General features: G+C 46.0%; 2 protein-coding genes and 1 long non-coding RNA gene across 3 annotated transcripts; 2 read left to right on the top strand and 1 right to left on the bottom strand.

Moving 5' to 3' along the window:
* The first annotated feature begins 1963 nt into the window (after positions 1-1963).
* Positions 1964-6572, top strand: MLLT11 (MLLT11 transcription factor 7 cofactor). The gene is made up of 2 exons (XM_069949991.1): positions 1964-1992; positions 4701-6572. The coding sequence occupies exon 2, from the start codon at positions 4707-4709 to the stop codon at positions 4926-4928; it is 222 nt and encodes a 73-aa protein (XP_069806092.1). The 5' UTR covers positions 1964-1992; positions 4701-4706; the 3' UTR covers positions 4929-6572.
* A 4134-nt stretch (positions 6573-10706) lies between these two features.
* Positions 10707-17080, bottom strand: LOC138770785 (uncharacterized). Its single transcript, XR_011359501.1, has 3 exons — positions 15306-17080; positions 12808-12950; positions 10707-10808 (listed from the first exon to the last, which is right to left on the bottom strand). It is a non-coding gene; the product is annotated as an uncharacterized lncRNA (long non-coding RNA).
* Positions 17081-18676: 1596 nt separating this feature from the next.
* Positions 18677-28585, top strand: GABPB2 (GA binding protein transcription factor subunit beta 2). Its single transcript, XM_069950009.1, has 9 exons — positions 18677-18952; positions 23260-23364; positions 25562-25729; positions 25832-26026; positions 26153-26273; positions 26389-26496; positions 26574-26768; positions 26849-26961; positions 27485-28585. The coding sequence occupies exons 2-9, from the start codon at positions 23260-23262 to the stop codon at positions 27776-27778; spliced, it is 1299 nt and encodes a 432-aa protein (XP_069806110.1). The 5' UTR covers positions 18677-18952; the 3' UTR covers positions 27779-28585.
* Positions 28586-60948: the final 32363 nt, after the last annotated feature.

Below are 60948 nucleotides of genomic sequence, written 5' to 3'. Positions count from 1 at the left end.
CGGGAGCGGGTAGAGGTAAGGTATCAGGTGTTTGGACAAGGGCTGCATGGACATTGCTAACGATGTCCATGCAGCCCTTCCTGCCCGATTATAGGGCCGTATAATAGGTCCAGTAATCGAGAGCTGATCTAGCAGATTGGCGCTCACTTACCTAAAGTGATGGGGCTGTAGTCAGCCCATGTAATATTACACTAAAGGTCCATTTAAACAGAAATATTATCTGACAGATTATCTGCCAAAGAGAGAGAAGTCTCAGGCTTTCCTTTATGACCTGATCCCTATTTATAGTCTGTTTCTGGCTTTGGCTTCAAATCTTTGGCAGATAATCTTTCTGTGTAAATGGACCCTTAGGATGCGTGCACACTATGGAATTGCCGCGTATAACCCGTGGCGTATTCCGTCGCTCGTCCCCGCACGCGGCGATTCCATAGTGTGCACGCACCCTAGCGCTGCGTTCACACTACGTATATTTCAGTCAGTACTGTGATCCTCATATTGCAACCAAAACCAGGAGTGGATTAAAAACACAGAAAGGCTCGGTTCACACACTGTTGAAATTGAGTGGATGGCCGTCATTTAATGGCAAATATTTGCTGTTATTTTAGAACAATGGCTGTTATATTGAAATAATGGCCGTTATTTACTGTTATATGACGGCCATCCACTTAATTTCAACATAGTGTGAACAGATCCTTTCTGTGTTTTTAATCCACTCCTGGTTTTGGTTGCAATACTGACTGAAATATACGTAGTGTGAACGCAGCCTTATGATGCGTTTACATAGGCAGATTTATCAGACAGATTTTTGAAGCCAAAGCCAAGCACAGACCATAAACAGGGAACGGGTCATAAAGAAAAGACTGAGATTTTTTTCTATTTTCAAATCCATTCCTGGTTTTGGCTTCCAAAATCTGTCAGATGAATCTGCCTGTGTAAACGCACCATTAGTCTATGGGGAAATCTCACACAGTGCAGGGACTGAGGCACCTAGTGCTCGATCTACTTATTATTTTACTACTTTTAAAGTTATGTTCACACACTGAAAAATAAAAGCAAAAGACAACTGTAATCTTGCGGTACAAATACAGCCATATATTTTCCTTTGGCCAGCAGTGCACATGCCATATAGGAAAACGGCCGCCGTTGACTGCGACCGTCCAAATAATGACCATGCTCATTATATACCACCTGCTTCTGCAAAATACAGACCGTTTCATCCGTTTACACATTTTTGCTAAGTGAATGGATCTGTAACCTGACAAGCCCTACACGTATAACTAGGTCAGTGGAGATGGGAATACCCCTTTAAGAGAGCCCTGCACCCAAGGCATCCCAGAAGTACTCATGACTTGCAACACACCTGCACAGAGGAATACTCCAAATTTCTCCTCAAAGTTTGCAGCCAGAAAAAAAAAAAATTTGTTGGCGGTATTTGATGTGTCTCTATATCGGTGATACGCTTTCCTATAGATTGTAAGCTCTTGGGAGTACGGTCCTTACCGTTGCAGGCTATTTAGTGTTGTGTAATCTGGTATAATGTTATGAATGACGGAAATACACTACATGATGGTAATTTTGGACTGGGTACTTCTGCAGACCCTTTGGCCATTTATAGAAGGGTGCTCCTCAGCATTAGTTAGTGGACACCGCTGTCTATCCTAGGTGGAGATTGGGCTGTGTACAAGGGGGGGGTCATTCTTCTTGTCCTGCTCCTTCCAGAGAACTGAACTCGCTGGAAGATCCAGTCCCTGCTGGGAGTTGTCATTTAAGGTAATGAGCATCCTGCAGAATTTGGCTGAATCACTGGCCCAGAATTCTCTGCTGTGAGAGGATTGAGGTGTGAGGTAGGAGGAGCTGCCGCCTGCACATAGACAAAGCCACAGAAGCTTCTCCAGCAACCTCCCTGTCTCCAGGAGGAGCCCAGACAATAGCCTGCCTGCAGCCAGCAACTTACCAGCAGCAGCAGCAGCATCCCCTCCGCCTGAGCACACAGTGAGTACCAGCACCATCATCATCCTCATGGCATCTTTATACATTATAGTTACCAGGCAGCTCTGCGCAATGGAAGGATAGACAGAGTATAGGGAATGGGCAATCCGGATCCCTACTGGGATTCTATATCATCGGGATGAGACGTAAAATGAGAGACAATTAGAATTTATATATGCATATTACATCTATCTAAACGTTCCTTCCCACCAACAACATGATGGATATCAATATATTCTAATATGCCGCATGATTTTTCTGTAAATATGTATATTTAATATTATTATTATTAATAATAATAAGGAATGGCTATTTTATCTCTGTTCCCCTTATTTGGGATAACACCGGGATGAGATCAGGGCGTTGTCTGTGGGAGGATGAAGCACTAGACAGGATCCCCCCTCCCTGTAATACACATCATATCAGAGAATTCCCTATCTGCCCAATGTAGTATGATGGCAGAATGTAAATGAGTGTGAATGGTGCGGTGTGGAATCCAGTACATGATGATGATGATGATGATGAGGCGGATGTATTCATGGTACAGGAATGTGCGTCTGTCAGATGTCCAATATTAGATGTGATCTGGACCTCGGAGGTGTCGGGCAGACGAGTGGTCCGTATAAATAGCAGGGTGATAGTGTTTTTGCTGTCCTGGGTGTGGCGGTGGACTGCGGTATGAGCCGTGCTATTTCAGTCATGGTGAATACACGATATAGAGGGAGCTGTCTGCAGGGCTGGGGCTCTGTATATGGTTTGCAGGCATCTGCAATTTTTTTGAGTCACACAATTTTTTCCATTGCATTCACACAGAATAGTTTTGGATGGAAAATTAAGCGTTGGCCCCTTTTTTCGGTCACTCAAGGCCTCATTCCCACGTTCAATAATTTTTTAGGAAAGTATATTATGTCCGCAATCCGCAAAAAAAATCATGCGCATTGCATCCTCAGGCTGGGTTCACACTACGTATATTTCAGTCAGTATTGTGGTCCTCATATTGCAACCAAAACCAGGAGTGGATTAAAAACACAGAAAGGCTCTGTTCACACAATGTTGAAATTGAGTGGATGGCCGCCATTTAATGGCAAATATTTGCTGTTATTTTAAAACAACGGCTGTTATATTGAAATAATGGCCGTTATGTACTGTTATATGGCGGCCATCCACTCAATTTCACCATTGTGTGAACAGATCCTTTCTGTGTTTTTAATCCACTCCTGGTTTTGGTTGCAATATGAGGACCACAATACTGACTGAAATATACGTAGTGTGAACCCAGCCTCAATCTGTATTTTTTTGCAAAGGTTAGGCTGCATTTACACGTTCTGTGAACTTGGCCGTGATCACAGACAATTTTATAGCCCATTGCTTCTTTAAAGGGCTATTCACGTGGTCCGTTTTATTCACGGATTTGCATTCTGTTCCATGCAAAAATAGGACACGTCATAACTCAATAAGATCACGGCACATATTCCCCCATAGAAGTCTATGAGATCCGTGTATTTTACGGATAGCACGTATCGGACATCTGTAAAACGCGGATGTGATGTAAATAGTGTAATTTAAAAAGCATTAAACAGATCTTTGAAAAACACCGACACGAGGGGCAAAATGGATGGTTTTTCATAGATCACGGACCTTGAAAATCACTGAACGTGTGAATGCAGCCTTATAGTTATATTAAAGGCATTATCCAGGAAAAATCTCAAGTCTCCCCATACTTATCAGCTGCTGAATGCTCTGCAGGAAGCAGTGTATTCTTTCCAGTCTGACACAATGCTCTCTACTGCCACCTCTGCCCATCTCAGGAACTGTTCAGAGCAGGAGAGGATTTGCTCCTGCTCTGGACAGTTCCTGACATGGACAGAGGTGGCAGCAGAGAGCACTGTGTCAGACTGAAAAGAATACACCACTTCTTAGGGTGCCTTCACACCTACCGGATCCACAGCGGATCTCACTTCTGCGGATTCGAAGCGAGAACCGTTGCGGATCCGGTATCAATTCACCCCTATGATAGCACATATTCGCAGCAGGATTGACATCCCGCTGTGAATATGTGCTTTAACTCCCTGGTGCCCGCGGCCCGCCGTCGCATCACCCCCATCAGCCCACCCCCAGCCCGCCGCCAAGAGCATACAGTACCTGCTCGGCGGCGTGGCTGCAGTGAGGCTGCCGGGAGCCTCACTGCAGCCGCGCCCACGAGCAGGTAAAGTATGCTCGCGGCAGCGGGCCGGAGATGGGCTGATGGGGGGGATGTGGCCGGGATGGGGGGGGATGTGCCGTTGCTGGGGATGGGGGATGCGATGGCGGGGCTGCGGGCACCAGGGAGTTAAAGCACATATTCACAGCGGGATGTCAATCCCGCTGCGAATATGTGCTATCATAGGGGTGAATTGATACCGGATCCGCAGCGGTTCTCGCTTCGAATCCGCAGAAGTGAGATCCGCTGTGGATCCGGTAGGTGTGAAGGCACCCTTATAGGACATACAGCAGCTCATTTGAGACTTGAGATTTTTTCATAGAAGTAAATTATTGCAGACAGTGTGATCTGTAAAACTGCAGATAAGTGTGAATATCCCAACAGAAACCAATGGGCTCTAAATTTGTCCGCAGTTACAGACAAGTTTACTGCCATATACCATGCTAGAGACTGGATTGCAGGCCCTCATGTTGTCAATTCGTATATATTAATATATTGTCTTCATTTGTAGGTGACAATGCTGGACACACTAAGCAGCCAATATGATTCTTTCCTGTTCTGGAAGCTTCCGATCCCAGAACTGGATCTCTCTGAACTGGAGTGCCTTGGCTTAGAGGCGACCACCAAGACTTCCAAAGATGAATCCAAAATGGAGGACCCCCTGCTGGAGTACACTGCCTTTAACTTCTGGCGAGAACCCATTGCCACCATCGATGCCTTGGACTTTGATCTGATTTAACAGGAAAACATGTAAAAAAAAAATTAAAAAAAGACCCCCAAGGCCTTGCTGTGATCTAGCTGCCTTTCAGCCCCAGATTGCTCACAATGCTTCATTAATTTATTCACGTATTTATTTCACGACCCTGGCGGTTTCTCGGTGAATGTGTTTATACTTGTTTGTATTTATTTTTACCGGTAAAGCACTTATGGTTTTATTCACACAAAGGCAGATTCCATCTTCTCGGAGATGTGACGCCTGTGTCCGCTCTCACATAATGCTCCTTCCAGATGATGGTAACTAAGCTAAAGCTGATTGCTTCTGCTCAGACCTCTTATCTCATCTAGCCAAAGGCTAACCATCTGCTCTCTCTGATGGAGGTGCCAGGTCTGAGGAGGTCTGAGGAGCTCAGGAGTAGCCAGAGGCCGCTCTGAATCTAATCCCCTTTAGATCTTAGGTTTGCCGCATGTGAAATGGTTGTGTATCTGCACTGACAATGCTAGAAGCTCGGTCTGTAGAATGTAACTACCAATCAGATGTGTGAGGATGAGCTGGCAGTACACATGGCATAAATTAGGGTGTCCTAACAGAAGATTTTGTTCCTATGGGAGATAAGCTGCCCCCAGAGTGGTCTGGCCTCCCTACTACCCTTACATAACGATGCCATACATACCCATTGTAAGCAGAAAGCATTATGATTGACCAGATTCTACGTGATGCCTATGGAGCGATGATCTATCCTCCCTCTATGGTAGAATTGACAATCGTCCTTGCAGCTTTCGAGGAATTGCTTATATAGGTATAGACTCCTTTTTGGGGGTATACAGTCTTCCTCCTGACATTTGAGGTATTCTTTACCGGTCTTTCTATTCCGGGTGACCAGCACACTCTCTTATATAGGAATATAGAGATCAGGAGCTGTTAGTCACTGACAAGGCCTATGTTACCATACAGCAGAAAAGATTTGCATGAAGCCAGTGCTCCCCTTTAAATACTCCATGAACTGGGGAACAACAGGGTTGTGCTATGACCTACAGCATAAAGCTAATGTCAGATGAGCGCACAAATAATGCCCAGGTTAAAGTGGTATGGGGGTTTCTAATAGTAACAGTGACAGAACATGCTTTCTTATGCGGCCATCACAGGGGTCATAAAGAGGGCAACGCTGCCGGTATTTTGGGCACTTCTTATAATTTTCTCCTGTATCTCTGTTAATATGGAAAAAGTGTAATGCTATTTCTTTGAGATTGCAGGCCTAAAGTTCTTCTACTCCTATGATCCCCATGACAATACTTCATGCCTGAGGTCGAGCTGTTTAGTGTTGTGATAGAACAACTGAGTGAGCCCACAGCACATCTCAGCATAATTGCCAATTCTTCTATACACTTAGTAGGTGGACATTTAAGAAGGTGCAGATTTTGGATTGTTACAATGTTTCTACGACAAGGCTGAGTGACTAGATCTCAGACAGGAAGTGTTATCATGGGGTCACAGAAGCTGCAGGCTTCAGGCTTTCAAGTAATCTGAATGTTATAAGCCACGATTCACTTTATGTTGTAGCCAGGTCCACAAGACATGTCACCAGGCAGGACAATGAGGCTCTTCAGTGTTATGTGACAAATTGTCGGAATTTGCACCGCGCCAAATAAACTATTTCACTTGTGACTTTTTGTTGAATCCGACTGCTCCTTTCCTGGATCTGACGATGGTAGCCAAATGTGTAAAATTGTTGTTTTATTTTTCATCCAAGGAGGTGGGGCTGAGCAGCTCAGCTGCCACAGCCTTGCCCCAGACGTCTTCTATTATGCTCAGCCAATCGCGGCTGAGCAGCTGATGACGCACTGGAGGGGGGCCGGCATGAAGGAGGGCTGGAGCAGTCAGGTCGGCCTCCTGAAGATGACGTGATCGTCCAAAGATAGCGGCTGGTGAAGACAGTGATTCCGTGTGTATACTGTATCACACTTCCGGGTCAACGTTCGGGGGGTGGAAACACAGGGAAGGGGGTCATTCACATAAATAACACACATTACAATGTTGTATACCTTTTGTAATGTGTGTTATTTAGTGAAAAAAGGTTTAATACCGCTCTACCCCTTTAAAGGGGTTATCCAGCGCTACAAAAACATGGCCCCTTTTCCCCCTCTCTTGTCTCCAGATTGGTTGTGGTTTGAAACTCAGCTCCATTAAAGGGGTACTCCGGCCGGGGGTGCATTTTTTTTCCAGCGGCGGGTCCCGCATCTATGGCCGGGCCAATTCCGCTGTTCGACGAAAGAATAGACATGTCAGTTCTTCCAGCATAAGGCGGAATCCGCCCGGCCATAGAATGGTGTCTATGGCATGGGTGGATAGGCGCGCTGTCGTGAACGGGTACGAGCCACGCAATCTGCGCGGATAAGTGTGAACCTACACACTTTCCTTCACACACAGCCGACTGGCCGCCTCTGGAAACAAATCACCTTATATAGAGGGTGAGGGAAGGTGCTGACATCACAGAGGGGCCTGCAGCTGATTGGACGGGCACTAGGGATTATAGTTAATCCCTTTCTCCTGCCCAGTGACGCTCTAGACAGCTAACATGTGCGGCCGCCATTTTATTTTTGCAAATTTCCTTAACGAGTGGGCAAGAATTCGCTTCGCGGAACAAAGTGAATTGACAGCCCGATTCACAGCAAATTTTGCTCTGCTTATCTCTAGTTATGATGTAGCGCGTGGATTATGATGCTGGGTGGCATAATGTACGGTAGCTGCACCGCTCTAGCCTTTATTCCAAGTAAACTAACAGCTCAGTGTTACATTGATTTAGTTGTGGAACCAGTGGTACCACTATTTCTCAGTGGTTTTTCAACAGGACAGTATGTATAGCCAAAACATGCTACAATGACCTGTAGCATCGCCAGACTTCTCTCCCATCAAGCACACCCAGGATCTTATGGGTCAGCAATTACCAAGGGAACTGCCAGCAGAAAATTCCACGTGCAACCATTAAAGTAGGAGTCCGTTCGGAGGGGGGGGGGGAAGAAATCATTACCTGCAGGGGGTACATAATAAAGACCGCATGCTTATCGGTCCCCATTCCCACAATGAGCCGCATCACCGGGCTCCCATACCCCGCCAGATGTCATCTTCTCCCGGCTTCAGGGTATGTCACGACTCGGCTGACACGTCACAAATGGGTGGGATTTAGCCCGCTTAGCCAATGAATGTGTCCCGCCCCAGTCACTGACTGGCTGAGTGGGGTATCCACCAGCCGGGTCATGACATAGCTGCAGGTAAGCTAGAAAGACTGCTAGCTGGGGTCCAGGAGCAGGACACAGCGCTGTGCGGTCACTGGGACAGGTAAATATAACTTCTTTATTATGAACAGGTTTATTGTTTGGATGGACGACGGAATCCGCCCGTGCATAGAATGGAGTCCGCGAGCGGGTGCGAGCTGTGGAAAGCACAACGGGTTTTCCGTCGCCATTCTGTAGTGTGCGCGTACCCTACAGCTATAAGACAGTGTCTGACGCTCTTAGCAAATACAGCTGACAGATTCCCTTAATGATGTTTTACCTTATCAACAGGTAAAATACTGCAGTTATTACAGTCATAACACTATAGGATCTGCCGGTAAAGCACTTGCCTATCATTTTCTGGAATCTTCCAGGTGTGTTCCTGTTGTCCACCTGCTGGAGAAAAAAAGGAACTGCAGCGTAAAATGTAGTTACAGGCATGGCTCTGCTATATCTGACAATGACTAGAGATGAGCTCATTAGAATCAATTAGAGCTCTTGAGTCAGTTAGACTATATATACACTTAGTTACACTACTTTGTGCTGACACCCATGCTGGGAAAAATATGTAATGAATGAATAAGGGAATGGTGTCGCGCGTTTTTTTAACCACCACTATACTTACGATATAGATTTTATAACATAGCCAATAAGTTATATTTTATATTTGGGGGTTCTGGGCTTATGGCCCTTTTGCAGTGTGTTTAGTATAAGTCCACCTGATTGGGTACCCTATTGGCACTAATAGGGTTCTGGTAATGGCCTCTTTCACACATGCAGATTGTTTCTATTGCCCCATACACACATCTGTAGGCGATACAGATCTGTTTTGGGGTGCTGATCTGTGCCACAAAAAAATTAATACATTGTGCATCCGTGTTACCTGTTTGAATCAGTGGGTTCTTGCAAATGTGGACAGTTACTGAAACACATTCGTAATCCTGTCCACTGTTGCACAGGTTACTGATGTGTGACTGGGACCTAAGGATGCATCACACATCCAGGATCTGCTGCAGATTTGCAGATATCAATGTAACCTCCTTCCTTAAATTAAAAAGTATAGAAATGTCTGTAAAATTTCCCTAGACTGAACCCCAAGTGTCCCTCTTTGGCCGTCCAAAAAGTTGGAAGGTTTGGCCTAACTACTATATAGGAGCACAAACTACTACACAGGAACACAGAGGGGGCCTAATATAGTGGTACCTCAGTTCTCGAACTTAATTGGTTCCAGAAGGTAGTTTGAGAACCGAGCAGTGTCTTCCCATAGGAAATAATGTAAGTGTGTTTAATTGGTTCCAGCACCCACCAATAATTACCTACAGTACCCATATATTACACTGTATAGTGCCCAGTGTCATCTCTACAGTACAGAACAGAACAGCACTATACTATACAGAAGAAACATTCAACAAACCAGCAATTATAGTACGGTAGTCACCAACTCCCCACTCATCCTTTACTGTATATACAATCCAGCAGTCTTATACAGGATGGGAGATGGCGGTGCACTGACTGTACTACTACTGTACTATATATGCACTCCAGCAGTCTTATACAGTACTGTACTGTACGTGAAGCCTCACGAGTGCTAAACTCACCACGTACAACCGTCCATCGATGCTTGCAAAAACCTTCAGATACCCAGTACTTTAAGACTGGGGGCCCAAAAAGTGTTTGAGAACCAAAGCAAACTTTTCTTGAAAATACAGTTTGAGTTCCAAGCAGTTTGAGAACCGAGCAGTTCAAGAACCAAGGTACCACTGTACCATATTTATGATACAGAGGGGGTCTATTTCTAGATAGGCCTAACTACCTTTATCCAAGTTCAGCAGCCCCAGCTAATCAAATACCGAACGTTCGGGTTTGGATCGACTCGAACCCGAACCCGGTTCGCTCATCTCTAGACCAAACTACTATATTATGACACAGAGGGGGTCTATTACTACATGGGCAGCAAATATGGTCATAACTACTATGTAGGGGCACAGAGGGACCTAGTACTATATTCATGATACAGAGGGGTCTATTACCATATGAGGACCAGAGATGGGCCTAACTACTATATAGGGGCACAGAGGGGGCCTGATACTATATTTTTTCCAGGCAGTCTCTAACTACGTACAATATATAACCAAACTAAAACAAAAATCAATGCAGGCACAGTGGATTCCACTTAACTCAACAGTAAACAAATGGGGACAGCATGCATTATATGAGTAAGTACCTGCCAATGAACATGTATAAGCAAACAACATGTTCAGCAAGTCAGAAACAGTGAAGTAGGAGAAAAACAGAGTGAACTAGAGAAAAAGAAGGGGGGGGGGGATAGAGAATAAAAGAAAAAAATATATAGCCATCTTGAGTATGGAAAAATGGATAACAACCGCGGTGACACCTGTACCACTAGCTCTTGTGTTTGTCAACCCGCTTTACCGAAAGTTCATATATAATAAAATGTGAAATAGAGACTGAATGGAAGTCTCAGCACCCTGAGACCCTGAGACAACAGGGTGACTTACTGGGATTTTTTGTTTCACTTTAGATGAAACTCTCCTTAACACCTCATGATCCAGAGCTATGACGTCCATTCATGTGCCCGCAGATAAAATTCTTCATGCCTTCCCGTGACCTAAGAAATGTAAATATACACTAAATCCTCCTATACAAGTTGGAACAGAAAAGTGGCCACACACGGTTAACCTCCCAGAGCTGCTGACAGGACCTGAAATACAAGAGGTGATGTAGCACCCATCATATCCAGCTACTGTCAGCCATAGTTGAAAACATCATGTTTTTTTATAGCGGTCATGCATGAGTAGCATCATTAAAATACTAACTCTTGGCGGGGGGCAGTCACCTTGTGGTCCATTAGCACACTGGTATGGCGGTATGGCTTTCAGGTATGGATGAGCTAATAATTTAATGGTTCACCTTGCCACTTGAAAACTCGGATGGTCTTGCATCATGTGACAAAAATAGCTCTACGCTGAATCATAAGGAAATTATGTGGCTCAATAGCGGGGATCAGGCGGTAATGGGGCCTGGACACCAGCAAAGTGTGGTCTGTCATCATGGTACGCCACTCTCACAGCCCCTCTCAATTGCAGCAGCAGCACCACCCCAGGAGGTGACAACCCCCCTGTTCCCCGCAACACCCAACCATCCCCCCCCCCCGCCAACTGTCCTCCCTGAACCCCATACTCACCTGGCCAGCGCATCATTCCTGCATTCTCTCTGCCTTCCCGCCCGGCAGACGAGTGACGTCACTCGTGTGCTGGGGACCTGTCAGAGAATGCCGGAACAAGTGTGAAGTGAGTATAGAATTCAGCGATGGGATTGCGCTCACAGCATCTAACCCTTTCCTCTGAAAACCTGGGGCTTACATGAACTGTACTGAACGTCCATGTGTATGGGGAAGATGAGAGAGCAGTTATTGAAGGTGTACGGCCACAATATCCCGGGAGCCGGCCGTCTGCTATGCACTGCCTATTCTTTACATCCTCATGATCCCATGTTGCTGGATGCTTTTTGTCTGTCACACCATTCTCAGTATACTCTGGACATCACTACACAACCCCCCCCCCCCCCCCAGGTTGGCAGTGAAATCCTTGTACTGTCCGATCTAGTGCCAAAGACCAATATCTAGAATATATACTATTCATATATGTAAAGCCATCTGATGGCCTGGGATACTCAATTATCTGTCAACTTAGCGGTCTCAAAGATTTCAGAATTAAAGAGTCACTGTCAGCAGGCATGTCAAAAGTTTTTAATTACATCGAAACCCGCTGTGAACGGGAAGGAGCGTGGCAAAAGCGCAACCCACTTCCCAGCCGCCCACTAATTGTAGCCTCATAAACTTATTACAGAGTTACGGCCGGGTACTGGATAGCATGGCAGCTGCGTTCTCTGGCTATATCTCCTGGTCACAGTGGGTCTCAGCAGTGAGACCCCTTGTAATCAATAGCTTTTGACAGACCAGATGTCATGTAAGAAGTTATTTTTAATAATACAGGTACTCTATACCCCCCCCCCCCCCAATAACTGACGGACGAATGACTCAGGTTCAGCCGTCAATTATTGTGCTTAGCCGCTCAACCATGAAAACCCACGCCATGAATCTCCCGGCAGGGGCAGGTTCTGTGCCAATTTTGATACCAGGATGAGGGTTCATCTCAGCAGAGCATTGGTGACCATTATGCACTACGCCCCTCACCGACCTAACTTTCCATGGTTTCTACTTCATGACCAAGTCCTTATGGTTCCTAGACAGTTCTAATTCTCAGTAACAAGGCTTACAGCTGATGGTGGAAGATCTATTAGTGCGTTTACACCGAACTATGATCGTTCGAATTTTCGCAATAACGATCACATTTGACCGATATTCGGCTCATGTAAACAAGGTGAATGAAAAGCCCCCTGAAACGAATGTGAAGCGGCAACATTGGCGGGCAGGACCCCCCCTTGTTGCCCGCCCCCATCCATAAGTAGTATGGGTCACTGATATTTGAGGGAGTAGGGTTGCTAGTAGGAACCCCCCCTTGGTTACCTCTGGTGTAGGTGTAAATGTACAGTGATAATGGTTTAATCCGCCCCCACCTGTAAGGTGGGGGTGGAATGGTACTAACCTCTCTTGGAGTTTTTCCTTCTAGGGATGTTGCTAGGCAGAATTTCCCTGGAGCAACGGCTTGATTGGCTCTGATGGTTTCGGCGGGAGTGAAGAGCAGTATAAATCTGGGTGATTCTGGCCTCTGCTTCAGTTTGCCGGTTCCTGTGGAGTGAAGAAAAGAAGAAAGAAGAGTGAGCTTCGTGGTCAAGTTGAAGTCCCCTGATGGAAGAGCGTGCCGACCTGCCTGCCATGAATGAGCTTATAAACCGGGTCCTTTTAAGGGCTGGGCAGAGCGGCGGCGCTGAATGGCTACAGCGGTGTCTCCTTGCCGGTCCGGATGAAGTGGCGCCCGGCGGAAGCGGATCATCGTTGGCCCCGGCGGCGGAATCGGTGTCCCGACCCCCCGCGTCACCGGAAGTCGTCGCCGGCCATGAAGATTGGGTAGTGGCTGACTCGGGAGAGGAAGAAGACGTACCGGAAGAGGCGCGCACTCCCGGCCGCATCCGCCTCCGGAGAACGAAGAGGCAGAAGAGGAGGCCGTCCCCATCAGCCCGGAGGTCGGAGCAGCGGTCGTCCGGGAAGAAGAGAGCGGCGCCGGTGCGTGAAGAGGGAGAGCGGCGCGCCGGGCGCACAGAAGAGCTGGCGGGACCGTCCGGTGTTCAAGCAGCGGGTGAGTGCCTTCGGGCGACTGGCGCAGCACCACACACACAGCGCAGCGCGGGGGTCACTCACTCAGTGCAGGCCGGTCTCATATCTCCGCAGCCAGGGCATTGCAGGACACAGGGGCAGCTAGCTTCTCCCAGGGACGCATGCACAGCCGGTCAGGAAATAGGACAGCATCAGCCCCAAGCAAATAGCCGGCCAGATGCACACCTCTGGGCCAGTCTGGCGGCACTAGGACGGCAGCTCATGGGTTACAGTGCACAGCAGGGGACTCACCCGTGTGCAGCTGCATGGGTCAATCCACCTGCTGTGTTACAGGCTGGGAGCTGCTTTTCTTCCCCACAAGGGGTTTCTGATTTATTGAGCATTGGAGCTGATTCTGTTCATAATGTGCCCCTAGAGGTTAATGTTCCCAGCGGAGTGATTGCATCTACATCATCTACTGTTAGGGGTTCGGGGAGCAGCGCGCCTATTGCTTTGTCTCCCAGTGTGCCTGCTGTTGGTGTGAGTGCCCCCAATAAAGCTGGCGTGCCTGATGTATGCCTGAAAGAGGCCCTTGTTTGTGATATGACTCCTTTGGGTTTTCATTTGTCACCTGCGGTGAAGGAGAGAATATGGCGCAATGAGTTTGTAGACATTTTCTCTCTTTTACCGTCGGTGAGGGAGGTAAAATTTGATAAGGAGGAGGACAGGAAAAAGCCTCTTGTCACTCGCTCCTTTTACAATTGGCTGCAGGGGTTCTGTATTTTCTCCGCTGTTATGGGAGAAAGAGCCCCTGAGCGCTGTCAATTATTGTTCCAGCACCTGGACATTATATTCGAGGCTTATAGACATTTTGACGGTACAGCTTAGATCTCGTATGACGAGATGTACCGTCAAAAGCTATCAGTCCATCCCACGGTAAAGTGGGGTCAGAAAGATGTTGGCCTATGGCTAAATCTGATGTTGCCTCAGCGCCAGGCGGTCAGTAATAGGCCGCAGGGCGGTGGGTCATCCTTTCGTAAAGGCTATTGTTTCGCCTTCAATGACAGCCAATGTAAATGGGCAAACAATTGCAAATATAAGCATGAGTGTTCCCACTGCAGCGGTGCCCACCCAGCCTCCCGCTGTTTTAAGAAGGCACCGCAAACAAACCAGCAGCCTGCATCTACTAGGGAGGCGGTTTCCAAAAGCATGGAGTCCTGTGAAGAGGTGGGTACCTATCGCCTCATCCACCATCTTTCTTTTCCGCTCAAAGCGTCTTTGAATGATGAGGTGGCGGCGGAGGAGGCGAAGGTACACTATGCTTCATTTGACTCGGCCTTAGAGCTGCTGCGGGCCGCTGGCTCTGGTTCTCTTATGGCTAAGGCCGATAACAAATCAGCTTTTAGATTACTCCCGGTACATGAGGACGGTTTTAATTCATTGGGCTTCCAGTTTGGGGGTAGCTTTTATTTTGACAAAGCACTTCCTATGGGTTTTTCATTATCGTGTTTTTATTTTGAGACTTTTTCGACTTTTTTAGAGTGGGTGGTTCGCATGGGCTGTCTGACGGGTTATATATTACATTATCTAGATGATTTTTTGTTTGTAGGGTCCGCTGGCTCTGGGGATTGTACCCAATTGTTGTCACATTTCTTTTCAGTATGCCAGGATTTCGGTGTTACTTTGGCAGGCGAAAAAACAGTGCACCCTGTGAAATAGAATTTCTCGGTATTGAAATACATTCTGTTGCAATGCAATTTCGCCTGCCCAAGGAAAAGATTGTTAGGGCGTGTGGTCTGCTTGCTGCGTGAGTTACAGGATTTATTGGGTTTATTAGTTTTTGCTTCTAAGGTAATTCCTATGGGTAGGGTTTTTGTACGGCGTTTATACCTGGCCACGAAAGGTTTGTCTTCACCGCACTCTCACATCAGGCTTTCACGTTTGTTGAAGGATGATCTGAGACTATGGCTGGAATTTTTACAGGATTTCAATGGCCATTCTATATGGCAGTCTGATTTTGTTGACTTTTCAGCTTTAGGGGTTCAGACCGACTCGGCTGGCTCCTTTGGCTTTGGTGCTTTTTACGCTGGTCATTGGTGTGCTCACCCTTGGCCACAGTCCTGGGTGGATGGGGGCTTAACTGCAAACATCGTTTTGTTAGAGCTGTTCCCGGTTGTTGTTTCACTTGTGGTTTGGGGTTCTGAGTTCCGCAATCGTAATATTTTAGTTTATACGGATAATAAAGGCGTGTTATTTGCAGTTAATTGTCTGTCCTCTTCCTCTGATCCTGTGATAAAGCTGCTGAGACATTTAGTGCTTTTATGTTTTCAGTTAAATATCTGGTTGAAAGCTAAGTATGTTCCCGGGCACACTAATGTTATCGCTGACTCTCTTTCTCGAGGGCAGTTCGAATGATTCCGGTTGCTGGTTCCAGAGGCGGACGCCAAGGGAGTCGACTGCCCGGGCCACCTTTGGGACCTAGTATGGGAATAACGTTTCAGTACTTCCGGCAGTTGGTGGCAGATAAGACTTGGAAGAGTTACTTGTCCTCCTGGCAGCGGTGGCAATCATTTTGTACATCTCGGGGTGTGGAACATAGTTCAGGTGATATTGCTCCAGCTTTACAGTTCATTTCTGGCCTTCTGGAGGAGGGCTTATCAGCCGGCCACATCTCCAAGACGGTGGCTGGCATATCCTTCTTCCAGAAATGGCACAATTTCAAACCCCTTAGTTCCTGGTTTCAGGTGAGACAGCTGCTCAAGGGCTATCGCAGGAGGGTGTCTCTACCTGATAGCAGGAGACCTATTACCTATAGTCTATTGCAACGCATATTAATTGCTTGTCAGGGGATTTGTAGCTCAGATTACGAGTTAGCCTTGTTTAGGGCTGTGTTTGCTTGTTCATTTTTTGGGGCCTTTTGGTTGGGGGAGATAGTAGCTCAGAGTAAATTAGCGCCCTCCCCCCTTTTAATATCTGATGTGCGTTTTCAGGATTCGGCGCTCTTGCTGGTGGTTCGCAGGTCAAAAACAGATCAGCTGGGTAAAGGGGCTGTAGTGCGTTTTAATGCAGTGGAAAGTTCGCAGTTTTGTCCTGTCCATGTATTAAAGGTTTATTTGAGTGTTCGCCCTAAAGCACCTGGTTCATTGTTTTTACATGGGGATGGGTCTCCTCTCACTAGCTATCAGTTTAAAGCTGTGTTAGGTAAAGTTTTACGGGTTTTGGGGTTGGAGGGGGCCGGTTATTCCCCTCATAGTTTTAGAATTGGGGCGGCCACAGAAGCAGCAAACTTGGGCTTGTCTGGGGAGGTCATTAAGTCGTTAGGCAGATGGTCTTCGGACCACTTCAAACTCTATATCCGCCCTAATTTATGCATCTAATCTATTCTAGGTTCCCGGACTAAAGTATGGATCATTGGACACTCCTTCATAGTCTGGGCCCAGCGTAGAGCCGCTGTGCGCACTTACACGACCAATTTAGGTTTGTATCCATGCTGTTTCGAAGTTAAATGGTTGGGCCGGGGCGGTTTAAGGGTTCGACAGATTATGGAACTATTGTTCTCTATTCCTACAATTTGGGGGGTTCCGGACATCATAATATTACACATCGGGGGGAATGACATCGGCAAAGTCCGCACAGTCCCTTTATTGGCTGATATTAAGTCTCTCTTTTTATCGTTCAGTTCTATTTTTCCTCAAGCAATTTTATGCCTCTCGGAAATAGTGCCTAGGTTAGTCTGGTCATCGCAAGATTCTTTTTTCTTGGATAAGATCAGACGGCGCCTGAACCGTGGAATCATGAAGTTCCTACCGAGATTAAATGGTTTCAGTTACAGACACGTGGACTTAGGGTACAAACCCACTTGACGTATTTGCTGCGTGAATCAGTCTTAAAAATAAGCAGGCAAAACGCAGGTTGGCTTTATACAATTGTTCTGAGTTAAAATACGCAATTGCGTATTTTTGAAGCGTGAAGCTACATGCGTTTTTCGCACAGGTTGTTAACAACTGATGCTTTGCTAACAACAAGCTTCACGCTTCAAAAATACGCAATTGCGTATTTTAACGCAGAATAATCGTATAAAGCCAACCTGCGTTTTGCCTGCTTATTTTTAAGACTGATTCACGCAGCAAATACGTCAAGTGGGTTTGTACCCTTAGTGTATAAACCCACACACCGTATAAGCAGCGTATTTACTGCTGCGATACGCAGCAAAAACGCAGCAGATTATATCTAAATAACTGAACACAGCATCAAATCTGTACCAACAAATCTGCTGCGTATTTGCTGCGTATTTGTTGCGTATCTGCTGTGTATACGGTGTGTGGGTTTGTACCCTTAGAGGGATTCTTGGCCGGGCTTTATCTGAGAGATGGGGTCCATCTCTCAGAGATAGGCATGGATATTTTTAATGTAGGCCTGCAGACTATAATTGAGAGGGCTGCGGTGTTGGCTGTGCCAGGTCAGCCTTGGGCTGACCTGCCTTGTGGCAGTCTCCCTGCACACTATGGGAGGACAGTTGATGCTGATTGGAATTGATTCATTTCTCTGAGTGATGTTTTTAACTATTTATTAAATTAACTATTATATTTATTGGTTGAATATTCATTGTGTTACATAAATAAACACTGCGGCCTTTTGTTGCCAAATTCTTTGTGTCCAGTATTTTATTTAAAAGGGAGTGGGTCATTGAAGCCCATGATCAAGCGTCGAGCGAGAAATCGTTCATTGTGATCTTCCAACATGCTCTCAAATCGTTATTGGTCATTCGCTAAAAATTTGCGGATCGCTTTGTGTAAAGTCTTTCAAAGATTCACCCTATGCGTGAGATGGGCTTAAGCGATCTTAAAAATAACCAAATCGTTGCTTCAAAATCATTAAACGATCGATTGGATGAATTATCGCTCTGTGTAAACGGACCATAAGAGGGAAGAGATTTCAGGGCTTGTCTTATTACAATGGCTTCTATTACAGCACCGCACTGGTATGAGGGAGCGCCATAGAACAACCCTTTCTGTCACAAATGTTTGTAACCTGTGGTAATGGGGCTGAATGATACCCCTGGATTCAGAGCTGGAGGAGCTGCAGAACTCTTGTCTGTCACCTCATACCCATTCAAGCCTCTACAAACATTTTGGTTAAAGACATGTGAAAAAGCTACACAACTACTGATAGCCGTAACATTTCTAAAAAATGTGCAGGTTGCAGACTTGTGAGGTAAACGATAACGTCAGCTTCCCGCCCTTTTTAACAGACATTCTGCGCAGGCGCGGTCCGGCACTTTTTTTTTCTCCACACTGTCGTCATCTGGAGGCGTAGAGTTTCCAAGTTCACTGCCGGATTCATCCGCGGCGACCGGGGACGCGGAGCTCCCTACTTCCGCCCTGTGCTCGTCCGCTGGTGTTGCCGCCATCTTGCTGGAACCTAAACTTTTGGAATCGATGAAATACTAAGAGGAAAGTGACGGAGCTTTACCGGAGGGGGCGGACCGAGGAGGGACGGGGCTGACGAGCTGGCTGTGAGCGCTAACAGGCCCGGCGGTGAGTGCGGTGACATATCGGTGATATAGTCCCTCGGTGTCCATGTGGTGTGATCGGGAGACAGGCAGAGGCCCCCCGATTCCCGGCATCTCCATCACTCTCAGCCTTACCGTCACCTCTGTATCCCCCTCAGCCCCCCTATAACCGGCTCACATGTATACTCACCCCTCCCCCATATTAACCTCTTCCTGACCCCATCTCCCATAGCCAGGAGCACATTAACCCTATACTATCCGCCATAGCAGAGCGTCACCCTCTGTGCACATCTTACTAAGTCACCATTCAGCTCTGCTATATCCCTCAGTGGTGGTGGAGTACTCGCCCAGCTCTGCTATATCCCTCAGTGGTGGTGGAGGAGTACTCGCCCAGCTCTGCTATATCCCTCAGTGGTGGTGGAGGAGTACTCGCCCAGCTCTGCTATATCCCTCAGTGGTGGTGGAGTACTCGCCCAGCTCTGCTATATCCCTCAGTGACGGTGGAGTACTCGCCCAGCTCTGCTATATCCCTCAGTGGTGGAGGAGCACTCGCCCAGCTCTGCTATATCCCTCAGTGGTGGAGGAGCACTCGCCCAGCTCTGCTATATCCCTCAGTGGTGGTGGAGTACTCGCCCAGCTCTGCTATATCCCTCAGTAGTGGTGGAGTACTCTCCCAGCTCTGCTATATCCCTCAGTGGTGGTGGAGTACTCGCCCAGCTCTCCTATATCCCTCAGTGGTGGTGGAGTACTCGCCCAGCTCTCCTATATCCCTCAGTGGTGGTGGAGTACTCGCCCAGCTCTCCTATATCCCTCAGTGGTGGTGGAGTACTCGCCCAGCTCTCCTATATCCCTCAGTGGTGGTAGAGTACTCGCCCAGCTCTGCTATATCCCTCAGTGGTGGTGGAGTACTCGCCCAGCTCTGCTATATCCCTCAGTGGTGGTGGAGTACTCGCCCAGCTCGGATGTACATCCCTCAGTGGTGGTGGAGTACTCGCCCAGCTCGGATGTACTTCCCTCAGTGCTGGTGGAGAACTCGCCCAGCTGGGATGTACTTCCCTCAGTGCTGGTGGAGTACTCGCCCAGCTCTGCTATATCCCTCAGTGACGGAGGAGTACTCGCCCAGCTCTGCTATATCCCTCAGTGGTGGTGGAGGAGTACTCGCCCAGCTCTGCTATATCCCTCAGTGGTGGTGGAGTACTCGCCCAGCTCTGCTATATCCCTCAGTGACGGTGGAGTACTCGCCCAGCTCTGCTATATCCCTCAGTGGTGGAGGAGCACTCGCCCAGCTCTGCTATATCCCTCAGTGGTGGAGGAGCACTCGCCCAGCTCTGCTATATCCCTCAGTGGTGGTGGAGTACTCGCCCAGCTCTGCTATATCCCTCAGTAGTGGTGGAGTACTCTCCCAGCTCTGCTATATCCCTCAGTGGTGGTGGAGTACTCGCCCAGCTCTCCTATATCCCTCAGTGGTGGTGGAGTACTCGCCCAGCTCTCCTATATCCCTCAGTGGTGGTGGAGTACTCGCCCAGCTCTCCTATATCCCTCAGTGGTGGTGGAGTACTCGCCCAGCTCTGCTATATCCCTCAGTGGTGGTGGAGTACTCGCCCAGCTCGGATGTACTTCCCTCAGTGGTGGTGGAGTACTCGCCCAGCTCGGATGTACTTCCCTCAGTGCTGGTGGAGTACTCGCCCAGCTCGGATGTACTTCCCTCAGTGCTGGTGGAGTACTCGCCCAGCTCTGCTATATCCCTCAGTGACGGAGGAGTACTCGCCCAGCTCTGCTATATCCCTCAGTGGTGGTGGAGGAGTACTCGCCCAGCTCTGCTATATCCCTCAGTGGTGGTGGAGTACTCGCCCAGCTCTGCTATATCCCTCAGTGACGGTGGAGTACTCGCCCAGCTCTGCTATATCCCTCAGTGGTGGAGGAGCACTCGCCCAGCTCTGCTATATCCCTCAGTGGTGGAGGAGCACTCGCCCAGCTCTGCTATATCCCTCAGTGGTGGTGGAGTACTCGCCCAGCTCTGCTATATCCCTCAGTAGTGGTGGAGTACTCTCCCAGCTCTGCTATATCCCTCAGTGGTGGTGGAGTACTCGCCCAGCTCTCCTATATCCCTCAGTGGTGGTGGAGTACTCGCCCAGCTCTCCTATATCCCTCAGTGGTGGTGGAGTACTCGCCCAGCTCTCCTATATCCCTCAGTGGTGGTGGAGTACTCGCCCAGCTCTCCTATATCCCTCAGTGGTGGTAGAGTACTCGCCCAGCTCTGCTATATCCCTCAGTGGTGGTGGAGTACTCGCCCAGCTCTGCTATATCCCTCAGTGGTGGTGGAGTACTCGCCCAGCTCGGATGTACTTCCCTCAGTGGTGGTGGAGTACTCGCCCAGCTCGGATGTACTTCCCTCAGTGGTGGTGGAGTACTCGCCCAGCTCGGATGTACTTCCCTCAGTGCTGGTGGAGTACTCGCCCAGCTCTGCTATATCCCTCAGTGACGGAGGAATACTCGCCCAGCTCTGCTATATCCCTCAGTGGTGGTGGAGTACTCGCCCAGCTCTGCTATATCCCTCAGTGACGGAGGAGTACTCGCCCAGCTCTGCTATATCCCTCAGTGGTGGTGGAGTACTCGCCCAGCTCTGCTATATCCCTCAGTGGTGGTGGAGTACTCGCCCAGCTCTGCTATATCCCTCAGTGACGGTGGAGTACTCGCCCAGCTCTGCTATATCCCTCAGTGACGGAGGAGTACTCGCCCAGCTCTGCTATATCCCTCAGTGGTGGTGGAGTACTCGCCCAGCTCTGCTATATCCCTCAGTGGTGGTGGAGTACTCGCCCAGCTCTGCTATATCCCTCAGTGACGGTGGAGTACTCGCCCAGCTCTGCTATATCCCTCAGTGACGGAGGAGTACTCGCCCAGCTCTGCTATATCCCTCAGTGACGGAGGAGTACTCGCCCAGCTCTGCTATATCCCTCAGTGGTGGTGGAGTACTCGCCCAGCTCTGCTATATCCGTCAGTGGTGGTGGAGTACTCGCCCAGCTCTGCTATATCCCTCAGTGACGGAGGAGTACTCGCCCAGCTCTGCTATATCCCTCAGTGACGGTGGAGTACTCGCCCAGCTCTGCTATATCCCTCAGTGGTGGTGGAGTACTCGCCCAGCTCTGCTATATCCCTCAGTGGTGGTGGAGTACTCGCCCAGCTCTGCTATATCCCTCAGTGGTGGTGGAGTACTCGCCCAGCTCTCCTATATCCCTCAGTGGTGGTGGAGTACTCGCCCAGCTCTGCTATATCCCTCAGTGGTGGTGGAGTACTCGCCCAGCTCTGCTATATCCCTCAGTGGTGGTGGAGTACTCGCCCAGCTCTGCTATATCCCTCAGTGGTGGTGGAGTACTCGCCCAGCTCGGATGTACTTCCCTCAGTGGTGGTGGAGTACTCGCCCAGCTCGGATGTACTTCCCTCAGTGGTGGTGGAGTACTCGCCCAGCTCGGATGTACTTCCCTCAGTGGTGGTGGAGTACTCGCCCAGCTCGGATGTACTTCCCTCAGTGGTGGTGGAGTACTCGCCCAGCTCGGATGTACTTCCCTCAGTGGTGGTGGAGCACTCGCCCAGCTCGGATGTACTTCCCTCAGTGGTGGTGGAGTACTCGCCCAGCTCTGCTATATCCCTCAGTGGTGGTGGAGGAGTACTCGCCCAGCTCTGCTATATCCCTCAGTGGTGGTGGAGGAGTACTCGCCCAGCTCTGCTATATCCCTCAGTGGTGGTGGAGTACTCGCCCAGCTCTGCTATATCCCTCAGTGGTGGTGGAGTACTCGCCCAGCTCGGATGTACTTCCCTCAGTGGTGGTGGAGTACTCGCCCAGCTCGGATGTACTTCCCTCAGTGGTGGTGGAGTACTCGCCCAGCTCTGCTATATCCCTCAGTGGTGGTGGAGTACTCGCCCAGCTCTGCTATATCCCTCAGTGGTGGTGGAGTACTCGCCCAGCTCTGCTATATCCCTCAGTGGTGGTGGAGTACTCGCCCAGCTCTGCTATATCCCTCAGTGGTGGTGGAGTACTCGCCCAGCTCTGCTATATCCCTCAGTGGTGGTGGAGTACTCGCCCAGCTCTGCTATATCCCTCGGGAGTATGGAAAAACTGAGTGACAACTGCCTGAAACCAGTAATGGCGGCCACGTTGGTTCTTAATGCAGGCAACTCCTGGAGAGCTTTCTGTAAGCAACATTGTGCGATGGCAGGAACGGGGCAAATCTGACCTCTGGAACCCCCCCTATCCCCCCCTGCACCCTTCCATCTGGAGAACCACACGTATGTCCACCCCCCCATGACTCATCACCCCGTGTCTCTTGTTTGCAGATGGCGTTGGACCTGGGGAAAAGACTATTAGAAGCCGCCCGCTGCGGAGAAGACGATGAAGTGCGCCAGCTGATGACCAATGGGGCGCCATTCACCACCGACTGGGTATGTCCATCGTATGATGACACGTGGTTACAGCTTTATGCTGCTGATTGGTTCCTTAAAGTGGGATTTCAGGACTTTACTATAATCTTTGCTATCTGTCTGAAGGGTAACCATCATTATCAGATCAGTGGGGCTCTGACTCCTTACACCCCCGCCGGTCAGCTCATATACAGTAGTGGTGAGTGCTTCATCAGCATGTACCCGGCACAGTGCCATACATTGTGTAGTGGCCGGGTCTGGTACTGCAGCCTATTGCAGGTCCACGCTGTGTTAAAGGGAACCATTCACCCCGTGGCCCCCATTAGAAACAGACATACAGTGACATAAAGGTCAATATACTTACCATATCGCTCCCGGTCCCGTCCCGGATCTCGTTGTTGACACGGAGAAATCGCTGATTCTTCTTCTCCCGCCCATTATGGTAATGAGCTGAGATGAGTCCAACGTCCATAGGAAACGACGGACGAGTCCAACTTATTCATGAGGTCCTCTTCTCGTCGCCGCCCATCCACGCCTCCTGGAACTTGATTGACGTCTTCAGTCTTCAGTCTTCTGCCGAATTCCCGCGCAGGCGCCGCTGCGATGGTCTCGTCACCTCTTCTGCGCCTGCGCGGTAAACAGGATGCGTGTTCGAGCCAATCGGCGCACGCGCAGTAAACAGTGGAGCTGCAGAGCGGCTTCAATTGTGAACTGCGCATGCGCCGAAAACGACCGTCACGGCGCCTGCGCGGGATCCGGCGAGAAGAAAGAAGACGAGGAGGAAGAAGACCCGGCGTCAATCAAGTGTCGGAGGCGGGGAGAAGGCTGGACTTCGGGCCGGCGGCGCTCATTACCATAATGGGCGCGAGAAGAAGAATCGGCGATTTCTCCGTGTCAACAACGAGATCCGGGACGGGACCGGGAGCGATGTGGTAAGTATATTGACCTTTATGTCACTGTATGTCTGTTTCTAACGGGGGCCACGGGGTGAATGGTTCCCTTTAATGCTGTACACAGTGCTGCAGTGGACCCATTCACTTTAATGGCTTTGAATGTAGTTGACAAGTGACTGCGTTCAGGCCCCTTATCACATGTATACGTCTAGTGGGATTCGGTACCTCAGTCTTCAGCTAAATAAACATTGAGTGCTGTTTTGTTTAATAGCAGAATACTGAGGTATGGCCAGCATGTTCTGTGTGGACCCGGCCATAGTTCCATTAGAGTGCAGTACCAGGCACAGCCAGTGCAGACCATGTGGTGCTGTGTCAGGGAAACACTGAATAGGCTGCAATACTCAAGTGATACAGCTCCTCAGATCAGCAGCTTGTGGGGGGCCAGGAGTTGGACCCCCTCATTCATCTTCGTATTGATGAGTAGAGAAGAGCTCAGCTCCAGTATACTAGTTTGGTATTTGATTACCGTTGGCTGCAGCCCTAGGGAGTCTGGGAAACCCTGCATCCATCCATAGGCATGCTGGAGTTGCGCTCATCTCTATTGATGACCTATTTTGCAGAGACGGTATCAGTAAAAGACTCCCTTCCTGACTTAAAGGGGTTATCTATCTCTACAAAAACATGGCCACTTTCTTCCATAGACAGCACCACTCTTGTCTCCAGTTTGGGTGGGGTTTGGTAACTCGGGTTCCATTGAAGTGAATGGAGCTTAATTGCAAACCGCAACTGGACACGAGCTGTGCTGTCTGTGGAAGAAAGTGGCCATGTTTTTGATATGTTTTAGATATGCTGCAGAGATCCATGAGATCGGCACTCGTTTGCTTTCGGCTGCTGCAGCCGAAAACGAACGAGTGCCGAGCCGAGGACGGCGCCATCTTGGACGCGTCCCCGGCCGGCATCAGTAACGGAGATCGCTCCTCCGGGACAAGGTCCCGGAGGAGCGATCTCCCCCACTAGACACCAGGGAAACGTTGCCTCCGGTAATCGGAGGCAGCTGTCAACTTTGACAGCTGCCTCTGATTAGCTAATTAGCGGGCACGGCGATCCGACCGTGCCCGCTAATAGCAGCAGTCCCGGGCTACTCGCGGCACCCGGGATCGCGGCACTTCAAAGCGGGGCCGCCGCGCGGCCCCGCTTTGAAGTGCAAGTGAGGACATATGACGTACCGGTACGTCATATGTCCTTAAGAGGTTAAATTGATGGTTTATATAACTCTGGACTACCAGGTCTATCAATCACTGCTCATATTGTTTGTTGTCTTCCAGCTGGGGACGTCCCCTCTGCATCTTGCGGCTCAGTACGGTCACTTCTCCACGGTGAAGGTTCTGCTGCAGGCCGGGATCAGCAGAGACGCCCGGACCAAGGTGGACAGGACCCCCCTGCACATGGCAGCCTCTGAGGGGCACGCTCTTATCGTGGATCTGCTGATTAAGGTCTGACCACGTCCTCGGAGCGAGGCTGACCCTGCGCTTCTTTCTTGTTGGTTATTAAATGGTTACTCTCTGCTGACAGCGCCACCTTTTGCCCCTTTTTAGAATGGCGCCAACATCAACGCAAAGGACATGCTGGAAATGACAGCGCTACATTGGGCAACGGAGCACAACCACCAGGAGGTGGCGGACCTGCTCATAAAGAACGGGGCCGACGTCAACATCCAGAGCAAATTTGGGAAAACGCCTTTTGATATCGCCCTGGACCGAAACTACCCTGAACTCCTCATTACCTTACAGGTGAGTGTCCTGTACCGGGGGCTTCATGTTCCAGAGGAGGGTCTGAGGGTATATATGCATATATAGCCCTGGGATGTGACCACAGGGAAAGCAAACCCGTGTGATCTTTTCACTTCCCAAATGCAGGAAACCATGCAAGGGCAGGGGCACATCCAAATGCAGCCAGCAAGGACCAACTCAGTCGCTGTCTCTTCACAACAGATCATCCTGGCACCCAGCCTGATGTCTACATCTACCACTACCACAGGTACGGCCTATAGGGCAGTGTATTAATATGTAACCGCATTGTGTGATGATGACCACTAGGTGGCAGTGCATGTATAATACCTCAGTCTCATATGCTGCTTCTTCTTGCCTTGTAGCTGGCAACAGGGGAGGCACCATAGGAATTACCGACTCCAATTCTGTGCTGGCCACGCTGGCAGCCCTGGCAGAAGCCTCCTCTCCTATTTCAGGTGCCGGTGCCACAGGTGAGTTTTGCCCTTAATGAACCATTGAACCGATGAATTTCCTGACTAGGCTAAAGCGTCCGCTATCATCTACACAGGTGCTGCCACTGAACTTAATTCAATCCTGACGATTGATTCTATGGGCCATCCAGTGAGGCAGATTGTAGAGAATGGAGGCCAGAGGGTGATAACCATTGTGACGGATGGCGTACAGCTCGGTAACTTGCATGGTGGCTTTACTGGAGATCACATGCAACATCCTCTCCTAGTGACTATCCAGAATGGAGAGCAAGGTAAGCTAAAGCGGTCTGTGGAGGGGGCAGAAGAAGAACGGGAGGTTCCCAGCTTGTAACGTCTGCCATCTTATATACAGTTGTTGCCATTCCTGGAGAAGACTTAATAGAAGAAGTTGTTTTGGAGGAAGAAGTTCCCCCTGCCAAAAAACAGCGTATAGAACCTGTGGAAAGTGTCGCCAAAGAGAATACGGTGAGGAGGCTTGAGGACTGTGGGCCTCATTGTGCACTAGTATGGAAATACAGTATGAGGCGGGTGCAGTGCACAATGGTGAGGTAAATACGGTAATGGGGCTGGGGGGTTATGCTGCCTGATGGTGGAGATGTTAATACGGTAAGGGGAGGGGGTGCTACCTGACTGGCGATGTAAAATCATGAGGCTTGGGAGAGGAGAGGTATAATGCGGATGCCACGTGGGCAATATAACAGTGTATTCCTGCTTGGTATTAAAAGCCTTATCCAGGATTAGACAAACTGCAGCTACTTTCTTGTTCAAACAGCGCCACCCCTATCCTCAGGTTGTGTGCAGTATTACAGTTCTGCTCCATTCACTTCAATTGAACATAGCTGCGAAAAAAACACACACCCAGACTAGAGACAAGGGTGATGCTGTTTCTGGAAGAGAGTGGCCATGTTTTTCCAAGCCTTTGAGTAAGTAAGGCCAGCATCACTTTCTCGGTTGCCCATTACCCATGTATCTTTGTCTCTCATCATAGGACAATCACCACGATGAGGACGCTCGGAAACTCTTACAACAGCAGCTACATGAAGCAAACGTCCGGGCGCAGGAATACCGACAGCAGCTCCTGGAGAAGGAGCAGGAGGCGGAGGAATACAGGGTCAAGCTAGAAAACCTGGCCCGACAGCATCTCAACGGGGACAGCTTCACAGTGGTGGAGGATGGAGACACTATCATCATCTCCACCGAGGAGTTACAGGGCACAGAAATGACCGAGATAGAGACAGTGGAACATCACTGCGACATTCCCATGGAAAGTGTCGTCATGTGACCCAAGACTCGTTTTAGCAGGTTGGCGAACTTTGCAGGCCTGGAGGTGGGTGAATGGCGGGCTCGAAGGTCAGGGGTGCGGCAGGGGGTCTTCAGGAGCACAGTCCCCGCCTGCACATTAAATGCAATCACAAAGGACGTAAGGTCCGCATTGTTCTGCTGCAGGGATTCGTTGGCCTCTTTGTTGGGGGTCCACAGACGGACATAGCTGTGCCTCAGTGTAAATGTACATAACTATATACAATTTTATATTTATATATTTTCCAGGAGCGCTCGCTTTACTCCTCCTCTTGTGTGGATAAATACATTTCCTGTATAATGCATTCCCTCTATAGACATTGCTTGTGTCTCGCCATCCTGCACTAAAAATCTTACACACATAGCTTGGATAAAGTCTGGGGCAATTGTAAGCGATAAAATACCTCACTAAATGGGTAGAGCCATTCACTAAAGCAATGGTAGGGAACCTTGGCTCTCCAGCTGTTTTGCGAAACTACAACTCCCATCGTGGCTGGGCAATGCTTAATCTTTGACTGTCCAGGCATGATGGGAGTTGTAGTTTTGCAACAGCTGGAGAGCCAAAGGTCCCTACCCCAACACTAAAGATCAGTGATGTCAGGCTGCAATCTCAGTGATGTCATTACTGCTCTCTAGAAAATGAAAGTGCTACATGCTTACAGCTCTCTATTGGTGATCATTGAGAATGCAGCTTCCACTAGAGAGCAGCAGTGCTGAGAAAATTCAACCCGTCTATTCGTTCAAAAAGTAGAGAAGACACCACTGAGGATGCAGCCTATCTAGTTTAAGAGCCATGTTAAAGGGGTTATCCAGCACTACAGAAAAAGCCACTTTCTTCCAGAGACAGCACTGCTCTTGTTTACAGTTTGGGTTCAGGTAAAAGTTTTTTGTGAACTGCTTCTTTAATTGCAAACTGCACCTGACCTGGAGACGAGTGGTGCGGTCTCTGGAAGAAAGTGGCCATGTTTTTGTAGCGCTGGATAACCCCTTTAAGTGATGTTATTGATAACACTGCTGCCCTCTAGTGGTGACATCAGTGGAAATGCACCATCCACTAAAGAGCTGTGACTTTACAGTGAATGCAGCCTATCCATGCACTACAGAGCAGCATTGACATCGCTTAGACCATAAAAACCTTAAAGGGATAGTTGGCGTTCGAAAAAATATCAGTTGGTGCATAATAAGAATTGTTATAATTGTCCGTTCCTCACACTTTTCAACATCTCTGCTTGCTCAATGGGAACTTCATTGTTGCAGGGTTGGACAGTCTTGGTAGATTCTGATGTGTGGAACCAGGCGCTGTCCTATTATATGAGGAATGGCTTTTATATGTGCACACAATAGTCCCCTTTAAGCTTTTGACATTCCAGGTAACAGCCCATATGCTTGCTTCTGTGTCGGGCCTTATTCCCATGTTGGGACGGAGTTGTGTACTTTCTGCTGTCGGGAATACCAGAACCCTGTCAGACCCCATTATATCTCATTCGGCTCCATCGGGATTCCTCTGGACCCATATAAATGAAGGCCGAGCTCCATGTATGTCCGATCACGTTGTAAATGCGTTTTTGGCTGGCGCTAACTTGTAAATGCCGTGTACTTCACTTCTATCCAGAGCGGTATACCCTAGTCTTCTGTCTTCTCTAAAAGGCCCATACATCTTCTAACTTTCAGCAGATTAGAAGGATATACCCTGCTGATATCTTCCTATAGTGCACTGGGGGGCGCTGAGGATGAAGAGTTTCTTACCTTCATCCTCTGCACTATTTCCATGCTAGTAGCAGTTTAATCCATATGCTAATGACGGTAACAAACCTGGCTTCATCCTCAGCGCCTCTTGCACTATAGGGACATGTAGGAAGGGTACTTCTATCCTGATCCCTGTACACATGAACAACCAAGCATTCATGTGTCTTAAATGATGATAGGAGGGGAAAGTCGCTGCCAGACTCCTATGCAACTGGCCTATTTACCCAAGGCGAATCTGTTAGCTGTAATTCACGCTCTTAACTGCTGATACTGTTAGATGCCGTTAGGACAAGAAGAGACACATGGTACCTTTGATATATCTGTCTGTGCTTCTAGAAAAGTGTCGGGCGTGCTGAAGGCAACAACACCTCGCTCCCCCACCCATCCCTATGCCTATCAGATGAAAGATGAGTCCCAAGTGGGGTCAGCTATAGGAGGGAAAGTGAGGAGGTGGTACAGCCCTCAGCACTAAAGGAGGTCAGGAACGTCTGACATTTTTATTTGAAGATTAAAACCATTTTCCATTGTTCTGGAAGTGCAGACACAGGTGAAAGGTACTATGTGTCTCCTTGTAAACTATTAGTGGATTATGGGTGAAGTGAAGCTACAACTCACTCCATGGACTGTAATGCTGGGAGAGTCATAGGTTGTAGATGACTGATTCAGAGCATGACCACACAATCATCAAAGGGGTAGTCCACTCAAACATAACTTTTAAAATGTTGCTGCCCAACAATTGAGACTAACAATTCCTTATATGCTTATTATCTATACAGTCTCCTTCCCCCAGTCCCCAGGTGCTGCTTTCTGCTGAAGACAAAACTGCGTGATCTTTTCTTAACGCCCCCCTCCATTCTGAAAGGGCTGATGTAAACAAATCCCTGACTGGCTTTATCTGCAACATTGTATTTTCTTTCTAAGAGGAATAATCACAGTGAGTGCATCAGCAACTTGACCTCAGATTAACCCTCCCAGCATTACAAAGTTGCAGATAAAGCCTGCCAGGGACTTGTTTACATCAGCCGTCTCAGAAGGGGGGGGGGGAGACAGAGAGAGAAAAGCTCACACACAGATTTTTGTGTCCTTAGCAGAAAGCAGCAGCTGAGAACTGGGGGAAGAAGACTGAATAGATAATAACAAGTATGGAAGAAATTGTTAGTCTCACCATGGGCAGCAACATATCAAAAGGTATGTTTATGGAATACCCCTTTAAGGCTGACATCACAAACGGGCAAAACTAAGTGGTTTCTAAAGGGAAATATAAACACGGTCTCGTACTTCTGCTTCCTGCTGGATCCACCAAATAAGAGAACCCGCTGAGTGTGACGGCAACAACTATAGCGTGACCGAGCCTCTCAGGACCTGGGTGGGGCGTCTTTATTGTAACTATGGTTTTGGAATTGACCTGATCTACCTCTGGTGATTATAGTCATGTTGATTAAAAAAATTACAGCTTTTTAATTTTTGATTTTAATTTTTATTTTTATTTTTACTTTTTTCTTTTAAGTGATGCGAGTGTAAGGCTTGCAGGCTGAGTTAGCTGACAGTTCCATGCAGATTTGTACACTGGCATTTTTCTGAAATCCTGGCAGGATCAGTCGACGGTCACACCCGGGACTCCGAGGCTTTGCCGGCTCAGAGACGAGGGATTGACATGTCAATACCGAATGGTATTACTGAGGAGCGGGGTGGAATACAAAAGACTAGGCGGCAGGCAGAGGTTACGCAGCTCTGACAAAGTTTCTCCAGTTGGCAGGCTGTTACCATGGCAGCCGCTCTAAGCCCGCTTAATATTCATTAAAAGCCGCCACGTTAGGATTTCATGCTCATATCCGCGGTTGTTTCTGAACTCCGTGCTACCTGACACAAAGAAGATAGAAACCACTGAACGGACAGCGCCTGGTCATGTGACCACCGATAGAAAATACAGCCTTATTTTTTTTTTTTTTTCTTCTCTATCATAAAAATGTGTTGTATTTTTTTAATTCTGGATAAACGAATTTACAGCACTAGCGAAGCGCTAGGCTCGGCGGTCGGCTTGTCAGCCTTTGAACTCTGTTTCGTGCTGCTCTGCTCCGGGTGCCTGGAAAAGCTGGATACAGTGCTGGGAAACTTCTCCCCTCCCAGGACTGCATCCAGCTCTTCCAGGCACACAGAGCAGAGTTGACCGGCTGACCAGCTGATCTAGCGATTCGCTAGTACTGTAGTTTCGCTCATCCCTAATTTAAAGCTTAACATTTTTAATTTTGTTTTTAAATAATTACATGACTCATCAGAAACTTTGTTCTTGTGGAGATAATCCACCACCAGAAGAGGCAGTGTTCTTCTACATCCAAAAAACGTGGGCGCTCGGCCAAGCTGAGCATGCATATAGGGATGGGGAAAGCTATGTTATGTGTATGGCCAGCGTTGGCTGCCTGAGCCTTGACCTCTATTATGCTTTACTATGTCCTGCATGTTAAACTAAGAGAATTGTAAGTTAAAAACAACCTCTCTTGTATGCGCTCTTTTCTATTTGAATGTTATTTATACATGGGGGGAGATATTATGTAATATATAAGACATGCTTTTCCCTGATGTTTCATAACCTGTCGTCTCCCCATCCGATAAGTATTCAGTGCCTGCTGTACCAAAGGGCTCCTCCATCTATAAGGTGTAATGAACTTTTTACTTTTGGTAATTTTTTAAAGAAATTTTCCCTTTTATTAGCAAACCCTGTAGACCAGTGTGATGGCTTCATTAAGCTTGTCTAGGGCTGCATGCACACATTGGTGATATACGGTTCCCAATGGGGCCATATGTCTCGGACTGACCTCTTGACCTCATGTGGAACTCTTAACATTACAATTTATGACACCTGCAGTCACACAGCCGTGTCAGTTCAGCAGTGAATGAAGTTTGGCTGTTTCGAAGGTCCCAGCATCCTAATAATTTATGATACCGAAAGTTCCTTAAGAGGTCAGGAGTACAGTCTACCTGCGGAGCGTATGTCATGGAGGGTGCATGCTGCCGTGGGCTGGTTATCTCCGGACCTGTAAGAAAGCCGTCTAGTTCTAGTGATTAGTCAAATGATTAAAATGCAAAAAGGAAAAAAAAAAATCTCCATATGGGGGGGGGGGGGACGGTTTGTGCCCTTAAGATTTGTCCAGAGAAGTTGAGGGTTCCTTGTAGCCCATCTCATTGTTTGGGCTGACTCCTCCCCTTCCTGTCTACACTAGAGATCCTGTAAGTAGGCTGTGACCATTCGCCTCTCCTATGTCTGTACCATTTTAGGGGTTTTTTAGAGCTTTGTGTAGAGTATTATTTGGGGAATACTCTTATGGAGATCGATAAGTGCTCAAAGTACACGTCCTGTTTTGTTCATAAAATGTGAAATAATGTTCATCTTGTATTCTATACTTTTTTTTTTTTTTACTAATTTGTAAAGAATTTTATATTTCAATAAAAGCCATTTATATTTTGATTTGTCGTATTTAGTTTTAAAGTCATTTGTGCCAACTGTTTTAAGAGAAATAAAGCAAGTCGAGTGGCTTTCTGCCCGAGCGGGATTGTCCAATACGGTGGAAGGCCTGTTGATGTCCTGTAGTGTGTTCAGATTACACCCGGTAGGGATATGGAACATGTGGTCCTGAAATATTTAGGAGAAAGTCAATAAGTTCTATACAAAAATGTAACATTGTTAACCCTGCTCCTTACTGACCTATGGACACCTGGACTTCTCAAGGCCTCTGAAGGTTTCCTACTCTACCTGGTAACAAGATGTTAGCAGCAGATCCTTTAAAGGGAACCAATCACCCAGAAAATCAATGTAAAGACAAGGATATGTGCTGATAGATCACCCAGCACACTTCCCAAATATGCCCCTGTAACCTCTGTGCCCCCCTCAATTAGACAGTAATCTTACTTTGTTCAGGTCACGCGCTGTATGTAAATTTTTGCTAAGTAGTCCTGGTGGGCGTATGTAGTCCTGGTGGGCGTATGTAGTCCTGGTGGGCGTATCTAGTCCTGGTGGGTGTATCTAGTCCTGGTGGGTGTATCTAGTCCTGGTGGGCGTATCTAGTCCTGGTGGGCGTATCTAGTCCCGGTCCGGGGGCGTATCTAGTCCCGGTCCGGGGGCGTATCTAGTCCCGGTCCGGGGGCGTATCTAGTCCCGGTCCGGGGGCGTATCTAGTCCCGGTCCGGGGGCGTATCTAGTCCCGGTCCGGGGGCGTATCTAGTCCCGGTCCGGGGGCGTATCTAGTCCCGGTCCGGGGGCGTATCTAGTCCCGGTCCGGGGGCGTATCTAGTCCCGGTCCGGGGGCGTATCTAGTCCCGGTCCGGGGGCGTATCTAGTCCCGGTCCGGGGGCGTATCTAGTCCCGGTCCGGGGCTGTAATCACGCCCAGAGGGGCGTGATTCGGAGGCTTGCGGTCCAGTGACGTCATCCGGCGGCTTGCGTTCCGCGTCGCGGCCGCGCCGACGTGTTCGGGAACCCGCGCATGCGCAGTACGGCGGGAGACGACGCTGACGTACTGCGCATGCGCGGGTTCCCGAACACGTCGGCGCGCCCGCGACGCGGAACACAAGCCGCCGGATGACGTCACTGGACCGCAAGCCTCCGAATCACGCCCCTCTGGGCGTGATTACAGCCCCCGGACCGTGACTAGATACGCCCCCGGACCGTGACTAGATACGCCCCCGGACCGTGACTATATACGCCCACCAGGACTACATACGCCCACCAGGACTACTTAGCAAAAATTTACATACAGCGCGTGACCTGAACAAAGTAAGATTACTGTCTAATTGAGGGGGGCACAGAGGTTACAGGGGCATATTTGGGAAGTGTGCTGGGTGATCTATCAGCACATATCCTTGTCTTTACATTGATTTTCTGGGTGATTGGTTCCCTTTAAAGCATACCCGTACTTTCAAACACTTGCACAAATTTTAGTACTCGCTGCTGTAATCGAACCCCTGAGAGTCCCCTGTGTGATGCATGGCAAAAGTCCAGCAATGTTCAGCCCACCAATCTACAGTGGGTGTTTACTTGCATAAAACATCTAAAACTTGTATCTAAGTGCTGGAGTGACAGATTGAAATAAGAGTTTTATGTAGTTAGCTCAGGTCTAAGGGCCCTATTCCACCGGCCGATTATCGTTTACGATAAACGATCCAAACGACCGCTATCACGAAAGACCTGAAATCGTTCGCCCATTTACATGGAAAGATAATAGTTACTTATGATCGTTCTTGCGGTCGTCTTGTCGTCGCTATTGCGTTCGTCACTACTGCGAACGACTTCTTATTCAATGCGAACGATTTGCAAACGAGCGACGATAAAAATAGGTCCGGGTCTTATTAAACGATCAACGATTTCTCGTTCGGTCGTTAGTCATTAACTGCTATTCAAACGAACGATTATTGTTTAGATTTGAACGATTTAACGATAATCTGAACGATAATCGTCCGGTGGAATAGGGCCCTAAGCATTGGACCCTTGCTGATAACATAATAAAAGTGGCAGTTATGGTCTAAGCAGTGACCTGCTGTTTATGATAAACTTAGAGGGGGAGATTTATCAAACATGGTGTAAAGTGAGACTGTCTCAGTTGCCCCTAGCAACCAATCAGATTCCACTTTTCATTCCTTACAGACACTTTGGAAAATGAAAGGTGGAATCTGATTGGTTGCTAGGGGCAACTGAGCCAGTTTCACTTTACACCATGTTTGATAAATCTCCCCCAGAACGTTTTGGGTGGGATGAGATAGGGGAAGCCTTGATTTACCCTTAAGGGTGCCTTCACACGTACTGTATCGCTGCGTATTTATCGTACGAAAGTAGCTGTGTTTTTTGTGGTGTCGAACTCGCGTGTGACCTCCAATATAAAAATCGCACTAAACACACTGCGAGAATACAAATACATTGACTTGATAGAAATCAGTATCTTTGTGGATTTATCTGCAAGAAACTCGCATCGATAAATTTGCACCGATACGGTATGTGTGAAGGCATCCTTAGGCACGTCATTGCATCATCTAGAGGCTGAGCTTGCATGTACGCATTGTCTAGGCTGTCTTGTTCACATAGGACCGTCACACAAGTCCTGTCAGGTCCCATTGATTGCACTGACTTTGCAGAACATCCCCCACATCCCTCTGTCAGGTTGTCCACTTCTCATAGTTCATCCTGGTGTCACCTCCAACAGATAAGGGGCACGCTTGGCTTTCCGTATAATGTAAAATATGATCTATTGGTCAGAGCCACCTTGCTCCTTTGCTTCATGATCTAGTTCTGATCTTTGTGCCCACTACAGGAGCTCTCGATGGTGGATGGGGATCAGATGCTAGGAATAACATGCATTAGCGATCCTTCGCACCCATGACACTGTTGTTGCTTCGCTGGTAATCCTTACTTGAACTAACCAATTCAGGACCTGCTGGATCTGGAGATGATCTGACACCATTGTTTAAACAGATAAGATTTTCCGGCACCCCTCTTCAAGCTTTGGGGGCGTCTTCAATGGTATAAGAACCTTCGGCCCTCCAGCTGTTGCAAAACTCCGATTCCCATCATGCCTGGGCAGGCATGATGGGAATTGGAGTTTTGTAACAGCTAGAGGGCCGAAAGTTAATGGAGGTAATGGAGGTCTGTTCTCTTCGGTTATGAGTCCCGCTTTTGTTTCAGATGAGTCCACTTGGACAACACCATGAAGAAGCCTTTATAATGTAACTACACTGGTCCTATTCCCAGGACTAAGGTGGCTGGTGTATTGTATGGTAGCCAGATCCACTGTAGTCTTGGGCAACACCATGAAGAGGCCTTCACAAGGTAACATCACACCGGTCCCCCAAGACCAAGGTGGCTGGTGTAATGTATGGTAGCCAGACCCCCTCTAGTCTTCATTCTGACACACTAACCGCTCGGTGTTACATTGATTCGGTTGCGGAACCAGTGGTATGGCCATTTCTCAACACCACAATGCCATGCTGCATGTTACTCCTTACTCCTACATTGTCTGCAGGGTCTTCAGACTTCTCTTCCATTAGGCACATTGGGACGTCATTGAGCGGTAATTGCAAAGGAAGCAAATCTTGATGGTTTGTACACCCGAGTACATTCAGCGCGGCAAAACATCCGTTAAATATTAATAATTTTGCTGATAACATGCCAAGGCGTCTATGTGCGTGTAATCCTGCACGTGGCCCTCATACTACTATCGTATTGTATGGGCATTCATACGGATCTGATCTGCGTTGGGAAACTCTACGGCATAGTTGTCTTTGCGAATAAGACTCAAACTAATTTTAGAGTCCTCCGGCGATCCCACCCCTCTGACCGCATGGCCAGATCCATCACTCAGCCATCGGGGATGGGTTTAGTGACAATCCCTTCGGGGTCTGCGATACTGGCACATTATTGTAATGGAGAAAGATAATTTATAAGGAATAGAAAATGGTGACTTCTAACTTTCAAGATCCTAAACGTTAACGTGGATCGGACTGTTGCGGCGGTGTATGGGGTTAACGTATGTAGAAGGAGCCGTCACGTAACGCTAGCCTTATACATGTAGGAACATCGCCTCCTCCTTAGTCTTAAGGATTTGGGATGAGAAATGTCTGAGCGCAGGAATTACGAGACAGAAAAGCCTTGGATTTCTTGTACTTGTCGTGATGAGTCTCCGCCAGCCGTTGCCGTGGAGACGGAATGTAAATTGTCACTTGATTTCACCGGTCTGACAGCCTGAACGTGGTGGATGAGGCTTCGGCACGCAGTAATGTTCTCTGCCTTGGATAATTACCCCATAGTCTTTACATATCTATATAAAACTCGCTGCCCATTTCAGCCTCTTAATCATCCATCTTCCATTTTTTTCCTCTTTACGTGAAAACCATCGACAAGCAAGGGGTCTTATTATGATTTTGTTTCCGTGCTGTGAACATCAGGTCAGCCCCTCTCATTTACAAATGGATAATGGATTGTCTGGTTAACATATAACTATAAAAGATCCATCAACAGCACTGCTGCTTTCTGACACTTTCCATGGTTGTTAATGGATTGTTATTCTGTAAAACAGGGTGCTAGGGTAGATCTTCATTAAAGTAGATCTTCATTAAAGCATATGGTTTGGTTACATAATACAATAAAATGTCACTGTCGTTTAAATTTTTTTGCATAAATCAATAGTACAGGCAATTTTAACCCCTTCAGGACCGGGCTAATTTTCGTTTTTTACGTTTTCGTTTTTTCCTCCTTGTGCTTAAAAGGCCATAGCACTTGCATTTTTACACCTACAGACCCACATGAGCCCTTATTTTTTGCGTCACTAATTGTACTTTGGAATGACGGGCTGAATTTTACTGCGAATTATGCTGCGAAACCAGAAAAAAATTATATGCGCAGTGAAATTGAAAAAAAAAATGCAATTCTTTTTCTTTGGGAGGGCTTCGTTTTTACGCCATGTGTCCTATGGAAAAACTGACATGTTATATATGTTCCTCAAGTCGGTACGATTAAAACGATATGCAACGTGTATAACTTTTATATTAAGTGATGGCTCGTAAAAAAATAAAACCTTTTACAGAAAATAAACGTTCCTTAAAATCGCTCTATTCCCAGGCTTGTAGCGCTTTTATCCTTTGGTCTATGGGGCTGTGATCTGTATTTTCTATCGGTACCTTGATTGCGCATATGCAATTTTTTGATCACTTTTTATTACAATTTTTCTGGATTTGATGCGGCCAAAAATGCGCAATTTTGCACTTTGGAATTTTTTTTGCGTTTATGCTGTTTACTGTGTGAGATCAGGAATGTGATAAATTAATAGATCAGGCGATTACGCACGCGGCGGTACCAAACATGTTTGTTTGTTTATTTATTTTTATTTATAAAATGAGAAAAGGGGATGATTTGGACTTTTATTAGGGGAGGGGGTTATTTATTAATAAAAACACTTTATTTTATTCTGACTCACAGTAATTAGAAGCCCCCTGGGGGACTCCTATATACACAGCACTGATCTCCCTGGGGGACTTCTATATACACAGCACTGATCTCCCTGGGGGACTTCTATATAAACAGCACTGATCTCCCTGGGGGACTCCTATATACACAGCACTGATCCCCCTGGGGGACTCCTATATACACAGCACTGATCCCCCTGGGGGACTTCTATATACACAGCTCTGATCCTCCTGGGGGACTTCTATATACACAGCACTGACCCCCCTGGGGGACTCCTATATACACAGCACTGATCCCCCTGGGGGATTTCTATATACACAGTACTGACCCCTCTGGGGGACTTCTATATACACAGCACTGATCCCCCTGGGGGACTTCTATATACACAGCAGTGATCTCCCATTGAGATCAATGCTGTGTATATAATAGAGCAATGATCCATCAGATCGGTGCTCTATTATAATGGTCTGCTGCAGACCATCTGAATGGATTGCCGAGCCGGGATCAGCATCATTCTGATGCTGAGCCCCGCCCGGCTCACTACAGTGGATCTTTCCTCCCTGAGTTAATTTACAGCTACATCACAGGGCTATCTCCTCTGAAGTCAGCACTGACCTCTGAATACCGGCTTTTACACAGGTCCCACTGTGTAATCCTTTGTTCTCTGCTGGCGACTAATCTCCCTCCTCCCCCTCCCCTCTCCATAGGTTACACAGCGCCCGACTGATGTAAAAGAGTTGCCATTTCCTGATAATGAGCAGTGAATAAGAGAGAGGAGGGGGGGAGGGGGACCTGGGGAAAGTCTTTTTGAATGCAAATAATGGCATATTTGCCCAATAAACCCAATTACAAAGTTTCTTAAAATCGCCTGTACTATTGATTTCTGCAAAAAAAAAAAATAAATAAATAAAAAAACCTGACAGTGACAATTTAAGGTGATCTTACGGAGAGCCCATGGTACACCATTGATTTCCCTCACTCCATTTTAGATAACGGGACCAGAGCTGGGCTGTATGCCAGCAGTGTACACGCCTAGACTTCTTTTCTCTTACTCCCCTAGCCAATCATACTAGAGCACCTACTTGTCAGCCCCTCCCCATCTCTGCTATGAAGTGACAGTACTGGAGGAACAGGCTGGTACTGTGCTGAGAGAGGACTTACACAGTACAGTCCTATAAATGGAATCTGAGGTTGGAGGTTATTGATACACTGACTTTGCTAGTTACTGTGTCAGCAGAACTTGGTAACTTTACAAAAGGAGCCCTGGTCTAAGCATTGAACTGAAGATGATGATGACATGCTACACAAACGGTAGCTGCCCAGAACTTTTTATGGGTGATCACTAATAAGAGGAAGACATTGATTTACCTTTCAGGCACAGTGTGGACCACCAGAGGACATAGATGTACATCATCCAGGCTCTCTACTGCTTATAACATTAGCTAAGCCCTTCCCCCAATTCTTGTAATCCGTCTTGATCTCACTGCTGCTAGAGACAGATTTCTGCTAACGACAGGCAGTGGACAGCAGTTTGAGGGAAGTAAGACACCTAAGATTTAAGAACTTCTTTTTTTTTGTGGTAAAAAGTAATTTCTGGTAAATGAAGTGATTTACAAATATGCTTATAATATGTTAGATAGAATAAGTTATCTCATGGAGGGAAGATGTTTGAAATCACAGTGACCATTTCAAATCTTATCATGTGTTTAGACATCTGACAGATTTTTGAAGCCAAAGCCAGGAATGGATTTAAAAAGAGGAGACATCTCAGTCTTTCCTTTATGACCTGTTCACTGTTTATAGTCTGTTCCTGGCTTTGGCTTCAATAATCTGTCAGATAAATCTCTCTGTCTAAACACACCATTACTTATGGTAATGATGGTGACTAAATATCTATCCATTATAGCTGCTACCAGTGACCTCAACCCATCTTTTCCAGGATCCTGAACGTGAAACAGCCTGCTCTCATGTTGGGGTGTAACCGATCAGATACAGGAGTATAATAATGTTCAATGTTCATGCCAATCCACAAACTATACACAGGGTCTGTGGGCCAGAATGGTGGTATATACAATAAGACTATAGCAAAGTGTAGACTCCATATTACGGATCTGCTCGCCCCCTAGAAGTCACCACAAGTCGGACACCGAGAAAACATCTCCATTTTTATTGAGTTTTCACGTTGCGCACACAAAAAATGCTGGAGCACATAAACAATTTGGCAGATACTTTTGGGAGCTGGTATTTTTATTCCTTGACAATTACAGTATAGTATCATATTCTAAACTCCGCCCCTCCCCGCCTTCCCCTCGAGACCTTGTCGCCATCTATTTTAGCTAGGTAGAACATTCTCATATCAGGATGCTCAGTTTCCATAGAAACAGCAGATTTTTTTTTTTTTTTAAGTTTTATTTTCTCCTTCCAGACAAACCTGCGTCTTTGGCACAAAAAGTGATAGAAGATCTTTCCTGGCAGTGACTAGTCCCACTTTAAATTTTTAACTAGGTCTTAAAGGGACCCTGTCATCACTTTCAAGAGTAATTGGGCTGGTCCCCAGTAGCTTCTTTATCTCTCTGTATACCCAAACAGGGAGAGGTCTGTCAATCAAGACTGGTGGAAAGGGAAGAAGATACCGGGGCTGCCCCAGAGACTTAGACTGGGTTCACACTGCTTTTCTTTTCATCCGTTTTTTAAAAAAAACGGATGAAAAAAACATGCATTTGTGTGCATCCGTTTTGATCCGTTTTTCCATTGACTTCCATTGTGAAAAAAACGTTTTTGTGTCGGTCAAAAAAAACGGATCAGTTTTGATCCGTTTTTTTTTTTTTTTACAGTGGAAGTCAATGGAAAAACGGATCAAAACGGATGCACACAAATGCATCCGTTTTTTTCATCCGTTTTGCAAAAACGCAGTGTGAACCCAGCCTTAGTCAGCATGAAAGTGATGGCAGGTTCTCCATAAGGAAGAACCATCACCTCTCCTGACAAGTCTGTTTTCGAATATACTTCCATTCCATCAAATAATAATAGCAGTGCACCTTTTTTTAGAATTTTGTGCTGTTCCCCTTTTATTCATCCTGGAAATGTATGAATTAAAGGGGTAATCCAGGATTAGAAAAAGCACAGCTATTTTTTTGCAAAAACTCTGTCCTCAGGTTGCGTGTAGTATTACAACTGGTGGTGATGTTTCTGGAAGGAAGCGGCAATATTTTTCTAAGCCTGTATAAACCCTTTAATTGACATTTGGGTGTTACCATTCCCTCTTTTGACTATGGGGTGTGTTCCTACAGACACTAAAGGGCCTATTCCATGGAGCGATAATCAGCCCGATTCGGCCGATTATCGCTTGGTGGAATAGAGAAAACGATCAGCCAATGATCTTGTCATCGGTTGATCGTTTATTTAGGCCCAAACCTAAAATCATTGGTCACCCACCGCGCATCGCTTCGTGGAATAGCGGTGCATGTCGGGCGACCGACGATTTGAGAAGCAGCATATATTACCTAGCAGGGCTTCTCCTCCGCGATGCAGCATCATCTTCGGTGCGGCCTGACTGAGCTGTCAGACCGCTCAGCCAATCACTGGCTGCGACCGCCACGACAGCTCAGTCAGGCCGCTCCGGAGTTGATGCTGCGCCGCGGGACCCAGGGAGGAAGACGGAGCGAAGGAGAAGCCCTGTTAGGTAATGTATGATGCAAGGGCTTCAAGGACATCGGTAACTATGTCCCTGCAGCTAACGATTGCCGGGCCGTGGAATAGGCCCAGTAAACGAGCGCCGATCTAGCAGATTGGCGCTTGTTTTCATCGTTGATCGGCCCTGCTTGGCCCATGGAATAGAACCCTGACTGTCCAATCACTGTCAGACTGGTTAGGCGGACACAAATTGACAGGAAAAAGAACAAGGGACTGCACAAAACAGTCGAGAAAAGAGGCTCTGAAATTATTATTTAAGGGAGAATGTATTTACAGGCATGTCAGGAAGGTGAAAGGTCATCTTTATCGTAGACACTGTACATCTATAGAACCATCAAAACATAACAGCATCCCCCTCCCTTCCAAAAAAATAACAAAAAATTAAAAAATTCAGTGGAAAAATATCCAGCTGCCCAAAAAGAGACATACTTGGATTTAGAAATGTGTGCTTTTCTCTCTTTTTTTGTTGTTGAAAGACGCCTGGTTCCCCACAATCGTGGTAGATCCAAACCCCTTTGGAATGTGTCGGCAAAGCGTCCTTTAGGCGACATCCAGGCTTTTGGCTGGTCCCGAAGTCCCAATGATCGTGTTGTAGAAATGCAGTGAGGTTTTGGTTAAGCGGTACAATGCACTTTGCGTGCCGATAATCACTCGCATAAAAAAACAGCTTAAGAAAAAACTGCCACAGCTGTCTCATAGGCTCCTTGCACTGGCAACATAAAAAAGAATTTCTAAAAAAAAAAAAAAAAACTGCACAGACTTCTCAGCCGTTCCTGGTCCAAATTGAAATGTTACATTTCATGTTTTTTTTAGTTTTTTTTTTGTAATATTTGTATGATTGGCTGAGGTATTCTGGGGTTTTCAAAAAGTATAACCGAGTCGAGACACCACAGCACAGAACTAGCCTTACGTCAACTTAAAAATGGATCTGTATATTCCAATGCTCACCTACAATATCGACACAGAGAACACACAGAAAATAGCAACAACAGTCACTGAGCGGTCTGGCGTAGGCTTGCACATAGTGTGCGGTAATGAGGCTTGAAATTTTTTGTATTGGCAAATCTAGGTCAGCTTTGTGCCACCTTGGTCGTAGCTTAGCGTTGGCCACAAAGCTTCACAGTCGATGTAAACATCCCACACAATTCGGCTTGAAGAATAGAAAAATAACACAAACCCCCCACCCCTAAGCTGATTTCCCGAAGGCCACCAGTGAATGTTGGGGATAACATCAAAAAAAAATTTCTCCTCTTTTCATCCCATGGCTGGGACAAGGAGACCCCCGTGTCAGGCCCAGCGATAGTCGAAGGTATCTTTTTCCATGTAATCCGTCCACGTGGACGAGGGCATACTGCGATAAGGATCGAGGAGGATCCTAAAGCAACGGACAATGAGCAGCCCCAAGAAGATAAATAGCAGGAACACGAGGACAAAGGCAGCTTTTTGTTCTAAGGTCAAAGAAGACACGGGGAGGGCGGATCCTGACGTGGACATTGTGGTGCTCAGAATCTCACCGGCCATTGTTAATAGCATTGTGACGTTGATTGTCCTCCGGCTCCAAACCTGAAAAAAATTAAGACCTGAGTGTCAATTTAGCTAATAGAAATTCTGAAAACAACATTTTTGAATTTAAAATTTATAGGAATTTATGCTAATTGGCATCATTTCCTGCCGATCGCTTCCTGTGATATGTTCCTGTGGTTTATTCTTCTATATAGGGGGCAGTGTTATAGTAGTTATATTCTTGTATATAGGAGCAGTATTTTTGTTGTATATAGGAGCAGTAGTATAGTAGTTATATTCTTGTATATAGGAGGCAGTATTATAGTAGTTATATTCCTGTATATAGGAGCTATATTATAGTAGTTATATTCTTCTATATAGGAGCTGTATTATAGTAGTTATATTCCTGTATATAGGAGCAGTATTATAGTAGTTATATTCCTGTATATAGGTAGCAGTATTATAGTAGTTATATTCCTGTATATAGGAGCAGTATTATAGTAGTTATATTCCTGTATATAGGGGGTAGTATTATAGCAGTTATAGTCTTGTATATAGAGGGCAGTATTATAGTAGTTATATTCTAGTATATAGGAGCTGTATTATAGTAGTTATATTCCTGTATATAGGTGCAGTATTATAGTAGTTATATTCCTGTATATAGGGGCAGTATTGTAGTAGTTATATTCTTGTATATAGGGGGCAGTATAATAGTAGTTATATTCTTGTATATATGAGCAGTATTTTTGTTGTATATAGGAGCAGTAGTATAGTAGTTATAGTCTTGTATATAGAGGGCAGTATTATAGTAGTTATATTCTAGTATATAGGAGCTGTATTATAGTAGTTATATTCTTCTATATAGGAGCTGTATTATAGTAGTTATATTCCTGTATATAGGTGCAGTATTATAGTAGTTATATTCCTGTATATAGGGGCAGTATTATAGTAGTTATATTCTTGTATATAGGAGCAGTATTATAGTAGTTATATTCTTCTATATAGGGGGCAGTATTATATCAGTTATATTCTTGTATATAGGAGCAGTATTATAGTAGTTATATTCTTGTATATAGGAGCAGTATTATAGTAGTTATATTCCTGTATATAGGAGCAGTATTATAGTAGTTATATTCTTGTATATAGGAGCAGTATTATAGAAGTTATATTCTTGTACATAGGGCCAGTATTATAGTAGTTATATTCTTGTATATAGGGAGCAGTATTATAGTCGTTATATTCTTGTACATAGGGGCAGTATTATAGTAGTTATATTCTTGTATATAGGAGCAGTATTATAGTAGTTATATTCCTGTATATAGGAGCAGTATTATAGTAGTTATATTCTTGTATATAGGGAGCAGTATTATAGTAGTTATATTCTTGTATATAGGGGCACTATTATAGTAGTTATATTCTTGTACATAGGGGCAGTATTATAGTAGTTATATTCTTGTATATAGGGGCACTATTATAGTAGTTATATTCTTGTACATAGGGGCAGTATTATAGTAGTAGTATTTTGTTTTTTAAGCTGTACTTAACATATTGTACATGGCAGAGATTCTACACACTATATATTGACTCCTGCATCCTGCAGCCTGTCTGTACACAATGTACCTGACACCATGCAGTTTTTATCACTAAACGGGGACAAGCTCAGCTACCGAGACAAATGTAATGTCCGTAACAGCGCCAGCAGCTATGTGGTTTCCATGTTTCCTTGCCATTAATTTTGTTTTGAAAACTTGGAGAAGCTACAAAAAGCAAAATTGCTTCTTTATCTTTCGGGGACTTTTGTCCTTGAAGTCGTCTCGGCTCCTGAGAGTTTAACATTTTGCTTAATGTCAGATCAAATACATTTTGAAAGACAATCATTTTGGCTGCTTGAGTTGGCACGCTGCCTGTAATGTATTATTGGTGATTGCATCTGGGGGGACACTTACTGTTTGACATTGATATTTTTCAATAGCGGTTGATCTTTTAAGAATTAAAGGGACATCTGAACAAAACTTATTACCCTTCACTATCACAATTTTTTGAATCTCTAATTCAAAATTTAGCTTCCTCAGTAGTGTTATTATTATATAGCAGACTGTAAATTCTAGGACAACATACAGCTCCCCTCTGGCTACATCACGACACGGCTGATGGAATCCATGTTCAGCCATTCAGTGACTAGGGTGGGACACCGCCGCAGTCACTGATTGGCTGAGCAGGCATATTGCCTTTTTTTATTATTACCCCACCCACTGCCCGTAGTGAAACCAATCCCCCACCCACCCGCAGTGAGAGGTTATTTGGGAGAATGATCAGAAACAACAGGAGAAAATATTTTATATACTGAAAGAGTAGTAGGTATTTGGAACAAACTTCCAGCAGATGTGTTAGGTCAATCTACAATATCTGAATGTAAACCTGCCTAAGATAAACATATATCTATCCTAAGGTAATAAGAAGGGAAATACTAAAATGGCAGACTAGATGGACCCAGTGGTCTTCTATGTTTCTATTATTTGAGCGCTATATGATGGTTATTAAGCTAAGCCCAATGACTGGCTTCAAACAAACAAAAAATATTCAGACAGTAAACGCCTCATGACTATGCTATGTATAACTAATACTATTACTATGTGTCATAGTTTTATATATACATTCGGTTGTGTCTGGTAGATTGCTGCTTTCTACCTCCATGGTCACAGGTAGGTGGTTTTGCTTTGGTCGGCATTTACAGGGTTAATCATTGCGCTTGTCCCGTCATCAGATCTTCTGCTGGATCAGTCCTTTTCTCTTAAGTGTTGTAAATGATTGTAGCGCTCCCCTCCCAGATGTACCTGGGGGGGGGGGGGGGGGGGGGGGGGGGGGGGGGGGGGTGCAGGAGTCTGGGCCCGCTAACATCACCATTGGCATTCACCTAAACTAAGACAAATGGGACTGATATTCTGTCTGGACTCGGCCTTGTTTATAACGCTGGAGAGCTAAGCAGCCGCAGTATATTCTGTAATGAGCTGCAATTTTTGGATCGCTCAGCTAAGCTCCTGGGAAATGTGTGTTCGTGGACTGGAACAAATTCAGACGTGTTATGTGGGATGCAACATATCCTATGTCTTGTGGGTGGGTTAGGCCGACAAAATCTTCACTTTGCTCATCTTCTCTTATATCACGTCACGTCCAGAATTACATTATATTTCTACACGAACCCTATTCAGCTTCACTCTCTTGAGTTATGGTGCATTTACACAGACAGATTTATCTGACAGATTTTATAAGCCAAAGCCAGGAATGAATTTGAGAAGAAGAGAAATCTTAGTCTTTCCTTTATGACCTGTTCTCCATGTATAGTCTGTTCCTGGCTTCGGCTAAAAAATTTGTCAGATAAATCTGTCTGTGTAAACGCACCATTAGGACCCTATGACACGGGATGACTATCATTTGAATAGGGGACAGCTGTTTGTCCACTGATCGCTTGGTTTTAACCTGTCAAAATATCCCTGTTCTTTGGCTGCATGTCTCCTCATCTAATCATGTGATTGACAAATGATAGGTGTTAAAGGGGTATTCCGATTAAACGTAACTTTTCATATGTTTCTGCCCATGGTGAGACTAACAATTCCTTCCATACTTGTTTTATCTATTCAGTCTCCACCCCCCAGTTCTGAGCTGCTGCTTTCTGCTGAAGACACAAAAATCTGTGTGTGAGCTTTTCTCTCCGTCTCCCCCTCCTCCCACCTTCTGAGACGGCTGATGTAAACAAGTCCCTGGCAGGCTTCATTGGCAACATTGTAGCTTCTTTGTAATGCTGGGAGGCTTATTCTGAGGTTAAAGTTGCTGATGAACTCACTGTGATTAACCATCCTGGCATAACAAAGAAGATACAATGTTACAGATAAAGCCTGCCAGGGACTTGTTTACATGAAGGTAAGGAAGTATGGAATGAATTATTAGTCTCACAATGGGCAGCAACATAATAAAAGTTATGTTTGAGTGGCCTTACGGACAATCCAGTGATCATTCGTACAGTCCTGCCCTCATGATATTTAGGGCAGGGCTACGTAATAGGCTTGGTAAATTAATGCTGATCTATGAGATTGGCTATCATGGTCGGGAAGGGGTCAAGCAGTGTAATACAGTCCTTACATTATATCTCCTGCTCCAGTAACAGGGCTGCAGGCAACAAATTCTAGAACCTTCTTAAGTTGACCATATACATAGGATATCTGTTGGCCAAGCTCTCATGTTTCACACAGTCCTTTCATACATCAGCTGAGCCTGTAAGGGTCCTATTAGACTCTGATTAACAATTAGCTTTTGTGAACGACCTGAAATCATTCACCATAATATGTGGAATGATGGTTGTTAGTTACAAATGTTCATTTACTCTATAATCCTCCTGATCCAGCGATGTGTACATACACCAAAAAAATTTGATAACGATTAACTAACAATTACCAACATGTTAAGATCCAACACACCCAGTCCTTGTCTCCTTTGAAATCTGCCATTGATAGAGAGGTGGTAACCCCCATAAGCTTTCATTGGTCTGCCGATCCCACCAAAGTTGGTTGGTTTGGCCTAGGCCCTTCCTATGTGTATGGCTGCTGCTCACATACACTCTGCTTTACCTCAGGGAGAAACTTCAACAACAACTCCAGATGACAAGGCTGAAAGCTCCGGAATCCCCTGCGGAATATCTTAGTCAGAACTACAAGGCCGCCCTCGAATACCTGACATGGAATTTCAATTTGCATGCATGGCTTCTTATAAGGATACGGCTGGCTTCATATCACAATTCTCTGGGCAACTTTTGGATGTGTGAATGGCACCTGAGAGAAACTAAATGAAAGAGGATTGAACCCTTAAAACGGCATGTACCACAGAGGAATGTATCAGGGACCATATAATAGAGATTTACCACCTTTAGGCTGGGTTCACACTATGTATATTTGAGGCTGTATTTGTGAGGCTGTATAGCAACCAAAACCAGGAGTGGATTGAAAACACAGAAAGGCTCTGTTCACATAATGTTGTAATTGAGTGGATGGCCGTCATTTAATGGCAAATTTTTGCTGTTATTTTAAAACAACGGCTGTTATATTGAAATAATGGCAGTTATTTACCGTTATATGACGGCCATCCACTCAATTTCAACATTGTGTGAACAGAGCCTTTCTGTGTTTTCAATCCACTCCTGGTTTTGGTTGCTATGAGGACCTGACTTGAGGACCAAATACTGCCTGAAGTATACAGTGTGTGAACCCAGCCTTATAATGTATCAGGGAAGGCCATGGACCATACAATAGAGATTTACCATCTTTATAATGTATCAGGTAAGGCCATAGACCATACAATAGAGGTTTACCATCTTTATAATGTATCAGGGAAGGCCCTGGATCTTATAATAGAGACTTTTTATCTTTATAATGTATCAGGGAAGGCCATGGACCATACAATAGAGATTTACCATCTTTATAATGTATCAGGGACCATATAATAGAGGTTTACCATCTTTATAATGTATCAGGGAAGGCCATAGACCATCTTTATAATGTATCAGGGAATGCCATAGACCATACAATAGAGGTTTACCATCTTTATAATGTATCAGGGAAGGCCATGGATCATACAATAGAGGTTTGCCATCTTTATAATGTATGAGGGAAGGCCATGGATCATATAATAGAGACTTATTATCTTTATAATGTATCAGGGACGGCCATAGACCATCTTTATAATGTATGAGGGAAGGCCCTGGATCTTATAATAGAGACTTTTTATCTTTATAATGTATCAGGGAAGGCCATGGACCATACAATGGAGATTTACCATCTTTATAATGTATGAGGGACGGCCATGGATCATACAATAGAGATTTACCATCTTTATAATGTATCAGGGAAGGCCATGGACCATACAATAGAGATTTACCATCTTTATAATGTATGAGGGACGGCCATGGATCATACAATAGAGATTTACCATCTTTATAATGTATCAGGGAAGGCCATGGACCATACAATAGAGATTTACCATCTTTATAATGTATCGCAGGAGAGCAAACATGATTTGTGTAATGTAGATGACTATAAAGCTGTCTGGCGGAGCGCGATCTCTGACCGATAATGCAGGGTGTTTGTGAGCGTTGCGGATCTGAGTGCACGCAGCAGCCTGTGATTATACCACTTTGGCTTTTCCGGCAGTAAATACATATTAATTATCTGCTTATGTGAACACAACAGTGTCCAAGTCTGCTGCCAGCTGCTGCCGCGTGCCAGACTGACTGTGTGATGCACGCGCTTATCCATTGGCATGCTGCAAGTGCCTTTACAAATGCTAGAGGGGTGGTCTCCATTCAGGATTGTCTATGAAGAGCCAAGCTAGAGGGCGGATGTAAGTAGCCGCTATTGGAAGGGGTAGGGGGTTCCAGCAGCAAGATCTCCCACAATCAACTATATATCAATTTATTTATTTTTTTTTGGGGGGTGGGGGCTATTTTATACTTACATGGTTTTATTACGGGTGAACATACAGCCCAGAAATACTGTGTCCATAGAACTAGGGTTAGGGCCCTATTACACCAACATATGTCTGGCAGATTATCTGACAGATTTTTACAGCCAAAGCCAGGAATGGATTTGAAAAGAGGAAAAATCTCAGTCTTTCCTTTATCACCTGTTCTCTGTTTATAGTCTGTTCCTGGCATTGGCTTCAAAAATCTGTTGGATATCTGTTGGTGTAAAAGGGCCCTTACAAGTAATAAAGATGTATGTTTCGAAGCAAATAACACACGACTGCAGAATCAGACTACACACAGGGTTTATTGTGTAGTCTGTAACCATGGAGACACATAGTTCTGCAAAGAGCTGAATGTGCAGCATGGTAAATCAGCTCATAGAGGCTTTTGCAATTGGTACATTTTAGGCATTAACAACCAACCAACCTCTGGTTCTCCACTTTAGACGGGTCCCTTGACAGAAAGCTGGTTGCAAGGTGGCCCTCTGCTAAACCTCAGTAGATGAAATAGGGGTAGTCTGTAGAGAGTACCTTGGGTTGTAATTAGGTTGTGTGAAAACTTGAAGGTGCTGGCTGCTCGGAGGATAGAAAAAGCATAATATGCCTGGTCCATATTATAGGAGGTTAAGCAGTCGCTGGCTGTATCACATAATATTGCACTATGAATCTAAATCCTATAAACATGGGATCTGATGAAATCCCTTCCCAATCCCCTTTGCCATCTGTATCCTTGTTATAGAGAAGCCAAAGCTGTTGTGTCCAAACCCTACAGATACTGGGGTGACATGAGGTGACCCGACCCCCTCCACCACCAAGTGATATAATGCATAAAACCTGTACCGGTGTTCTTACCTACCATAGATAGAAAGGGGCTGAAGTAAGCTGCACCTGGGTGTCAGGCGTCATCGGTGTGGGCACCAGTTTATGAATCCTTTATGTATGCCCCTCTAGGGCAGTTTATATACGCGGGATGCCCTTCCAATCACTGATTGGCTAAACGACCAGTCCATCAGCCAGGACAGGCCTTTTCCCCCAAGTTGAGATATCATGCTTTCGGCGGGGGTCCCGAGGCCTCTCCTGCCGCTCACCACAGGCACGGAGAGAGGTAAGTTCCTACTTCTGCCCCCCACTCCCCTGCCCCTGCCACCTGCTAGATTTTTAAAATGGTAGGATTTCTCCTTTAAAGCTGTTTCGAAATTTCATTTTAAATACCCTACTGGGAAATTCTGAGCTAATGCATTGGGGGGGGGGGGGGGGGGGGGGGAACCTTAGGTTTCAATCTCGTTTTTTTTTGTTTTTTTTTTTGCTTTGTCAGATTTCTATACACATAGGTTAAGATGTCACCGCTGTTCAACGTTACATGTCCCAGTGGTTCTGAGACCAACAACAAACTGGAATGACAGCAAGAGGTGCCCAGAGGCGAAGCTATATGCAGACAGATTGTCAGATTACATGAACGACGCAAAGTGATCTATTCTGTACTGTCAGTGAGATTGAAAGTCCAGCTATAGGTGTTCCATTGACCTCATGCCATTGCTTTCATGGCGCAGAACATGATGGCAATGGAGGCTGGGATGGCGGTCTGCCCTCTTCAGCGATAAGTCCTTCTTTTGTCTCAGACACAGTGATAGCTGGACATTGGTCAGGAGACCATGTGGGCCTATGTGTAGGAACATCACACTGGTCTTATTCCCGGGATTATGTATGGGGTAGCATAATGTATGGTAGCCGGACCCCTCTAGTCTTCATTCCTGGTACACTAACAGCTCGGTGTTATGTTGATTTGCTCATGTACTCGGCTTATACGCGGTCTGACTTTGATCTCCATGCTGCTCTCTGCTGCCCCACCCTGGGTGTCTGTCAAAGCTGGATCCAGTCCTGAGAAATTTCTCCCAGTTTCCTAGGACTGGATCCAGCTTTTCCAGACACCCGGGATGGAGCGGTAGGGAGCGTCACTGAGATCAAAGGCAGCCGGCCAAGACGAGCGGCAAACAAGGCGTTTTGCTTTATTTGTAATGTAAATTCGCTCATCTCTAATTTCCATAATTCCGCCACTTTTCCTTCTTGGTGTTGCAGTCTTGCCCAGTCCAGCTTTGGATTTGCACCTGGAATTATCGGTGCCCCCTCCCTTTTATTATTCCTGCATACAAGCCTTATATCTAACGTTCTTCCTCTGGACGGAGTCACCAGCGGAGAATATAATTACAGTATGCATCGTAAATTACAAACGTGCCGTACACGCTGAGCTGTGTGAAATACACCTCGTGCCTTATGTCAGTCAATACGTGGTCACTTCTGCTGGTAGAACACAATTGTGACCTTCGATTACCGATACATTGTGGGAACGCCACTCCTGAGCTCAATACCTGTCCGGAGCTTTGAGTTAGTGATCCGCACCTTCCACAGCTGACGGGTCGCTCCATTGTCATTCAGGGTCGCTTATAATTGCTTGCTGGTTGAGCTTACATAAGAGGAAACAGTAGTGTCCATTCAGCTGCTATAGATTAGGTTGTCAATAGGTGCAGTGACATGGTATATAGCTCATAAATAGAGCACTGTGTGGGACCTCTCGGACTCTGAGGGTACAGCGCACGCTCTTTTCCTTATGGGGTAGAGTAACTTTACAGCTCTAAACTGAAGGAACGCTGATAACAATGGGAATATTTTTTAACATTATTCAAAATTTGACAAAATTCCCAAAAAAATCCTTCAAAATGTGCGTGTTCATCTGACAGCTATTAAAGGCGTGTGAGCTCCTTAAAGTGTGCCTGTTGTTTTACATAACTGTTTAGAGTAAGATGTCATGTGTACATGAGAAGTAGCCCTCTTTCTATCATATAACCTATAAATGCCTTTTTTAAATAGTTTTCACTTATGCAGGTGACATTTGTAATTTCCAGTTCTCCCTAAGCTAGTGGTGGAGCATAGCCTCTATGATGGCTGCCGTACGCTGCGCACACACACAGAACATAGGATCCTGATCCCTATATCTCTATAGCACACCCTCAGAGGAAGCAGTAGTATGGAGGATGGACAATATAGAGCAGTACTGAGCAGTCTAAGCTGTGACTGAAGCCCTGATCTCACTGAAAGCTCCTGTAGACTCTGTGGTTTCTCTTTCTGTGTATAACTAGCCAGGCACTTGCCCTTATTCTCCCTCCTCCTCTCTTCATAGAATTCTATGCTCAGTATGTAACCTAATCTCTCAACAGTGGCATAGCTACCATGATGGCAGACCACGCAGCTGCTACAAGGCCTGGTCTATAAGGGGCCCCCCTGGCAAACTGTGGTCTGCTATCATGATACGCCACTTTAATAGCCCCCGCCCGATCCCAGCAGCACCACCACCCCGGTAGGTGACAACAACCCCTCAGCTGTCCGGATTGGGGAGGATCACCAGATTCCTACAGTTTTTTGCTATAGGGACCCATGAATCCTAGCTACGACCCTCTAAATAGGCAGGCCTCCTCTCTCGGGGGAGAGTCGAGCTTCCTTCAATGATGAGTTTCGGGGGAAGGGGAGGAATAGTAATATAGCCTGTTAGAAGGAGAAAGTGATATTTTGTTCTCGGATATATTACAGAGTTTCTCGCTTGTGCTATTGATTTATGCAAAGTATATTGAAACGACCAGTTAAGGCTTTCCGATAATGACATGTCATCCATTGTCCTGACACAATAAGTCTTTGTGGGGAGACAATAGGTAAGCGCTCTGAGACAGTACATCAGACAAGAATATATGTAAGAAGGGACTTCCACATGCCACAAGTCCTGATATAGGAAGTTACTGGCGAACATAAAAAGGGACTGATTTAAGATGGGATGTCAGCAAGAGATGTAAGGAAATGAATGGGTGCCTGAGCTAATAAGTCAGCGCAAGTCTGGTATCCTAGATGACAAATAATTGAGAATCCTTAAATCCAAGATTGTATAGCTGAAAATATTAGATAACTGTTGGCTAAACCCTCCAATTTTGGCAGACCACCTATCAGCTAAACGGGACACACTGTCTGCTGATCCCTCCATGCAGATCAGCTTCAGAGTCATCGGCATTGGACGCACACCTTTCCGTGTAGTAGGTTGGGGATCTGTGGCCGATGGCTGATTAAAGGGCCGCACAAATGATCGCTGACTTCAGGATTATCGAGCCGTGTAATAGGCCCAGCAAACAAGTGCTGATCGTGATCGGCGCCCATTTACTGAGGTGGTGTAATATGACATTAGATAAGGTCAGTTATTATAGATAACTTGTGTAATTGGGCAGATCATTTACCTGGAGTAGTCAGTACTGAGAGACATTAAAGGGGTATTCCACACAAACATAACTTTTGATATGTTGCTGCCCATGGTGAGGCTAACAATTCCTTCTATACTTGTTATTATCTATTCAGTCTCCTTCCCCCAGTTCTGAGCTGCTGCTTTCTACTGAAGACACAAAATCTGTGTGTGAGCCTTTCTCTCAGTCCCCTCCTCCCCATCTCCCTTCTAAAACGACTGATGTAAAAAAAGTCCCTGACTGGCTGAATCTACAACTTTGTAGCTGCTTTGTAATAATGGGAGGGATAATCAAAGTGAGTTCATTAGCAGCTTGACCTCAGAATAACCCTCCCAGCATTACAAAGCAGCTACAAAGTTGCAGATAAAGCCTGCCAGGGACTTGTTTACATCAGCCATCTTAGAAGGGAGACTTCCTGCAGAACATGCAGTAGCTAATAACTACTGGAGGACTGGAGATTTTAAAATAAAAGTAAATTATAGCCCTATATATTCCCCCAGAGTACCCCTTTAGGTCAGGTATCTATGCTAATGTGGTTAAATGGGTTATCCAGAGACAAGAAAAGGTCCTACCTCTTCTGCCCCCTGGTGCTCTACTTCCTCCTTCTGACTGTCTTTGGTGATAAAGTCTGAGAAAAGCGTGGGTGGGAGTATGTTGTGAGCAATGAAAATTAGCTGCCAGATGTCACAACACAATCGGGCAGCTATTGGACATTGGTTACGGACGTGGTTTTGCCTCTCCCCTCCCATCTCGGAAGCTACCACCAGAGGTAAAGGGAGGAAGTGGAGCACCGGAGAGCAGAGGAGGTAGGACCTTTTCTGCTGTCCGGATAACCTTTTTATATTCCCATGTGGGAAATATGTTGCAGAAATATTTGCGGCTGTCCCATCAATATGAATGGGTCTTGCAGAAACACATGAATATTCTGCATCGTGCTGCCAGTCAGTGATATAAGATGATAAGTCAGGTATTTGAGATGTTCCTCCTATAAAATATAGGTCAGATATCTGAGATGATGTCAGTGCTATGATGTAATACATCAGATGTATGAGATAGTAAGTCAGATATCTGAGATGATGTCATTGTTATGAGATAATAAGTCAGTGATATGAGATAATAAGTCAAATATCTGAGATGATGTCATTGTTATGAGATAATAAGTCAGTGATATGAGATAATAAGTCAGATATCTGAGATGATGTCAGTGTTATGAGATAATAAGTCAGTGATATGCGATAAGTCAAATATCTGAGATGATGTCGGTGCTATGATGGAATATGTCAGTGATATGAGATAATAAGTCAGATGTCTGAGAAGATACAGTCAGCATATATTAGTGCTGGATAACCCATTTAAGCTCCATTCACTTCAATGGAACTGAGCAGCAAAACCCTGCCCAAGCTGGAGACAAGAGTGGTGCTGTCTCTGGAAGAAAGTGGCCGTGTTTTTGTAGCGCTGGATAACCCCTTTAAGTCCAATGACATGTATCTGAGATGATTGCCAGGAGGTAATAAGTCAGATATCGGAGAAGATGTCAGTATCCGAGATGTCAGTGCTATGAGATAAGTCGTGTGTCTGAGATGATGTCAGTGCTAATAAGAGCAAAAGCAAGAGATCAGCGCACTTAGTGATGGGGAATTGCATTAGCTCCCCACTTGGATTCTCGGGTATTCCCACCCGAGCACATAAAAAAGCTTCTCCAGCTCCTTAAAGTAATATATTCCTTTATTCACACATGTGATTAAAAACCAATGCTTTTTGGTCTGAAACGTGTATGGGGTTACACAATTAGGTATTTGAGATAATGTCAGTGCTGTGAGATAATAGGTCAGTGATATGAGATACTAGGTCAGGTAAATGGGATCATAAGTCAGTGCTATGAGATACTAGGTCAGTGATATGAGATACTAGGTCAGGTAAATGGGATAATAAGTCAGTGCTATGAGATAATAAGTCAGTGATATAAAGTAATTGGTCAGGTAAATGGGATAATAAGTCAGTGCTATGAGATACTAGGTCAGTGATATGAGATACTAGGTCAGGTAAATGGGATAATAAGTCAGTGCTATAAGATAATAAGTCAGTGATATAAAGTAATTGGTCAGGTAAATGGGATAATAAGTCAGTGCTATGAGATACTAGGTTAGTGATATGAGATACTAGGTCAGGTAAATGGGATAATAAGTCAGTGCTATGAGATACTAGGTCAGTGATATGAGATACTAGGTCAGGTAAATGGGATAATAAGTCAGTGCTATGAGATAATAAGTCAGTGATATAAAGTAATTGGTCAGGTAAATGGGATAATAAGTCAGTGCTATGAGATACTAGGTCAGTGATATGAGATACTAGGTCAGGTAAATGGGATAAGTCAGTGCTATGAGATAATAAGTCAGTGATATAAAGTAATTGGTCAGGTAAATGGGATAATAAGTCAGTGCTATGAGATACTAGGTTAGTGATATGAGATACTAGGTCAGGTAAATGGGATAATAAGTCAGTGCTATGAGATACTAGGTCAGTGATATGAGATACTAGGTCAGGTAAATGGGATAATAAGTCAGTGCTTTAAGATAATAAGTCAGTGATATAAAGTAATTGGTCAGGTAAATGGGATAATAAGTCAGTGCTTTGAGATAGTAAGTCAGTGATATAAATTAATAGGTCAGGTAAATGGGATAATAAAAATGGGATAATAAGTCAGTGCTATGGGATAAAAGTTTGAATATGAGATAATGTCATTGAGATAAAATGTGAGGTATCTGAGATGATGTCAGTGCTGTGAGATAGCAGGTCAGCGATATAAAGTAATAGGTTAGGAAAATGGGATAATAAGTCAGTGCTGTAAGATAATAGGTCAGTTATATAAAGTAATAGGTTAGGAAAATTGGATAGTAAGTAAGTGCTATGACATAATAGATTTGGTATCTGAAATTATGTCAGTGTTGTGAGATAATAAGTCAGTGATATGAGACAATAGGTCAGTAATATGAGATAATAGGTCAGTGATATGAGATAATAGGTCAGGTACATGAGATAATAGGTGAGTGATATGAGATAATAGTTCAGTGTTATGAGATAATAGGTCAGGTACCTGAGATAATAGGTCAGGTACATGAGATAATAAGTCAGTGATATGAGATAATAGTTCAGTGATATGAGATAATAGGTCAGTGATATGAGATAATAGGTCAGTGATATGAGACAATAGGTCAGTGATATAAGATAATAGGTCAGGTACATGAGATAATAGGTCAGGTACATGAGATAATAGGTGAGTGATATGAGATAATAGTTCATTGTTATGAGATAATAGGTCAGGTACATGAGATAATAGGTCAGTGTTATGAGATAATAGGTCAGTGATATGAGATAATAGGTCAGTGATATGAGATAATAGGTCAGGTACATGAGATAATAGGTCAGGTACAAGAGATAATAGGTCAGGTACAAGAGATAATAGGTCAGGTACAAGAGATAATAGGTCAGGTACATGAGATAATAAGTCAGGTACATGAGATAATAGGTCAGGTACAAGAGATAATAGGTCAGGTACATGAGATAATAGGTCAGGTACAAGAGATAATAGGTCAGGTACAAGAGATAATAGGTCAGGTACAAGAGATAATAGGTCAGGTACAAGAGATAATAGGTCAGGTACATGAGATAATAGGTCAGGTACAAGAGATAATAAGTCAGGTACATGAGATAATAAGTCAGGTACATGAGATAATAAGTCAGGTATCAGAGATGATGTCAGTTCTGTAAGAATATTCATAGAACTTTTATATTTCGGGTGTCAGCTACATGTTGCTGTAACCACCGCACAGCCAGGATCTCGTTCTCTGTAGGATAATGGGAGTTGTAGTGACTATTATAACCTGCTGTTCTCCTCGTGTCGTCCTAGTAATCCTGCGCTCGCACTGTCCCTCGGCTCCAGGGATCTCCCACCATTGTTCCCCCCCCTCCCCGATAGAAGCGATGATCCTGCAATACTGACTGCCCCCCATTACCACAGCCCCCGGGGTGCTACCTTATAAATGACATATCGGCCCCAAATACCTGAGGTCATGTGACCTGCGCTCCTATATACCTCTATATCTTTTGTTAGGTGTTGGCGGCTTTGCCACGCCCCTACTAAAAATGGGACTTTTGAAGAAAACGATGCAAAACGTGAACGATACGGCTTGGGAATTCCTGACGTTATTTAAATCCAATTTTACAAAAAAAAAATTTTTTTTCCCCCCGGACGCCTGAATACATTTTGAATAATCCCCTCTAAGCTTTAACCTGTCACGGAAAGAGTTAATATAGGTGCGGACTCACCTGTGCCCGGCTGTGGATGGGTCAGAGCCGGCATGTTAACTTGTTGAGTGCTGGATTATGTGCTGGGGTGCGGACATCTGTGTCCGTTCTATGTGACCCCCCCCCCATGTTATATGTGAGGTGCCGGCTGTGAGCATGATGCTGCGGCTGCATACAGATGGCAGACAATAGGCAGTGCCCATCTCCATGCCAGCAGCAGCCGCAGCACAGACGCACGTCGCCTCCTTACCTGTTGATGAGGAACTTGAGTATTCCCATTCCTGTGCGCTGCCGCTTTAATGGCCCCGGGATGAGGGATTCCTCACAGATCTGCGGGGGTCCTCACATCCAGCACTGAGCCTGTCCCCCCGGCATCTGCTCTCCAGCTGCCAGCCTGTCCTTCTCCTGCATCTCTGGGATGGGGGGAGGCGGGGGATGCTGCTGCTGCTGATGCTTTGGTCGCTACTAGCAACTGGTACCTATAGCAACCTCTGGGCTCAGCAGCCGCAATTCATTAGCAAGAAGCAATGAATGGAGACGCCCGGAAGAGGTCTCACTCCCTCAGCCTCCCCGGACCACCTATACTGGCAGCCCCCAAGCTGCCATTGGCTGCTGCAGCTACTGATGGAGATGGAATAAGCCCCCTCTTCTGGTCTGGAGCGCAGGCAAACAGAGGGGGCTGGTAACCCTGCACATGCTGTACTGGGAGCAGGCAAACAGAGGGGGCTGGTAACCCTGCACATGCTGTACTGGGAGCAGGCAAACAGAGGGGGCTGGTAACCCTGCACATGCTGTACTGGGAGCAGGCAAACAGAGGGGGCTGGTAACCCTGCACATGCTGTACTGGGAGCAGGCAAACAGAGGGGGCTGGTAACCCTGCACATGCCAGAGGAGGCACGCTGTACAGGGAGCAGGCACGCTATACTGGGAGCAGGCACGCTGTACTGGGAGCAGGCGCGCTGTACTGGGAGCAGGCGCGCTGTACTGGGAGCAGGCGTGCTGTACTGGGAGCAGGCGCGCTGTACTGGGAGCAGGCACGCTGTACTGGGAGCAGGCGCGCTGTACTGGGAGCAGGCGCGCTGTACTGGGAGCAGGCACGCTGTACTGGGAGCAGGCGCGCTGTACTGGGAGCAGGCACAGCAACTGGTGTACAAGACTTGTTACAATGGGGCTGACACTTGGGGTACAGGATAATGACACTTGGGGTACAGGATAATGACACTTGGGGTACAGAATAATGTCACTTGGGGTACAGGATAATGACACCTGGGGTATAGGATAATGACACTTGGGGTACAGGATAATGACACCTGGGGTATAGGATAATGACACTTGGGGTACAGGATAATGACACTTGGGGTACAGGATAATGACACTTGGGGTACAGGATAGTGACATTTGGGGTACAGGATAATGACACTTGGGGTACAGGATAATGACACTTGGGGTACAGAATACTGACACTTGGGGTACAGGATAATGACACAGACACTTGGTACAGAATAATGACACAGGGTACAGGATAATGACACTGACACTTGGGGTACAGGATAATGACACTTGGGGTACAGGATATGCACACGCTGTCTGCGTCCTCTCTATACTGTATACTGGACACATAACACATACACTTTGATCTCACATACTTGTGCTTACATGTGCTGCCATCTAGTGCACACATATTACAGTACAGCAGTGGTCTCTCACACCTAGTGCAGGATCTCTCCTCCTCTCATTATTCTTATGTTACTTGTTCCTGGTTTGTACTTTTCTATATTTCCCTTATAATGTGGGGCGACCTCTGTTTCCTCTCACCACAGACACTACGGAGGATCTGCAGCACTGGCACCAAGGTTACTGGCCCTTTAAGGAGCCAACACATATGATCCCATACCTGTGTATGTGGGGATTTGTAATATTGGGAACACATGGAGATCTGTATGGTCATATGTTCTGTGGTCGTGTAATGTACAGGAGGGGAGCCATAGTTCCAAAAAAATATCTGTCACTGTTATAGAAGCACTTTGCATTGATTTATTTTACTGAAAAAGTAGTAGATGCTTGGAACAAACTTCCAGCAGATGTGTTTGGTAAAACTACAGTAAGCTTTAACCTACCTAAGTAATGGATATGCTGCCGATTTGGGTCATTTCCCACCTACAGAGAATGGAGAGGGGTG

Source organism: Dendropsophus ebraccatus, chromosome 13, assembly GCF_027789765.1.
Source record: "Dendropsophus ebraccatus isolate aDenEbr1 chromosome 13, aDenEbr1.pat, whole genome shotgun sequence".
Classification (NCBI taxonomy): Eukaryota; Metazoa; Chordata; class Amphibia; order Anura; family Hylidae; genus Dendropsophus; species Dendropsophus ebraccatus.
The sequence above is the reverse complement of the archived record's forward strand: the minus strand, read 5'-3'. Positions and strand labels throughout refer to the sequence as shown.

Coding starts and splice junctions, on each gene's coding strand:
- MLLT11 (XM_069949991.1), top strand. CDS start 4,707: ATGCTGGACACACTAAGCAGCCAATATGATTCTTTCCTGTTCTGGAAG.
- GABPB2 (XM_069950009.1), top strand. CDS start 23,260: ATGGCGTTGGACCTGGGGAAAAGACTATTAGAAGCCGCCCGCTGCGGA. Junction 25,730..25,831: donor TCGTGGATCTGCTGATTAAG/GTCTGACCACGT, acceptor GCCCCTTTTTAG/AATGGCGCCAACATCAACGC. Junction 26,962..27,484: donor GTGTCGCCAAAGAGAATACG/GTGAGGAGGCTT, acceptor CTCTCATCATAG/GACAATCACCACGATGAGGA.